Genomic DNA, 71,596 nt, shown 5'->3' with positions numbered 1-71,596 from the left:
AAAAAGGGGTTTAAGTTCTGTTTATCTGAACTGACAGCAGTTAGAAGTACATTTCATCCTTATCTATGAACTGTAAAGCTGATGTAACTGGATAGAAGACCATTTTTATGGAGCGCTGCTGCCTACAGTTGTACTTATACAAGCAAATGCTAATGGTCTTCCAGACATAACAGAATTTATGTTGCCTGAACAACATGTAGGCATTTGCCCTCGTGTAAACTGCATGCAGAATGTTTTTCAATCCAGAATGGCAGCAGTTTACATTTTCTTGCACATCTTCAGAAGAAAGCAATCCACAGGTCAGGACAACAAAGAATTAAACACAGCATATCTGAGACAGGAAGAGTGTAATTATTATGAGTTACAACACTGTCAGGATTAACATGTCTCTCTAACAAAAAGTGCAAAGGAATCTCAAGCCATTGAACTGTCTAGCTCCTAGCTATTATATTTGATCCATAAACAGCACCTTCAACAGTACAGTGCCCTCTAGCACTGTAATAAAGTATTAACCACTAGTTAATACTTACCTCCAAATTACTGCTTGGAAGCCTCTTTAAGTCCTCCCATCCAAATACCTGTCAAGGAAGAACATTCAATCTGAAAGGGCTGCAGTCTCAGTTAGAAACAGTTTTTACTGTCCCGAAATTGTTAACTCTTCCTCATACACAGGGGAAGCAAAACTATCAATCGTATTTTACTGGTTTCTAAATGAAAGTTTTGAGTAAGCTTCCCCTTGAGTTATCAGCAGCTCCTTATGACAATGCAGGCTACTCCCTGAAACAGAAATGGCAGTAACTGAGAAGTGGGATCAGAGTTTAAGAAACCGTGTTTTTGAAATGTGACCAGGAACAAAGGAACTAGATAAGAAAAGTAGTGGAGCAATTTACACCATATTATAGGACGGGCCATTGCTGATAGGTGGATATGTAGACCATATTAGAGTACAGCTATGTTTGAATCAGGAGCTGCTGTGCTACCCCCATGTCCAAATGAAGTCTGACTGAATGAACTAGACTGCTGAGCATTGGCTGAGTGTAGGTAATTTACAGGAGCAGGATGAATCTGAGCTGCTTTGATCCCAGATCATTAGACTTGAAGACAAAAGAGCCTGGTGTGATTGCCCTGTAGATGGGGATCAGAACATGGCATAGTAAAATTATTTTAATGATATGAGTTCTCTCTTAAGACGCGTGGAATACTGTCCCACAGACAGATGACCCCACTCTTAAGCAGTCCCAACAGCTAAGAGGGAGATTATCAGAAAACAAGTTAGAATATAGCTATGTACCTACTGCAGGCATTGCACAAAGTTCAATGGGTGCCATCTTTTCAAGAGGAACAAAGAAAAAGCAAGGAAATCCTGAAGGCCTTTGATATGAGGCTTATATTACAAGGCCAGGACAAATTACAAGGCCAGGGCAAGGAGGCACCAAGTAGGGAACATACATGTTCATGCTCTGCTAACTAATGCTACTGCCCTGGGGAACAGCTGAGGTTCTGTAGCAGTGCAGATGTAGTAAGACAAGCAGGTTTGGTGAACTGGGAGGTATCTCAAGTGCCTGGATATCTTACTATGGCTCTGTTGACAATGTTGCACAAGTGCAATACTCACTACATAATGAATTTTCCTCTTCAGTGATGCACTTCCGTTTCTTGAGTTGCTAGTCCTACAGCTTCTGTAGGGAATTTAAAACTTCTAAGTTCACATTCTTGGTACTTAGGCCTACTTTGTAGACACAAGCATGGACCTTCTAATTGCAGTCACCTGGAACAATTCACCCAGCTTCTGCTGCATGAGGGGGGGTGGGGCAAAGAGGCAGACAAAATGCTGTGTCTTTCCCCAAGCATTAGCAAGATTTATTAGGCTGTACCTTTGAAATCCCATCAGTACTTTTCCCCAGTCCTGTTTTAATCTAGAGGATAATCTCCCAATGACCAAAGGGGAATGGATGAAATAGCGTACAGAAACAGAAGACACGGATGTCATACACAGCACATTACATCTATGCCTAAAAGCAACAGGCCACTCAAGGGACATTGTGCTAATTAAATATACAGGCTGATTGTTGTCTCATTTAGTTCCTGTCTGTTCTGCCTTGGAAGAGGACACAAAGAATGGATTGTGGAGACTTCAAGAAGCGTGGATGAGTTTTTCCCATAGTTTAGGATACTTACATGTTGGGAAGTCTGGGGTCCATCTGGTTGGTTGTACTCTGCCTTCCTTACTGTCTTCATCTTAGAAGTCAGGACCTGTTACTGTGAGCGAAGTCCATTCAGTCAGTGTGGTGGGAACTCTTTGCAGCCAAGAGAATCTCTAGGCAATGAGTCAGTCGTCCCCAGCCAGCAAGCTGCTCCATTTGCTGATTGGAAAAGGACCCACAGACTGCCCCAGCAGTGCTAGCATCTGAATCTGGGCAATTGGGTGGAATGCAGAATGTGGCAAGGGCTTTAGAAGCAAGAAATAGAATCACAGCCAGAAAATCCTTCCTCACATAGCCTCCCTGTATCTCCTCCAGTGGTCTGTAAGATGTTTTTATTTCACCCTGTTTTCAGTCTCTTTGGTCAGAAAACAAAGGAGCAGCTGGAAAACACTCGCCTAAAGGCTATGGTAAAATAAGCTTAGCCCAGCACACATGGAATATGACCAGAGCAATTCCTATTGCTTGCTGGAATGTGGTAAAGGCTTCTCTCAGATGAACTGCAAGATCTCTGAAGTGCTGTCAGCACCTTTGATTAGACTGGAAACAAAAAATATAAAGATGTCCTATTTGAAAACTGTGTGTGGTGCAGAACCCCATGATACATGTCCAGGGCGGTGTGAGACACTGTACCTATTGTATAGTTTGGACCTGTATAAATGTAGTCTGTAGTTCATTAATCCGTTGAGGCTGGGACTGCTGTTAACTAACTTTCCATAAACCTAATATATTTCAAGATCCCACAAAAGGCACAGATGATGTTTCAAAATACATTAGCACACTGAACTATTTTGGAATAAATCATGTGCTACTAGTGCTAGCTAGTGGACTCTGAAGTTGTGATATTATGTATGTAAAGCCTATCTTGTCTTTAAAAGTTTCCTCACATCTATTATGTAGGCTTTTCCTTCTCCTTCAACCTTGAACAGCTAAATTGATAGTACCAAAATATCTTGCCTTTATAGAAAGGAGGTGATTACTATTCCAAATCAAGCATTTAACGACTCTGATGCATTCCAAAAATGCTTTGTGGTATGTGATGTTGTAAAGGTTTTAGTAGTACAAGCCAGGGATGCCCTGCATATCTCACTTGTAGCTTTGCCAGATGCAGGGTGTCAGAGCAGCAAGGGAGGACTGCTCTGCAAGGGGATGAGGGTGACAGCAGGGCAGGCAGGGCAGTGCCCTCACCCACAAGACTGCAGGCCTACAGTACACGAGCAAGGAAGCGGAGCAGGTCCAGTGACTCTAACCAGGGTCAGCCTCAGTCCAGCAGTTACCAGACAAGTCCACAAAAGCAAGTTGGGTGTGAAGTCAAGCTGTCAGTTCAAGCCACTGGGCCAGGGACCATGGAGTATGGTCAGGCACAGCTGTATTGGTAGTGTAGCTCAAGTAAGGACGAGGAGCATGAGTTTAAAAGTGGCTCCCAAACACTCTTCCAGGTCTCTCCAGATGGGAGACCACTGACAAGGCTCCGCACAGATCTCACACTGCTGGTTTCACAGCAGCCTAACCCCAGTTTACAGCTGCACATACCAGAGCTAGCCAGGGGCACAGGCAGCCAAAGCTCTTGCTGGGAAGGGGGGGAAGGTTGCAGACCCTGTTGGTGCACTCTGTCATAGGGGAGGCCCCTAGATCTAGTTTATGCCAATGACTTTTCTGTATCACCCCAAAACTATCATTTATGTTATTAGTACTGATACCACATTCTTTCTTCCTTTTCCAGCTCTTCCTAATCTCAAGAGGTGGTAAATCTCAAAACAGTGGATGCTACGCCTCCATCAAGCAGTGTCCAGTGATCCAGGATAAGCTATTTTATTGTGGTCTGGAAAACAATACATGGATTACTATTTACTGGCTCAGCAGAATAATGGAATGAAATGGCCAGAGCAAACAAGGAAACAAAAAAAAAATATCTGTAGAACATTATGGAGATACACTCTGAAGCAGAGATACTCACATCCATACCCATTCACACAACACATCACATGTTATTACAGAATTATATTCGTTTCTGCAAAAGAGAAAGAAAAAATGTTTGAAATTTCCTTCTCACTGCATGTCTAGAACTTCTGATTAAATTTCTCCCCGCTCTCCATTTGGTTTAACTCAATGAAGTATACCTTTCTCCTATGTCAACCATTTAAATAGTGTAACAGTCTCTGCCGCTTTAACCCAGTCATCCATTGCACCTAATAGCTACTGAGAAGGCTCCTGTAGCATACCTGAAATCAGATAAGGCTGCCTTGGAAACCTCAGTGACAGCCTCCTGATACTGGACAGCACAAAATACAAGAGATACTGGATATACAGGTGTGTGCAGCAGGCCCTGGAAACTGAACTTGGGAAAAATTATAAATGAAACACAGGCTGTATGCTGAGGAGTATCTTCTTTGTTGCAGGAAGAAAATAAAACACAGCCCTTACAGAGTAAATCCAGTCAGCAACAAGCAAAACAAACAAACAAAAAAATCTGGCTGAATTTTTGTCATTGCTCAGCCAAAACTTCAGGAGCACGCATCATCACCGGTGTCCAGACCCAAACTATTTGTCACTCCTACTATGCCACGCAAGCAACATTACTCAGATGATGACAATCATAGACAGTCAGAAGATGATGAAGCTAACTGATGACACCAACAAATGGTGTGTTTTGTCACAGCCTGTTTAAAGACTCAGATTCAGATACCCAACAAACCCATAGTCAAGTGAGACTTGGAGATTATCATCTGCCTGTTTGTTATCTAGAAGCTATTGTTGACGTGTTTCACGTTCAAAACAATAAAAACTGAAACACTCAGCAGTCCAGCCAGGTAGCAGATTCTCACTCTAGACTGAAAAAAAAACACCTAAGCAAAAAGAACCCCTGGTCAGAAATGAGAAATGTTAGCAGTTTTGTCAATGGGAAAAGCCCACCTAATGCCTGCTGTAACAGGCATTTGGCTCTAGCTTGCTGCTTCTGCTTTAGAATTGTATTGAGATCATCCTGAAACAAAGCAAAAAAAAAAGGAAAAAAGGAAAAAAAGAAAAATAAAAAGAAAAGGCATCAAGAAATTGAAAGAAAGAGAAGTGGGAAGCAGAGCAGCGCTAAGAATGTAAGAATGTAATCTTTCAGTGAATAATAGCTCTGTGCAAACTCTAATTCCATGGCTGGTGAACTAACACATTATGGCAAGAGGAAAAGGGACTAGAAAAACAAGAGAAAGAAAACAAATAGTCCTATCTCACTCAACACCACCGGAGACTATAAAAGAAGGGAAGAGGGTTCCTCTGAGCTTGGTAGATCCCTCTACAGTGGGAAGGTCACAGGACAGCTTTTGAAAGTTACTGACCTGGAGACCTTCCTGCTCTTTCAGGGGCACTCTTTCCACATTGTGTTATTCCAGAAAAGAGATCATGCCTCATCGTTGACTTCAACCACCAAGTCAAGGTCAAGGTAGTAGGAAAGCAGTTAACATTTACTAGAAAAAAAATGCTTAGTATTTTCAGAAGCTTCCTTGACTTGGGAGGGGAAAGGTTAAAATAGTAGGTTCACTAATGAAGAACTACTACTGTCAAACATAGCCTAAAGGATTATTTTACTGTTAATCAGTGGATTTTATTGTAATCAGAATTAAAAACACACTGCTGGATTTCAAAGCACACAGGCTTTATTGCTGAGTGAGACTATCTGTAGTAGGGACCACAGGAACTGGAAGACAAGACTTTGAATGTAAAGCTAATTCTATTCAATTAATTCAGCTTACAGAAGGGAAGTTTTAGAGGTGACATAATTGCTGAATATAGAGATTTACACACAGAAGAGCATTTAACAGGAGGGAGGAGGCAAGCAGGCAGGCGAAGCAGGCAGGCATTTCAGTCTTTCTGACAAAGACATAATGTGAGCAATAGTTGGAAGTTCAACAAGACAAATTCCATCCTATTTAAATAAGATGTAATTTCTGGGCAGCTAGAAGTACAACAGCATAATGGTGGAGGTCACCATCTTTTGGAGTCTTTATGATAAGACTGTATATCTTTTAAAAGCACACTTACCATCTAGACTCAGGGTATCTGTCTATCTATCTATCTATCTAGATTGCAGAGGGTATGTTCAAGCTGGCTACTTCCCTCATGAAGTCGAGATATCTCTGTGGTACATTCATCCTTCAGGACAGGCAGTGAAGTTTGAATGGGGCTGATCGCCTGGCAGCCTACAAGAACACCTTTGGTCTGAGTGTCAGAGAGTGGTCCAGGCAGTGTGTAAGCAGCTAGGGTCCACCGCCCCACAATTACCCTTGCACATGTGAGACAGCAGAGCAACAGCTTCATGCCACAAAGGTCTAGAAGGAAATTATGACCAGTCAAGAATAACTTGCCCACCACAGGGATAATACGTCTTCGTCTGAAGTATTTGGCAGTGGCTAGAGATCGCATACTGAAAGAGACAGCCTACTGGGCAGACAGTGTCTGGCAGTTGCTATACCATTGGCATGGGCCGATCAGCACACAGGGTGTCCTTGGAGATCTCCTATGCATGCATCGACCAGAGCTGACCCTACTTAATTTATGAGCACTTCTGAGATCACAGCCTCATGTATTATGGCTCCAGGCTCTATTGAAATGAACTTTATTAAAATAAATTCCAGCTGCTTGGAAGGAGTTAGAGAAATGACAGAAAGAAGGCAAACTCCTCCATTCCCTAACTCACTGAGACCAGAAAAAAGAAGTAGTTACAGGAGACCTAGCAAAATTCAGCTGGCTCAATTGAAGGAGCATAAGAAAAAGATTCAGTCAAAGAACAAGCAATTTGGATAAAATGGGATGGTGATGGTTACAAACGCTAAGGCAGCACTCACAGCTGGGCAGCATACAGGGCAAACAGGCTCAAAGCACAGAGGCAGAGGGACAAAGGGTCAGGAGGGCACTTGATAAAGCTTCTGACTGAAGGTGGGATGCATTTTAATAAATCAGGTTCATTTGCAAGGGGTCTTGAGTGCTTGTCCCTTTCCTGTTTTGTCTGTTCCCCGGCCTTTGGTCTGCTGTATTTCCTTCCACAGGATGCCTGTGGGCTGTTAATGGGGAATATTAGGGAGCAGCACCAGGATGTACCTCATTCTGCATGTTGTTGCCAGAAGCCTACATGTTGATTATTGACTCTGGTAGATACTGGTTTTATCCTTGCTTGGCTCCTGGGGAATTTTGAAAGGATGAAATCTCTAATGAAGTCTGGCATTATTGTCCAGCCACAACTGATCAGAATTGTGGTCTGCTAATGGTCTCAGAAGCAAAGCTTGACTCTTCTGCCCTTTCATGGGCCAGCAGCTAGGAAAAGAGATCTAGACCCTACCAGAGCAGCAGAATTGCTCACCTTTGTCCCAGGGTTGCTGGGAAAAGTGCAGTTTCCAGAAATCGATGCTCAGAAAGCTACTGTAATGCACAGTGGGGAAGGAGCTGAACAAATGTGTTTAGTTGTTGATTTAGGTGGGAACTAACTATGTGTTTATGAAGTAATCATGAACTAGTTACATTTATAGAACGTACAGTAGCTGTAACATTCATCCCTCTTTCACCATCGCATGCTGACACTGTGCTCACCTTAGTGATGTGGAGAGCAGTGGCATGGCAGAGCCACCTACCACTCCCACCTTATGTATTATCACTGAAACTGCCTCTTGGATTTCTACTATGAGTGCCCAGGCTTTCAAGAGTTTGGAAACTGAGACATTAGTGGTGCTTATGTGAACTTGTTCCCACCCCTATCTTTCTGCTTCACAGCAATGAATTCTCATGGCTTTCTAACACACTTATCTGATTTTAACCAACATGGCCAACGGCCTGCTGTCAGCAAGGAATTCTGGAGTCTCCTCACAATTGTTACTTGACAGTGCTTGAAATAGCCTTGCCTGTCTGGTGTCAGGCATCACAGACAACATGATTGATATTTTACCTGAATTTCCTACATCCAAGCCAACCACAATGCAAAATAAAACAAAAAAAAACCCCTAGTAGTCTGGGATCTGCTGGTTTCAGTGAAGTGGAAACAGCACATCTCTAGTATAGTCAGCAAAGCAAAATCATTTGCCAGATAATCCTGTAAATAGGGAAGACCTGCAGATCTTCAACCCTTTCATGGCATGTGTTGCCACTGTGGGAAGGATGTGACACCTCAGTAAGAGCAGGTTCTACCGAATGAGATGAGAACATCCCAGTTCAGCCATCATTACACTGAATGTCAGCTCCATAGCAGGCATTTAATGTGAATACTGTAGCTGAAAGCCATTAGACTTTTCCCTCATGCTAGCATCAACCACTTTTGGCAAGGCCTGTTAAATGGAATAACTTGCAGAGTGAGCCAGAAATAGGGCCTGGGGAACAGATTCTTCAGCTCACAAATGTTAAACCATGGAGATGGATCAGTGACAAAGAGGGTGGAGTGGAGAGAGAAGTTTCCACATACCATTTTTTTCCCCCCATCCCCACCACAGATGTGGTCTACACCCCAACATGTGTTTGCAATAAGCATAGCCCAAGAGACATTCCAGATCTTACTCAAGAGTTGAAGCTTGAAAGAATCAGTTAACTTTGAGATTAATCAAAGGGCAGGGTAACTGTGCATGCTAAGTATAAAAGAGTTGCCCATGTTCGGGTTCCACAGGCAATGGATGGAGAGATATGAATAGCCCTGTAGTAGTGCCCCTAATCTATAACCTGAGCCTCTCTTCAGCAGCTACTGAAGGGCTCAGCTCTCAGTTTAGACCGGTTTTTCAGCTGTGACTAGGCTATTAATTTAGGCACCTAAGATACGTTCCTAAAGCTAGAGAGATGAAGTTTACTTTGGGGAACTCTTGGCTCTTGAAAGAAAGTTCTTAAATGGTTCTTTAAATTTTATGGCTCCTTCCCTTCTTGCCACTACCTCTGTCTCTCTCCCCACTACCACCAAAGTCAGACCTCAAGGGAGCCATTTTGGATACCAGTTTTCACAGAAGCTCCCTGACCATAAAAGAAAATGCATCCTTATTTAGCTAAATCCAAAGTATGCCAGGATAAATGGTTGCTGAAGAGTGAATACCACATTAGATCAGAAGTAAGGAAGCTAAATGTTATTAGCAAAAAAGTAATTAAATAAACCAAGCAGCTTACTGTGGGTCACAGATTGTTCATACCATATCTCTAAAAATTGAACTTATATTTATGTGTTTAATGAAGATATTTTGGAAAAATAATTTTGGAAGTTTGATAGACATAGAGACTTACAATTTCTTCAAAATTCCTGAAAGGCTATTACAGAAAAGCAGGAATACAAATACACGTACTAACACTAACACATGCAATATAAGTTAATTTAGGGAGCACGTATTAGGAGAATGAGATAGTTTATATAAATATGTTGGTTTATTTATCACAAGTGTTTGAGTACTAGATTTAAAAGACAGCTAAATATTTACTGGGTCCCAGGATATAGGCTGGGGATTTTTATAGAGCTGTAAATGATGAGGAAGCAGAAAGATAGGAGAAACACTTCAAATGGTGAGACGTGAACTAAATACAGAGCAACAGAATAATGCTCCCAAACAGCCACAGCTCTGTCACACAGGGATCTGGTAGGTAACAACTCTGATATCACTATGAAAATGTTAGTTGGGAAATGACCCACCAGTTTTTGGCTTAAATAGAATTTTTTCCCAATGGAGTAAGTGCAGTAACTAAACAAAAATTTTTGGAATGGGCTGAATGCTGCAGTCCGTATCTTATCAGAGTTTGTGCCTATGTTCAAATGATTAATTAGTTTTGGCAACTGAAAAGCCTTAGTACTGTGAATTTATTTATTTCTGGTTTTATTTTTCTTCAATGGAGGAAAGGCTAGCAGCCAGGAAGGCAGTCTATAAATCTTAACATTAGAGAGGGGAAAGGATAAGGCATTCTACATACACAGAGATGCTAGACAAGAAATCAGGTTTTTTGGAGATGAGGGGCAACATGTGACATACTACTTTTGATGATTTTCAGTTACTGAAAATTTAAAAAATCTGCAGTGCACACCCCCTTCATTCTTTTAATTCCAGATTTTATTAATTTTCACAAAAACATTGTAGACATTTCAATAAGAAACAAAAAAATTGTTTCTTTTAAACAAAAAATGTGATTGCAGCTTATTGCAAGAAAGAAGAAATGACAAAAGAAAGCAAGTTTGTTTGTCTCTCTGAAAGATGATATAACCTTTGAATTTTTCTGGGATGATGAGAGTTTGGGAATCACATCACCTTTAGATGAGGTATCTGACCAAAACAACAGTTTGGCACTCTCCACTATGTGGGAAATCCACAGTCCCCATGGGAAAACAGCAAAGTAGAACAGTATGAGGCACAAGGCTGCTGAAGGGGTGATGGAAGCAGCACTTGTAAATGATAAAAAAGCCTGGCATCAGTTGAAAGTAGTCTGAAGAGCTTCAACCTGTGTGGGAAAGCACAAGAAGTGACAGAAGATATTTAACTGTTCTCATAAAACCTTCCATTGGCTATTTGCAGTGATTCCTCTTATCCCTGGGTGAGACAAACAAAATTGCCTAATTAAGTCCACATCTTTGGATATCCCAATTAGACCAGCTTCTCATCTTCTCTTGCTGAGAGGCACCCTGCATTCCCTGATTAAATTCTGCCACCCGCTTCAATGTAGTATGCTGAGAGTTTATGACTAGAGTAAAGTTTGGAGCTCTGAGAATCCCTCCCATGCCTTTACGTTTGGGATGGAGCCGGTAAACAGCAGGCTCTAGAAGGAACATGGACACTTTAGTGTGAAATGAGCCATTGAAAAACTTCATAAACTCTCTGGTAATAGCAGGTGATGACAAGAAGCACCCAAGGGTAATAGAGGCTGGCCATAGCTTCAGAAGAGGCTTGCCTTTTACCTTGGCAAGTGCAAGGGAAACTCCCTCCTCCTCCTTCTCTTTCTCTTAAACTGAAACAACCCCCCTTGGAGCATTTTGGAAAGGAGTGTTAGTGCACTAAGACAACAAGGTTATCTGCCACATGGGTCTGAGGAACTGATTCCAAGAAAGAAATCCTCATACACACAGATCAGAGGAACTTGAGCCCCTTCCATATCAAAGCAACTTCCACAAAGGCCTTCAAAATTCGTTCTTCTTTCCAAGACCTAATGAAGTTGGAGAACTTTAGGGGATGAGAAAAGATAGATTCCTGCCAAAGCACCCCACTCCCTGGATTTTTAAGAGATCGGAACATTTGAAGCTGGTAGTTCTGCAACCAAATATGGGATAAAATGGGATATTTTATCCCACATAAAAACACTGCCTTCACATTCATTTTTCTTCAGGTCCCTAGTTTGAGAAGGATTAGGGCTGGGAGAGGTGAGGAAGGCAAAAAAAAAAAATCTGAAAGGGAAACAACTGCTAAAAGACAATGCAATGACATTTGAAAAAACGGAAAACTGATTTATCCCAAAATATCATTGTGTCTTTGGAATGACACAAGAACAAATACATTTATGAGTTATTACCTAGCATGATTCTGGATTTCCAAGGAGTAGAATCAGCACTTTAATACGTTGTATGACTCACGAAAGAACAGTTCCAGGTCCCAACTGCAGAACAATGGTGACAACAAGATCAGCAGCTGATGGCTCTGGCACTCCATCTAAGCTGTTCTGGTGCAAATTCCACACAAAGATCAGATCAGATCGGCCTGTGGCTGAGGGTAAACCTTAGATCATGACAAGCTCTTCTCTGTTGAGTATTTAATGGGAATCATGTAGGAACAAGTAGGAAGGGCTCTTTAGTGGCTAAAGAAATGCATGGGATTCTAGGATGAGATGTTAAGAGTGCAGTATTCAGTTGTGATCTTGGTCTATCTGGAGCTGAATACTATGAAGTTTATGGCAAGAGAATTTTCCAGTCATTCAGGCTCATGTTGGCACAAAGAATATACTGAAGGTCTCGTGAGGACTCTAGATTGCCTGCTGTCTCTTCTCTCAAGGGTAGCTACTGGTACAAGTCTTCATCTGAACACTCCATATCCTACAGAGCTCACTGTTAAGTCAATCCTTAATAATCATTCTTTCCTCATCTTAGTTTTAAACCTAGTCCAGCAACCACTTCCCACATTAAGTCTCATGCATTTGCCGAAACCTTCATCAGCCTTTCTCTTAATATTACAAACCCTGAATAGATCACCAAAACCCCTTTTAGGCCCCAGCTGTCCTGAATGCTGCCCAATGCTAGCCTCACCTCAAGTTGTCCTGACTGAAACATAAACATCCATTGGCCCTTCTTGGAACCAGCCCTTATTCTTGCCCTGTAGGCAAGGCAAAGCAGAACAATAAATCTTAATCCCAGCCCAAATCCTGTGCTTGGCTCTGGTGGCAAGACACCAAGCAGCTCTGTTTAGGGTCCCCTTGCCTGTGCCAAGCTTCAAAGCAGCCTTATGACTCTGCTCTCACTAAAAGGTAAGAATTAGGAATAAAATTACTCAACAAGATGCATTCACAGACACATCCCAAAGGGTATACAGTCACATCCTATGAACTACCACCATTTTGAGACCATCGGGCTTTAGCAGACCACAGTTTAGACTAGCATTAGGAGGTAGTAATAAACAGCTTCTACTGCAATTACCAGAAGGCTTGCAGACATAATGAGGCGGTTGTGGCAAAGACCCAGTGGCTCCTGCTGAGCTTGCAGGGAGGCCTATTTCAGTGTTAAGTGAACTCCAGGGTTCAGATTGGATTTATACTTCTTTTTCCAAAATATAAGCATCAAAGTTTCAGTCAGTCTCCTGCATGTAGGTTTCCAAAAGTCAGCTGTGACTGCATGCCAGAAGGCTCCTCCAAGCCGTGATGACTTTCAGGGACACAGTATCTCAGCAGCCTTCGATTAAAGCTAGGATTATAGATAGGAAGTAACTGGGAGATCCTTTTGATGATGAATCCCAGAAATTTGCACAAGTGGACAACAACTGTTGCAGCTAGGGCTCCTGGGCTTGTGCTTTATTTGCTGCTGAGCCTGCAACAGCAAACTATCTCGAACACTGGAGGTATAGCTTGGGTTAGGTTTTGCTTTTGGAAAAGTAGTATGGGCCATGACCAGTTCTTATTGTGCCCTCAAGGTCTGCCCAAGTAGACCAAGAAAACAGCAGCATTCAAGGGTGTTATTTAGAAAACACAGGGTCTCAGCAGTTATAATGTGGTGTCAGGGTTTGCAAGAAAAATGAGGAGAACGTGAGTTGCTCTAATATACGAAAAGACTTCCATGGGTAATATAAAGAACTACATTCAGCAGGATCCTACAGCTTGCTGTAACTTCACTGACACCATGCTATGACAGAGCCTAGGCCTAGGAAAGCATCGGACAACTTTTGTCTCCCCTGACCAAGTAACAAAGTACTGGCAGTAGGTTGACCATAGCTGCTGGTTGTTCTGTGCACAGTTCTGAAGCATTGCTGTACCAGGGTGCTGAGATCACAGTCAAAGGTTTTTCTAGTACCTTGTACCCAGCTGGCACCAGAACGTTTTATATTTACTGTCTAAACTTAAGCCAATCAATAGCTTGGCCTTCTCAGCCCATTTCACCCCAAACTAAAACATTGTTTCTTTTTCCGGTGTTACATTTTTCTTAGAATTCAGGGGTAAGAAGTGTCCTTAAATCTATCCCATCCCAAAGGTAACCTAAATTTAGCCATATATTAAGAATTTCCACTGGCAGTTTTCCTAAACTAGAACCTCCTTGCGCAGCTACTTACCCTTCATTCTTAACTTGTGTCTCATTTCATTCCCATGAACAAGATGATACTGAAGCTAATCCTGTCAACACCAGCCTTCATCCATTCCTGAGGACTGGGCAAACTTCAGCCTCAGCATTTCTTGCCCCAACCCTCACTGTACTTGTAAGTAACTCTACAACAACAACAAAAGGTAGTGCATCCACACTTTCCATTCATTACTGTATACTATGCTCTTCAAACACTTCCTGCCTAAATTCTGGATAACCCTAAAGCTGACGTAGCATGCTGGGCTGTTCCCCTCAGCTTGTCTCACAGCAGCACTGTTATCTTGGCAGGCTTAGAGTCAATGATACAAATAAAGGGGCTTATAAGAAGGATGGGGACAGACTTTTTAGTAGGGCCTGTTGCAATAAGACAGGTGGTAATGGTTTTAAAACCTCATAAAAAGAGGATAGATTTAGACTAGACATAAAGAAATTTTTGTGAGAGTAGTGAAACACTGGACCAGGTTGCCCAGAGTGGTGGTAGATGCCCCATCCCTGGAAACATTCAAGGCAAGGTTGTACGGGGCTCTGAGCAACCTCATCGCGTTGAAGATGTTCCTGCTCATTGCAGGGGAGTTGGACTAGATGACTTTTAAGGGTTTCTTCCAAACTATTCTATGATGACTATATGAAATATACTCCCTCTTGCCATCTAACTGGACAATCAAGGCATTCTCTGCTTCTGCCACCAGTTAGTCCATTATAAACAGGTGATCTTTACAGTTTTAACAAGCTTTTATTTGTCCTTGCATGGATCCTGACCATAATCTTTTATTTCCAGTGAGGCAGGCTTTGCTTTACTGATGGAGTCTGATAACAGCAGCCATACGCACTGCAAGCCTTCCAGGATCCTGAAACATGCCATACTCTCCACCCTTCTGGTCCTGGGCTCTTATCCTTATGTGAAATATCTCTGCATATCAGAAACCAATTACATCCCCGACTGTAGTTCTGCCCCTGTAAGCAACTGTTAGTGTTAATGCTGAATTCTAGCACGACCACACACAGAAGAGGACGGGCAGGTAGAGACTAACACATTAAGGATAGAGTTAGGATTGTGTTTACATGGCACAGAAATGCTAGCAGTACTGTGAAGTTCTTACAAGGTCCTGACGTTACAAACAGGAGCATGTGACAGAAGTTCTCTTAGTTCAAGAGAATGAAGGGTTGAGCAAGAAACAGTTATCCTAGAGACTTCACTATTAAGGCAGGAGCTAGCAGAATACCCTTTCCTACCAAGCTCATTCCAGGGTAGAGATGGAGACTGCTTCCTCCCCTACTTCTGCGTTACCCTCCCTCTTTGCTATCGGAGCATAGAAGTCCTCAGCATGGCCTGCAATGAATTTAAAAGGAGAGAAGATCTCATTACCATTTTGCTGCCTGTTAAAAGAGTGAGATAATCTAGCTGTGGTGAAAAATAAATAGCTGTATGCAATTATAAGAATGGCCAGACATCTCATTTTATGTCAGGCAAGACTATTGCCTAATAGGAAGACAATGCAATCCTGCTGTTGCCTTGCTCAGATGAGAGACAGCCTTGAGCTAATTAGCTTCCATTATAGCTAGGCATGAAATTGCCAGCTTCAAGATAGCTGTCTGATCAGTGATGTGCTCTCTGCTTCTTCTCATCACATAAAAGCTAGTGTAACCAGCTTCTTCACTACTCAAACAAAGTGCAAGCTGCTCACTAATGACCACCAGCATACCAAGGGAAATCTAAGAGAAAACAAGAGAGGGCTCCCAAATCTCAGACACGCCTGTGCTCTGAAGCTTTGGTTCCTGTTAGGACATCTTCCTACTTCTGCTTACAGCTCACCGGTGTGAGAAGATTCTTTGAAACCAAGAGCCTGCAACCCACAGCATTCTGCAGCCAAACTTTCTCATCAGGCTCTGGTACTTTACTAGCCAAAGCAGGCATTGCTGGGGACTTCAGGAAGAGCCAGCAAGCGTGAGAAAGAACGTGCAACCCGGGGTGTTACAGGAGGCAGAATGTTTTCATAACATCTGTGGTGAGATTGTATAAAGCAATAGACAAACTGCCAATACCTGGAAGCACTCAAAAGGCAACTCTGGCAACCTAGTTGATTGTTTTATAAACAATTGGTTTCAAACTGATCCTGAAATTAATGGGAATGGCAGCAGAGTCTCTTAAGGATAAAGGTGCTGTGGTTTCTGTATGAAACCTGCTGACTACTTGCACAACAGCAGCTGTACACCACAGTGCTCCTGCTCAGCCATGGGAGTCAGGCCTGCTCCTCTCCCACCACCACTGAGAGCTGGAATACAGCTGCCTGCTGCCTTGCCTGTCTCATGGTCCCTGTTTCCTGAAAGCAACTCTTCCAGAAAAATCCACCTCCTATGTCCCCCTCCAAGGCTGGCTGCAGCTTGTCCCACTGCCCTTCACGTCCAGACCGCAGCTTGGATTTTCCTCAGCATGCCAACCTACCTGGCCACGACACCCAGCTCCTTGGGGCAGGGGCTGACTCCTGGTGCTGCCCTGTGGGGGTCCGTTCCTGAGGCTCCTCCGGGCACATATCCCTCACAGGTGGGACCTGCCCCTGCACCCTGCTCCCGCCACATCCACGGTGCCTTGCAGAACAGGCAAGCGGGGCCTTGGCACTGCCACGCTCGTTCTTCACTGCCTTGAGGAGGCAAGTGGCTCCCAAACACGCCGACTCCGTCGCCAGACAGCTCCTGCTTGCCTTACAGCTGGCGATGGACCCAGGGTGGTGGTCTCGCCGTTACCTTACGCGCTGGCTAAACTAGGTTTCCAGCAAGAACACAAGTTACAGCTAAACCCCTTTCTAAACAGTTGTTCAGACTCACTGGGGCAAACGGCTGCAGCTAAATGTCTGGGTGTGTATCCCTACCACCTTTCCACCCTGCTCATTGTGGGGCCTGCCCTCCATGCCAGCTCCCCCTTGTCAGGGCAAACCCCCTGCCACCTCCCTCTCCCTCGCCTCCAGGCCAGGGGCCACGGGTCCCTCTTCCTCCCCCAGCCACCCCCCACCTTCCGGAAGCTTCCACACTGCCCCAGCCCGGCTTCCGCACCACCTCGCTTCTACAGGCTCATACGGACCTGATGCTGGTGCATTTCCACTTAAAACCAAAACAAGACAAAAAAACCCAAAACCAAACACCTCAAACAAAACCCCCAAACCCCGTAAGTCTGTATCAATGAAATACTGTTGTTGGCATGTTCAGCCGTACAAGTTGCTGGGATGTCGCTTTTCAGAGTCACTGAAGTACAGTCGCACTCTTGGCTTACAAGACAGTTGCGCCACTCATTAATTTCACACACTGCTTGGAGAAGTAGGGCAATTAAAAATAAAACACCACCAAAAACCCAAACAGCATCAGGCCACAATTTTTGTGCATTTACATTTCTGCCATGATATTGAAGTATCTCCTCTTTTAGGCTTGATTTCACCATGGAGTTCACTTTCCTCTCCCCTTCCCCAGCTGAGCAAACATCCCATTAATCATTTGCAGCAGGAACAATGTGTGGTAGTCAGATAAACAGTGCCACAGGCAGCTGGGATTGCCTCAGGTGGGATTTCACATCAGGCTGGCGTTTTCCAGCTATTTTTTCCATGGTTTTAACATCTTAACACCTCATTCTTCCAAACTCCATGCATCAGCTACACAGTGTACAGTTTTAAATATAACTTCCCCAAGCAGAAGTTGCATCTGCCCTTGTTTGTTTAATAGCCTTTGACAGACTTCTTTCCCCCCCCCCATCATCTTACCTAAACCCTCTTTGAATATATATGTTAGCAGCAGCGGCAGCATTTCAGTGTCTCCACTGGTCTCTCCCTGGCCTCACAGGACACAAAGGGGAACATTAACTTTCCACTTGGCAGCAACGTGAAAGCAGTGACACACCTGCTTCAATGCAGGCTCTGAAGTCGAAGGTCCTTCGGAATTGTACTCTGTTCCCAGCTGACAAAGAGTGCATTAGTTTTGAGGAAAGGGCACCCACTGATTTCTGCTTATGCCTGGCTGAGTTCTGCAGCTCTGAGGAACTGCCCAGACATCTAAAGAAGCCACTCCAAAATATGAAGTGCTCAGGTGTTGGTCTCTTTTGTCAAGTGACAGGACAAGAGGAAACAGCCTCATGTTGCACTAGGGGAGGTTTAGATTGGATATTAGGGAAAATTTCTTCACTGAAAGGGTGGGCGAGCATTGGAACAGGCTGCCCAGGGAGGTGGTGGAATCACCATTCCTGGAGGTGTTTAAAAAGACACACAGATGTGGCACTTAGGGACAGAGCTCAGTGATGGATTTGGAAGTACTAGGTTTACAGTTGGACTCAATGAGCTTAAAGGACTTCTCTAACCTAAATAATTTTAAGATTCTAAGTGGTGCGCCAAAGTGGACCTGGTTTGCACATTTGTTACAGACACCTTTGCTTGAAAGGGAAGTAGCAGGGACCCCCTAATCTAATTTCACCCAGCCCAGGGGTAACAGTGTTATCTTGGACAGTTTATTATTTTTTATTTTCCCTTCAACCCCCAGATCTTAAGAAATGCAGAGATTCCCTCAGATACAGCCAACACTTTTGACTATTCACATGGAAAAATAAAAATAAAAATTTACCCATCTCTCCAGTCTATCCCACCTCAGAAAACCAATACACGTTGTTGTTAGATCGCATATTTAGAATATGGTTTTATAATCCTGTTTTGTCCAATTCCAGGTCTTTTACGTAATGTTTACAACCACTAAGAAAGCAGAAGAAACCACTCCATCAAAAGTTATCCAACTATTTTCAGTCCCATTTAAGCAGGAAGAAAAAAAGCCCATAAACAAAACACACTTTGTTTTATATGAACCTACACCCTCTAGGGAAAAATTGTTTTGTGAAAAGAATTCCCAACCAGTGCTAACCGGAGTTAGTTACAACATAGTATTCAAAGGACAACTTCTTTACAAATACTTAAGAACATCGTGAAACAACCTCTGCCAAAATTAAAGGTCTGCTCTCTGATGTGTTGTTGTTCCAGACTGTCTGCAGACATCACTGTATGAGTTACACTATTCTGACATCATTTTGCAAGTTCAGTGCCCACAGCACATGCCTGTACTATAACATGGTCTTGACAGGACCTCACATTTCCACCCTAGTAAATCCTAAATGGTTTCCAGAAGTGCTATGTAGAAAATACCCAGGAAGCATGCTGGGTAAGCAATTCAGATGATCACATGCTCTGGGATTCTTGCTGTCTCTGAAGAACTTCCATATGTCCAGTCTGTAACTCTAAGCAGAGCAAAAAGAAGAAAAATTTAGTCTGACACACTTTCCTCTGATCTCCAGCACTGTCACAACCATTGTTTCAGAGTTAGTTACCTGATGCCAGGGCAGCCAGATCCAGAAAGAACTGCAGACCAAGAACTTCCAAGGAAACTGCTTGGAAAAGAAGAGACAACATGTAGAAGGTTTAAGGTTATGAACAGCAAGTAATACTGGCAAGAGTCAGATGATAGACAAGGTCTGCCATGATGGTGACATACTGAGAATCTGGGATCCTGGGTGAAGTCTAGATCTGATACAGGTCTGGAGCAGCAGCATGATGGCCTCACATAGGTGTAAACCAATAGTTCCTAACCTGGTCAACACTCCCAGAACAAACAGCAGTATCAAGATAACTCCTGAGCTGCTGCTGTAGCTCAAAGCAACATAGCAAAGGAATGGGAGTTACCAACATCTGGAACCTACAGGAGGGAAGGGAAATGCCCTCTAGCTTCCTAGAGATGGGGCCTGTTGTGATTACAGAAGTAGGTTTCTGTATTTTCTGCTTAAGTCTGGATTGTGGCGGACAGACTGGTCACCTCATGATGCTATTTATCAGTGAGAGAAGGACAGGAAAGAAGACACCAGAGAGAAATTTAATTCAAGTGTGTGCAAATACCATCCTTGGGGGCTAAAGCAGGATTTTCCCTCTCAGATCCCACATCTTAGAGCATCCACATACTTATTGGAGCCTTATCCTTCTTAAAGATATATATCTATTTATTATTTTATCCATGATATATTCAATATATAATAAATATATAATATAATAAATGATATTATATTTATATAAAAATATAATCCAGGGATAATATTTTTGCCTGGAGAACTGAGAATGTATTTTCTCCAGATACAGAGCATCCAATATTCCCTTAATCCCTCCCCACAAAAGCCAAACAGCACAAGTACACCCCAGCCAATTGTATTATTAAGAGCTTAGAAGACAGAAACCAGAAAATTAATACCTGAGAAGAATGTATGGCTAGGGTTACACTGCCTACATAGAAAGTAACTCCCCATGTTTGGCAGAAGAAATTCTTGCCACAAGGCAAAAAATGGTGTGTGCTCTACCAACGCATGCCTGCTAGAAACTGTTTATAAATGGCTAAAGCATACTTAGTAGCTTTACTAGCAACATTTTACTAATAGCTTTTGTTCACTAATAGCACCGTTTTTGCTAAGGACCTTTTGCCAGCTTACAAGTATCTGAAGACTTCCACGGCAGTAGATTTTACGCTGGCAAGTTTTCAGTATCAACCTGGTTTAAAATGTCATTCAGAAATCCTGGCTGCTAACCGAGGTTTATTCTTTGTAATAAAAGGCCAAGGCTAGAGCCAAGAGTCTCAGAGGCTAACGGGTTAGAGCCAGACCATGAATAATTGAGGGTATTTTCTCCATTTATGGCATTGAGTGGCAGCAACTGGCTGTGAAAAAGCATTTGTGGGAATCCCAGGGTCATGTGGCTTTTCACCAATGAGCCCCTGTGGCTGTTGTTCCTCACCTTCCCCAACCAAGTCACACAGTCTGATGACACCATTTGCAGCCTGCCTTGCAGACAGAAATCAGATGTTTTCTGAAGTCGACCAAATTCAGCCTCAATTCGTAAGCAAAGCCAGCAGGGACCAGCCACACCACCACATGTGGGAGAGTTACAGAGGAAAGAACAACTCTCACACATTACATTTGAGTATGCGCCATGCAGAAACCATCACAAGAAAACAAGATGCACTGCAACCTACAGGCTTGCCCCTACCCACTCTAATGCAATTCCTCTTACCTTTGCAGAAGGAAAAAACAGCTCGTGGAAAGGATCGTGGCAGCTTTGACTTCCCTGTGATCACACGGAATGAGGAACGTCACCAGTTCATTACTAGGGGCCTTGCTTAAGGCCACAGGGAGGTCACAGCTATGTTCTTGCAATATTAATTATTGGCCTGGGACAGCTATGTAACAGCTTATTGGTTATGCACAAAATGCTTCCATGTGCTGAGCTACTGCAGAGGCTGGCGCCGTGGGTTATGCTAGACAAACACTGAAGCTCCCAAGATGTCTGAGTGCTATTCTGATTTCTAGTTCCAGCGGCAAACTTTTACTCTGGAGATGATCTGGGATCCTGGCCCAAGAAGCAGCAGCAGGTTCCTTGTTCTCAGAACATCCGAGTACTTTCTTCCTGGAATCCTTTCTAGATCAGGTTTATAAGCACCAAATGCCCCTTGCTTCCTCCCAAGCTGACCACACAAAGGAAAGGAGGATGGAGGAAAACAGGAAAAGGATGGGGATGAGGAAAGGAGCAGAAGGAGAGGCTCCTCATACTGTCTTGAACTTCCAGAGCTACTTAGGGCAGAAACCCAACAAACAGGCAAACCCCAGATACAGTGGTGGAAGACATGCAACAAAATAACAGTGCGCTGCTCCCAAGAAATGGAAGGGAAAATTATCCCTAAAAATGCCAAGCACGCAGCACAAATCATTTACGAGGAGAATACATTTGTAATTACAAGTTATTGTAGCTACCCTGCTGCCAGGAGTAACAAGGAACAGAAGGAAGCGATCAATGTCATCATCTCATTCCCCAGGGACTAGCCGATAATGCGGCACCCGGGCTGGGTTTTCTTGGAGGAACACCTCCCTCCAGTGGCCAAATGCAAGTGGTTTCCACGGAGCTCAGCCAGCTGGGGACAAGCAGCAGTCCTCACCTTTCCTCCTTTCTCCTTCCACCTCCACATCAGGCTGAAGGAGAACCAGCAGTGCCCGTCCCCACCCAGCAGCCATCTGGGTTTGGCAGCTTTGCCATGAAGTGCAGCGCTCTAAATCGTGAGGCCCTGGGAAAGCATCACCACCCGATTAAAGCAGGTTTATCTGGGAAACCAGCCAGAGAGAGGGGAGAACCCGTATGACCAAGAACCAGGCTCTCCTCAAGCGCAGCCCAGGACAGCCTAAAGGCACACGTTGTACTCACCGATCAGGACCATCATTGCACGCTGCTGTGGGTCCAGTCCAGGATCCATTTAAGCACCTCTCGCTCTGCACTCAGCTGGTCAGGGTAACCGAAGTCTTGATTTCGGACTGGTTGCTACCAGTATCTGCTGGCAGCACCTTCTCTGTCTCTTCAAGCATGTATGAGGACAGGTCATGCTTATTACTTCCTAAAGCAACAGCTCCTGACTCCATCAGCACACTAACGTAGGTCCTTCTAAGGACAGCCATTTTAAATGGCCAGGAACACCACCACGGAGCAGGATCTGAAGGGATTTTCAGATCCAGCTCCTATTTGCTTCTCAATTGCTTAGCTGAGGGAAGTAAGATGATTCATACAGTTGCTCTATGTGCTTCTCAGGAGCTTTTCAAACAGTCAAGCCCAGTGTGTGGCTGCATAGCCTACAAAAATGGCAGCTTTCTTCCTCCTCACAGTGACTGGGCAGGGGCTAAGATTTTTTTGGTTTTTTTTAAATAGCAGCCTGGAGACAGGTATATAATGAAGGTGAGTTGGAAGAGGAAAAAGTGATCCAGCTAAGCTAGCAAGAGCTGCATGTACTGTGGGCATCGCAGCAAGCTTCTGTTTTGTCAGTCAAGTCCCTGTGGTTTATGACTTCAGATAGTGCAGACTGTACAGATTTGAAGTGACATCTTCAAACACAGAGATCATTTAGCTTAGGAAACAGCAGGTAATTCAAAAGACCTCCCACTCAGTCAGCTCACCCTACGACAGGTATATTTCACAAAACGAGGCAAAGTTTACTCTAGAATATAGCCTAGTAAAATTGCCACCTCCATCTACTGGTCAGTATCTCCACAGTCCACACTGACCTCACACATGGGCCTCAGAACAGCTTTTGACAGGCCCTTCACTACCTTGAACAAACAAGGTGTCAGTGATTTGTATGTAAAGTAGAAGGGGGTGGAGAGGAAGCAAGGAGAAACCACTGCAATGCACAAGTAATAGGCATATATATCTTTTTTTAGCAAAGTCTTTATTACAGAAATATTCACCTTCTAGACTTTTATATCTGTACATGCATTTCTTCCAGTAGGAAGATGTTGCCAAAACCAGACAAAAAACAAAAAGGAAACCCAGCACTGGCTCCTTTTTACTTGCTGCTCAGCATTGGCGTCTGTAACTGAACAAGAATCTTACAAATAAGAACACGTTAGAGAATAGACTGTGCTACAAAAGCTAGCAAGCTTTACTGCTAAGAAGGGTGCCTTCCGCTATAGCAAAGGTCAGCTTGAAGGATCTGTGCAGGAGCGTGCAGGTGTCTCAGAACAGGAAAGCCTTATCAGACCTCCATAAAAACCAGTTGCCCAGTCACATCTACTCTCCCTAATCACTGCTGTGTCCACAGATCAGGACAGAACAGGGATCCACTGCTGGAGCCCTGGTCCCCTATGCAAGCCTTTGTTCCCAGAAGGAAAACTGAGCAGGTAGTGAAGCCATCCCTTGGAACTGCTACTAGGATTATTTCTACAACTCCACCCCTGACAACAGACAGTCCTGGGACCACCTCTGTAAGGCAAAGGCTCTCTCACCAAGTACCTCGTATCAGGTCTCAGGCAAGGACCATCCACTTTGCTCTCATACAACTTCCTGCTGTCACGGTGATTCTGCAGGAAATCTGTTGTGCCCAAGCCACCTCTAAGACTGAGGATTTGCACAGAGATCCCTTATCCAAGAAGATGGGGCAGTTTTTCACATAAGTTTCCTACTTCTGCCCTACACCACCCCTTGCTGCTGGCTGAATAGAGCAAACAGCCCAGCCATTAAGTACAGAAACCACTCACCTGCACGACTGCAGAACCAGCTACTTATCTGCTGCAGCACTTGTACTTGAGACAGAGCTCAGGATGCAGTCAGGGCTCCAGTCCACAGTGGAGTCAGAAGCAGCTTATCTTTGCATCCAAACTACAGAACCTAACCTGGGCACTGGTAGCAGTGCTATCTCCAATATACAGCTACAGCAATCCAGTCAGATCCCTCCATATTCATAATTAAAACCCACAGCTAACAAATTTTACATTCGTAAAAGGGGCAGCGGAAGAATCAAGTGAATTGTAACCTCTATAAAAGTTGGCAACCCAAGAATGCAACCAGCAGAGACAGCCTGGGGCTGGGTCCACACTATGCAGCAGTCTCTGAAGTGCTTCCAAGCTGACAGGAGTCAGCGTAGCAGTGCTAGGGGGGAAGAGGAAAAGGTAAAGAGGCAAGTGGGAGAAACATGTAAGTGTTAAATCCAGAACCCAAGGGACCCATTCCAGAAGCAGCTGAGCACTACCACCACAATCTCCCATGCCACACTAAGGACATGTAGGCTTGGCTCCCTCCTGGCAGCTTCTCACCACACTTAAAGGGAAGAACTCTGCTGAAGGCAATGTGTAGCTGACTCCAGAAGCAGGAGAAACAAGTATGAGGGTAGCACTCCATAGTTCAGATGACAGCCTAGGCTAGAAAATGCATAGTGGGAGCAGAATCAGGTTAACTGCAGCAAGGTAAGAGAAGGCCTATAAAGCATAACTAGTTACTGCCACAAGTCAGTGAAGTAGACAAAGCAACCAAAGCACTGGCATCTCAACAGCCATCCTGGCTCATGGGACACAGATGGGACTTCTGGGGATAGGGGGAAAGATATGTGGGAGGAGAACGAGGTGGGAAAGGAGTTATTGTATGTTAGGCGCAGTGGGTTGTAGAATGGAGATACGGATAGTATTAACATGGAGCAGGCAGCAAAAGTATTGTCCCCTTGGGTTAAACAGTGTCTCATGTGATACGAGATAGTCAAGTTCTGCTCTTGAAGTAGAAATAATCCAGAGGCAGGATGCAAGTGGCCCAAGGGCCCTATTGCCAGAAAATCAGGCTGTATTGCAGCTCTAATAGTTCTTAGCAGAGTTGTGTCAGAAATGGGATGTCACAGGAATAATGGTCAATGGTTGGACAGTCTGGGTATGAGACAGGGATGTTCTGTTTGCTCCTTTCTCTGTGGTGCCGTAGCTCTGGAGTCAGCCAACTCAAGACTTGGGCACTTTGGTGTAGTCTTCGCTGTGTATGTTCTTGCAAAGTGAAATGGACAGTATCATCCCCAGCAGCTGGAATAAATAATGAGGAATGGGAACAAAAATCAGCAATCAGACAGATAAGGCAGGGAGAAAGGATGATGAAGCCATACAGCTGAACACAGTCAGTCCCCAATGCAAGGAAAACGCAATAATCAGGATGACAAAAATATTTTGCTGCAAAAACATGTGCCTTCACCTGGAATCTATGTTACAAGGCTTTTCAAGGCAACAAGTGGGATCTCACTAGTGGGGCATTGCTTGTCTCATTCTTCCTGGTTACGCACACAGTAAATTGCCAAGCATCAGATGCAGCAGCAGGAATTGCAAGTAGACAGGGCTTTGTTAAACATTTAATCCAACCAATGAAAGCAGCAGTTCAAAGCTCCAGGCAGAGAGAACCAAGGGCTAGATCTGCACTGCCATTAAACCAGGTGTCTATTACTTGAAAAAATAGCTTTGCCTTTTAAAGAGTCTCCATGGTAAGACAGTATGGTTCACATCAGGGTGTGACTTACCTCTATAACAGCAACACCAGTGCAGACTCCAAGAATGACACCAAGGTTGTCCTTCAACCATTTCTCTACACCATCCATGCATCCCTGTGGAGAAAACAAGGTCACAAGAGAAAGAAGCACAAATCTAAGTATCTCAAGACTGGAAAATACGTAACACATCTCCATGTGCATGCAGGGATTATCCCCGTTACATGCCACACCAAGTTTCACAGACGCTTTAGCAGAAAAGGACAGGATCCCTTGTCCTCCCCCGTCCAAATTTCCACAGGTACTTTAAGCAATACTGATGTGAAGAAAGTCCTCTAAATAATTCCCAAAGGAACAAAGAGATGGTGACTTCAGTAGAAGCTTCACAGGGTCCAGACATACCCACTCACCTGCTCATGAACAGGCCACTCAGCAGACGTTGCAGTGCCATTGACAGAGCCGTCCAGATTACAAAAACCGCTATCTACCTGGAAGTCCTTGGAGCTATTGGAGCAGGAGCAGGGATACGCAGTCATGCTTTGGTTGATAAGAATCACATTATTTTCCCAGTCCTTTGCTCCAGTCCAGCCACAACAGGCGATCTAATAAGCAGAGAGAGATCATCACGGTCTTAAATTTTGCACTGGTAACATACCACATGTGAAAACTAACAGGCAGTGGAGGCAGAAAGTACAGGAGCTCTCCATGTAACAAAACCCATCAGGCCATAAAGTTTGCATGAATTAGTTATGTTAGATCATCACCCTGGTTACCAGATGATAACTTATGCACAGGGCTGTCCAGAAGATAGGGCATTACTTCCTAGCAAAGGATCACTCTGCCAACAAAACAAGAATTTAAGGACCACTTCTAGAAGACTTAGAAGAATAGTAGACTATAATATACACAGGTCATCCCTAAAGTTCTAGCACACCAGTTATGTCAGAATAAGACTCCTCCACCAGCCTGACTGCATGAGGCCTAGATACTCAGACTTCAGCGGGCCATACAGATTGATATCGATTTTAGAGTAATTTTCATTAATCTTTGCAGATTAAATACTAGCAAAGCTCATCTCATCTCCAAGTAACAATGCTAGACAGAGGTAAAAGTGCAAAACAGATGTTGCTAGTGGGTCAGCTGGAGGAGGGCGGTTGTCCTGTATGACACATTTGAGAGGATTATTTCAGTCCCTCCAGTTCATCATCAGCAGATTGATTTGGTGAGGGAGAAGCAAGGCAGGCAAGAAATTAATGTGTTGACAACATATGTATTCACAGACATCTCAAAAGGATTCCTACCTAATCTTCTAGTCTTCCTCTAGCAATGCCACTCATAGGTTTAAACGTTGAGACTTTCTTTTTCTTTCAGTAGCACACATTTTTTGATCAGCCACAAAGCAGGAGCTTTCCGTTATCTAGTTCCCAACTGCAAGGTACTGCTGATTTGAGCTGTGGCCCCCGGGGGACAGCAGCAGCCACCACATGATGGCGTTGACATGCCGCCGAGCCCCAGCCAGTCCGGCTGCATTCCCACCCGCCCGACTGCAGTTGGGACTGGCTGGAAGATGGGATGAGAAAAATTTTCCATCTGAAGAAACATTTACATTCCTATACAGCCACGTGATAAAACTGCAATTGCTGGAGGGGAAAGCACATCGGGAAGTCCAGCAAAGACTAAGATCTTAAGAATGGATCCGTGTTTGCATTGTGGTACAGAGCAGAAAGGCTATCAAACCTGAGGTGGAAGTTTAGGGAAAGTCCCCCTCTGCTCAGAAAAGTAATGTTTCAGTCTGACGTAACAGACATGAGAAGTACAAACAGCTGAACACCCACGCCAGGATAAGCATTTGGTTTCCAAAGAAGTGTCGAAGACCCAGCCTCCAGAACAAACTACCTCTGCCTCCCAGAGGTTTGGACTTTTTACTCCAAGACTGGTCTACAGAGGACCCACCCCTTTTCAAATGCTAACTCTAGTGCATAAGGGGAATTACAGTCCTAACGCTTGACTTCTTCACCTCTACAAAGATGCCTTCTTCTGTTTCCACATTAAAGAAAAGCTCAAGCAGGATCCTCTCTCCACAATAGACTGAGGCTTCTCTTCAGTCCACTACCAAGGAGATGCAACTACAGTGAAAAAACATAAATAAACCATTCTGTCTCCAAGGAGCAGCAATACTGCAGGTCAGTGTTTTGCAGACTGAAGAACAGATAGAAGAAAAATGCTATTACTTGTACTTACTATGCATCAGTCCCATGCTGGGCATGTACTTAACCACAACAGCCAGCTAGCTCTCAAGCTTGTGGTTTGGCAGTAAACAGCTATCATGACTCCAGTGTGCCTGAACACTGACCTAGTTGCTCAAGCGCTGACCCTGAAGCTAAAACAGAAACCATGGGCAGCTGGATGGCTCCCAAGAACACTGACACTTGCAGAAGAGCCATCACAATAAGCAAGCAACATGCACCAAGTAGTAAGGCAGGCAGTGCTGCTGGCTTGCCTGGCAATAAGCTAGGGACCTTACTTGCTGCAAAAATAGTATGCACTGTGGCTTTCACACAGGCTAGTGTTCCGGAGGCCCTGCAGACAAGAAGTGCTGGAGAGGCATTTGATAGGCTACACATATTAGGCTATGCAGCCAATAGTAGCTAGTCCTAACAGCCAGTATGCAGGAATGGTTCAGGATCTTACCTAGTAATAGCAAGCAACACGGTTTTCTAGTCTGCAGGCACCCAGCCTCACAGACAACTTCGCAGATCAGCCAGATCAATGTGCTATAGTACTGCCTCTTGCAACACCCATTCCCCTGTCCTCAGCCTAGTTTTAAAGGCCATTGACTGCACTGACAAATAGCATCATCTGCCTCTTGCTGCACCCCATGACTCACCTGTGTTTGCACATAGTCCCATGCATCTTGTAAGTTCCTCTCATCCTCATTCAAAGGGTCATACTTTTCAATCAGACTTCCAACTATGTGGGACAGCTCTTCTTTCAGCTGGCAATGAAGAAAGGCAAGACAGATTAGTCAATTCCTTGTAGCCTTTTCTTTAGGGCTTAGGGTACATATACGCAGCTTCAGTCACTCAAAAAAAGCTAACTGCAAAAAGTAACAGGTACAGATAAGTTGATACATACAGACTCAGTCTTAAAGGGAAGGCAAGACTGCAGCTTTGCTATGCGCTATGCACTGCAACAGCCAAAGCATCGGTACTTCCAAGCAAGTCCTTGCCCAGGCACAGAGAAGAGCTACAAACCTGATAAGCAATAAGGAAACAGAACTGGGTATGGTTACCTTGGTAAGACAGAGGCTGAACAACTGCTGCTTGCCCCAGATGAGACAGAAGTGAAAAATAAGCGCAAGCTGAAAGACAACATTGCCTGAAGTACTCACAGGTAATATATTTCTAACTCTGCACTGTAAGCGAGACTCTGGTCCAGAATCTCAGTCACTGCAGTTCATCTTCACCACTCAGGGAAAGTATGAGTCACTCTGCTCCTCTATACAGCTAGGTTTTCTGACATACAGCAGTCTATATTAAGACAGGAAGTACTACAACTATCTAAACTGCTCATTAACAGTTATCACCAAGCTCAGGTGTATCAAATCATCCCTTCACCCCCATTCCTAATCCAGTGATACTTACACCTTTCAGTTTGATGAGAGGTGCAAGCTACCACCCAGACTCCTTCACCATCTTCCTCCCACCTCCTCCTGAAGCTCTTCTCAGCTAGCCCGTACATGATGACAGCTGTTACTGCTAAGGACAGACCCAGACCACAAGAAGTTGGAGAGAAGTGTCATTAGACTACTTGAGGGATGGGATAGAGTTACATCAGCCTGAGCACTAGGATGCACCCATCCCACATCTTTTTTGCCTGTGATGCTACAGCATCTTTCCGATCAGTGGAAACTGTTTTATCCCTTTCTTTCTACCGTTAAGCATTGCAAGTGACCATGGCAAACCCAGGGACACACAGCAAGAGGAAGCAGTGTCTACTGTGTGTAACAGAGAAGCTTCTCTACATCAGCAACTCTTCTTCCTAGGAAAACTGCAGCTCAGCTCACTGGGACCAGCTGTATCAGTCCAGACAGATGGAAGCTGCACGATGTTTCTTCCACAATGTCTAGCTCTTCCCCTTTTAATTACCTTGCTTCCCCTTTTCCTTCCCTTCAAATCAAGGCAACCTGACCTGGTTCTCACTAATGAGATTGGCCTTGGCTGCTGTCATAAGCCTTATCAGTTACTGAACCTCCAAAGTTCCCACCCTCATCCCTTCCACATATTGCTGCTCCACAAGCAGAGGGAGGCAAAGAGAGCTGGGTTTGCTGTCCTACCCTGGGCCCATCTAGCCCCTTAGCTGTTAGTCCAGATGCAGCCTAATGTTACTTCTGCAAGAATCCCAGGCAATGCCTCTGATTTCCAGCCCAGGACCTCACCACAAGCAGAGACAGGGCCTGAACTAGATGTCCTCAATCACAACTGCACAGGGAAGCTCTATGCTTGCTCTTCTACTCTTACACAAGAACAGGCAAGTCTTAAAAACACCTCTGGTTTCAAGAAGTGAGGCATTTCAATTAAAGAAAAACTCAGGCATTCTTACGTGTTTCAGAAAGTAATTGGAGAAGGGGAGACTATTAAGCAAACAATAGCACAGCTCCGGAGAGCACACACACAGGCAGCTTGTTCACAGGTTTAACCGGCAGAGCAGCCCGAGGGGAAACACATGCACCTGCAGCTGATCACCTTTCTGAACTTGGCAGAAGAAAACTGGAAGAGCAACAAGCTAGAAAGGCATATTGAACACTTAGGCAGGCTTTCAACATCTTCACTCATTTAAGGCCTGTCAGAACTCAGTGCTGCGTGGAGGACGATTGCTCCAAGAAACGGCTACCCTTGCCTTCTGGGCTCCTGCTGCTTCCCAGCTCTAGCTAGCCTGGTGCCAGAAGTTGTGGTTGCCCCACCAACCCACAGCCATGGCATTCAAAGCCTAGGCACCAAAGCCACGGACCATTGCCAGAAAGCAGCAGGCTGTCAGTCTCCCCTTCACACAGGCTTACCGAACAGGGAGCTGGGGAAAGCAGAACACTAAAGGCAAGAGCACAGGTCTTTGATTCCAGCCTTGATCACAGAATGAATCGTGTAGGCTTCTTCCACTGTTAGACACCATCGGTCATCTACCCTGCCCCTCTGTCTGAGGCTAAAGCTAGATTCTTCCCCCAGCATTTATTGGCATTTAGCCTGCACACGAAAAAAATGCTCAAAACACCAGGAGGAAGCTCTCACCCCTTTCAGTCACTTCAGATTCTGAAACTAATGCATAGTCCATAACCCCAGACAAGTCACTGCATGCAATCACACAGGCCTGTTTTCTGCAAACAATAGCTAGCAAGCAGGGCAATTCCCAAGAGACCATAGCTCTCCTTTGCTCAAGACACTTAGAGCCAAGCTGCAGAGAACTGTATGAACTAGGCCAAGAGAGACCCTGCCCAGGTTCTCACACACTTAGGGGCTTGTGATCCACTAGATGTGGGCGAGTAGTAAGATTCAACTCACAAAGCAGAATGCCATTTGCAACATTTGTGATGTTACTGTTCTGTCATCCCTAAAAATAACCCACCCCACAGTTTCAGTCATCAACAGATGCAGGGAAATGGATCCTCCCAGTAGTACTGGGCAACTCCAGTCTTAAGGGGCATTCCTCTAGCAATGCGCATGGTGGAGGCAAAGCAGCAGCCTTCCTGTCAGACTCAGCCTTTTACAGTTACACGAACTCTATTGCAGCATACCTCACATGTCAGGGGTGGGGAAGGATTTTGACACTGAAAAGGAACAGATATTCCAACAAAAAATAGTGAATCTGTTCTACTAATAAGAGAAGGGCAGGTAGAGAAGAATACAACAATAATCCTGTCATCCTGTCTACTCTCCTGCAGTGCAGAAATAAATACTTCAGTTACAAGAAGCAGAGGAATGAGTATCACCTTGCAACGTTCTGGATCCAAGATCCATTCCTCCACTCTTGTTATTCCTTGGTTTATATCAAACCAAGTTTCTGAAGTCAGAAAGAATGAACACAATAGGTATCTAGGGCCAGGATCTTGAACAGTTTTCAGTTTGCTTCACTGTGCTCTGAGCTGCCCTGGGATGATGTACATCAAGTGAAGCAGAGCGACATGCATAGCATCACTGAAGCGCAGCCACAAAGCCGGGGGCGGGGGGGGGGGCTGGCCAAGACCTTCCTGTTTTTCTTAGTGCTCTAGGCAGATACTTCAGAGCATCCCTGAAATAGATGAGCTCTGGAAGAGCTTTTCCATCAGCTGGGGTGGGTTTTTTTTCTGCTGAGGACTCAACAGGAGCACCTGTTCAAAGCCCAGCTTCCCCTACGATTCTGCTGGATCTGTGTAAGTGATGACCTCAGCCATGCCAGCTCCGAGGGCTGTGCAGAATAACCTCCAGCACTTTATTTTCTCCCTGGTCTAACTGAGGTTCAAATGAACCTCAAAATGAAACTCAAAAGCTGGAGCTCTCTAGAGCAGAGTGACAGCGGGAGGAGAAATACCAAAGGCAGTATGAAATTTCATGGCCAAACAAGTCACACTTCCCCTTTGCAGGGAAATGCCCATCCCCACACCTCCTCCTCTGCATTATTCAGAGCTGTTTGTTGAGAATCAGCAGCTTGTTTAAAGCTGTAACTTTACACACCAGCTAGCCAACATTTCAGTTTCTCCTTCAGCTCCAGCCAGCCCAGACAGCAAGCTACATTCACACCACGTTTGGCAAGGAACCCAGTCAACAGCTGCTCATAGTCCCACAGACACTTGTACAAAGCTCGTATCAGCTATGCTGGGGTCAGGCACCTTTCCCCTGCCCTCAAACTTCACCACCAGGCCCCATCCATAACTTCTTCAACCACCTGCTTTCTGTAACCACCTAGCAGGAGGGTTGGTTTAGGGAAGCAAGCACAGCTGTGCAGCAGTACAGATATACAGTTAGTTATGTGGCAAGGGGCAGGGTTACCCACAACTGGTGCCAGGAACCTGCATATCAGGACAGAAACCAGCAACAATCCCACAGTTATAATTTGCTCCCAATGTGTGAATCTGGCTCCCAGTTTAGCTGTCAAATAGCTGGAGGCCTGACCGGGCACTGCCCTGGCCAGAGAACCTATAGCCAGGATGGGCTGTTGCAATGCACTTAAGTAGCTCAAATGTTACTCCTTTTACACTACCAAGCCTACTCGAAGCTCTAGAAGCACACACTGTGAAACTGCATTCCTGACAAAAAGATCCACTTCAAAATGTTAAACCACTTGGCTTTAAACTCAATCTGTAGTACAGAAACTGTCAGGCACTTGGGTTTGCTCTTGGTGAAAGGGGACAGCTCTTTCAAGGAGAGTTTTACATACAGATGCAAAAGGACTGAAAGGACGGAACATGATGACACAAGGAGGAGGCCAGTCAGAAAAGCAATCACTCAGGCTGGTAACCCCTCAAGGCACTAGTGAAAGCAACATGGTAGTAATCACTGCTACTACATGCCCAAATAGTAGTCTGTAGCAGGATCAAGAGAAGGTGTGGTGAAAAGCCTTTCAGGAATTTCTTTTTACTGTTCCCACTACCCAAAAATAAAGCCTGCATACCAAACACAGCTTCATAGTCCTTGAGAAGGTAGCACTACTGAGGCTGGCAGATACAGAAGCAACGAACTACAGCAAAACTGCTGAGCTGGGGTAGAGGAAAGAAGAATCCAGTTATGTCTGCTAACATTATAGCCTATTTTGGAAGAAAGAATTTCTATGTGTCTCCTGTTCCCCAAAACCAAGACCAAGGAAAATATGCATGGTAAGAAACACTTACTGTTTCTTTCTGGAAGTAGATGACCAGTCCAGCAGCAACCTGAGTTATGAGGATTACCATCAGGCAGGTGAAGTACTGGAAACAAAAGAGAACAGATGACCACTATCAGCCTTCAGAAAGGTCTGTACATAATAGCACAAAGTAGTAGTAAGATTTTATATGCAAGAGAAGTCACAACATTGAGACAACGCCTTTGCCTGCAGCCAAGCTCTGCTGTCGATGATGCTCTCCCCAGTAGAAAGCTTAAGTACAAGAATCTACATCAGGCCAGTGCACTTCAGTGCTTCTCCCATCACGCCAACAGGAAGACTTCAGGAGGGTGAGGGTTTACAAGCACCCTCTGCGTATGTTATTCCAACTGGGACTCCCTCTCAGACTCCCAACTCCATTCCTAGTCCACTCTGACCTCCATCTGCTGGACTCTGCCTACCCCAAGCCTCCATAGCAAGAATTACAAACCCAACTTTTTTAAAAAAATATTTTTAAAGTAAATTGCTTTTTTAAAAAAATGCTATTTGTTTGAGGATCTAAATTTAAGGTTCACCAGAAAACTGCTTTTAAGAGAAGTTTGACATCTGAGGTTACTTTTAAACAGTGGCAGCTACTACCATTACATTAATGTTCCTAGTATCAGGACACACAATGCGGCCATAATTTGTTACCTATACATATGTGCTCTGAATACAAAGTAGCAGGCTGAGGTGTAACAAGCTAGTGTCATCTCATCCATAACAGAAAATTTTCAATAGATTAACTATTTGACAGGAGGTGCTGACATAAAGGACATTCCTAGCAATCTCTCTCTCAACTCTTGCACTTTCCAGAGGCTGAACTTTGCAGCACAGCAGGACACTGTCACTCTTCCTCTTCTCTCTCACTGCCCTTGATACTTGCCTTTGCACCACTGAGAGCATGATGCCAATTGGGAAGTCAGGGTTAGAGGTGGGGGCAAGGTACCGGGTCACCTGCAGCAATCTCTCCTCAGTTGGCAGTCCTCAACCCACTGTCTGCAGAAAGTATCAGTGACATCCTCTCTCATTTTGCAGAGTTATTAGTTCATCATCAGTAATGTCTGAGGAACTGCTGCTGTGACCTGTTAACTGCTGGAGAATTTGATGTGTGCAAATTAAGAATTGGATTTAAGTTAACCTAGCAGAAATACCATCCCCAGGAGACCTGAGCCCCAGCTACAATTCAACAGATATTTTGCAGGAAAAGTATTAAAGGTTGGATCTAAAACATAGCATGAATTCTCTCACCAGACCCAAGAGACATCGAATTTCATTGACTGCTCCAAGACAGCCCAGGAACCCCATCAGCATGGTGAGAGCCCCAACACCAATGAGGATGTATGCACCAGTCTTCAGGGAGGGAGATGACATTTCTGTAGGGACCAGGAGAGGGAACAAAATCAGCTACTGACAGAAACTACATCTGCTCTCACCATTTAGAGAACTGCCTCCACATATAACAGTTTGTTGTCTTCTACAAAGGGACTGCACAGAGGTGTGCTGAACGTAGAGACAGAAGGCTGCTTCCGGGTGTCTTCTGATGAGGGAAGACTTTCAAAGCCAGTGGCAGGCCTCCATTACCTCAGAGCCTGGAAGACTCAAGGTTACTCCAAACAGATGAACCTTCTTTGGGGAAAGTTAGCTGCTTACTGGATTTTTAACTCTCATAAATGCACTCTGAGTGAGAGTAAGATAAAGTATGTTCTACTCCACAACTACTGCCTATTTACTTCAATTCCCTTCACTATCCTCAGGGAAGTTTTTTTCCAAGTCTTAAAAACCCTTTTTGTTCCAGCTTTTCACTTTAATGCACTATTCCTTGTTCCAGCCATTCTGTTTTTACTTAGCCACTTGCAGTCAACAGTGGGACACAAACTATGTGGAGTGAAACATGAAGCAAGAGCTACAGCTAGCATTAAGCACAGATGATGTGACAGGTTACCTGACAAGGCAGTGTTGAATGGCTTGTAGCCAGGCACTCACTGCCGGCTGCTTCAGCACCTGTGTATGATGCCCTGCAAACAGATGCTATTCCAGGATCAAAACAGATATGCTCAAGTGAGCTACTTTTACATATCCTCCAAGTTATCTCCTGCTATTGTATCTGGTATGCTCTTGAACATTTAACAGTTTTTCAACCAAGTTTAGGAAGCATTCTCTCAGACAGACTTGCTGGTGCTGTCAGTCCTTTCCACTCAACATTTAGTACCGAGAGCCACAACAAGAACAAGCTCTTACATTCAGGTTGGTCACAGGACTATTTCTTGCAGAACAGGATTGGAGGGAGCAAACATTATAGCATAAAAGTCAAAGAGATACTCTGTCTAGAAATAGTAACCAGAAGCCTCATTTATCATTAAGAGACATTCCTAAGCCTGTGAGCTGCACAGCGTAGGGGAATTCTGAATGTCCAGCGGTTAATATAAATAATGTTCCTAGAGCTCAGCATTTAGTTTCCTGGACAGAAGTCCCAGGAGGCAAGCCTCCACCGAAGTCCTCCTGAAATAGGTTGAGAGAGTAACCAAATCCAGACTAATGCTCTCCCCCTTAACGTATACCTCCCCCCAGTTCTGATACTTGGTGCAGGTCACCAGCTTCCAAACTTTTCCCTACAACATGCCAAACAGAGGAAAAAGATCACTTATCAAAACATGAACCACAGCTGTTTGCCACACTGGTCACTTCAGACATTTCAGCCTTGATTAGCTTCCAGGCCAGACTCATGCTATGGAAAACAGGATCCTGCTGCTCCTTCCTCACCAGTCCCGACTCCTGCTGTGCAGGTTAGGTGCTCATACTGCAAAGCATTTACTGAAGTAGCAGACTTACAGGAGTGGCCTTCACAAGACTACACTATTCTCTCCTGCAGAATCTGCTCTGCCACCATGCAAGCATCCAAGTGCCCGGGTTGCAGCACCTCCACAGTACTAGAACGCATTTGCTTAGTCAGCTTCTCATTAGAAAGTAAAAGGTATTTCCAACTCAAAGGCCCTTTGGAGAAGCAACAGTGGCAGGGGGACAGAAGCCGTGCTAGCACTTCTCATCCGCAATATGTCTTGTCTTGCAAGAGAAGGCTCTGCTGGCAAGATGACTCCTGCTCTGTTTGCTGTTCCGTGTTTTCCCCTGCACTGGGCAGGCAGCCAAGCAAATACAACAGGCTCCTTTGGCAGTGGCTGGAGTGCCCTGCTGTGCCGAGCTCCCTCCCTGATGCCTGGGTTACTAAAGCAGAGGGAAAGAGGGGCAAGGCATGGGAAAGGAAGCAGGGGGCAGGGAGAAAGAGCTGATGCTGGAAATCTCCAGGAAGGAAGCTAAATACTTCAGTGCTCTGCTAGCAGAGATTCTGGGTAAAATGGGAAGCAGCAGAGCCAAGCTTAGGGACTTGGTACCTCCACCACTAGCAGTATCACCCATCTGCCGGGGGAACAGCTGCTGGCCCACTGGTACTTAACACACCTCAGACTGTAACGGGTGCTGCAAATAACCAGGCCCTGATAAACTCCATTTTGGCTTCGTGTATTAAAAGTGCATTTCTGCTCATGCCCTGACTTTACTAACCAGCACCCCTTGCTGTGCTTCTTGTCCTTCTAGTACTACAGTAGCAAGCCAGATGCCACAGCACAACAGAGCAGGCAGCAGTATCTGTCTGTACAGCATTAGTGCAGGTGTTACCTCCACTCAGCACCTTTCAAAGCCAGGCTGAAGTGTTCAGCACGACCTCAGAGATAAAGCCCTTTGCAGAATCAGTGTGGCTGGGAACACAGCTATGAATGCTACTACTGTTCATTCCCTGGAGCTGCAAGCAGAGTCAGAGTCAACAATTCTGGAGGTAGTGGCAATGGGTAACCAGACCCACTGAAGCATAAAAATTGTTTAAACCCCCCCTCTAGAAAAAAGCACAAAGGAAGAAAAGCTTGTGAAAGATGGAGCTGAGCTACTCATTTGGTGAGAGTCCACTTACAGCCTTAAGAAGCCCAGGCTCTGCTAAGCCAGCTCAGTTTTTTGATTGTTGCAGAAAACAGAGCCTCTGTTAAGATTCAAGGCGATGTTCTTGGCTGACTTAAAGGGGAAGGAAGCTAGCCCCTCACACACGCAGTGACACAAAACATGTCTGATGGCCAGGCTAAGTTTCATGAAATGTGTATAATCAAGTATGTTTTAGAAGTCAGAGCACTAAAGACTGTATGGATCCACATCTTCTGTCCCCCTCTCAGATCTGCATCCCCTACTGCTTAGCGACAAACATACTGGCTACTTTCAATGTACATAAAGCATCAATAAAACCAGGTACTTCCTTTGGCATTTAAAACAGTCAAACTGAAGTAGATCATTACAGAAAGCAGTGAGAGCACAGGGGACCCGAATAACAAAACTACACTAAGACATTGGGGGCCTTTGGACACAATGACAGCAAGTAAGCTGCTGTGGAAACACAGAGCGTGCAGTGACAATAGCATGAAATATTAGTCCCTATGTTTAAGATGAAGTATTCGGATTGTTGGGTGAAGAGGCAATGGTCTCACTCAGTCTGACCCTAGTGTTGCAATCCACAAGACTAGGAGAAATGCTGTGTCTCCAGGGTTGCTCCCTTTTACCCTGTCCCTGATAAGAGTTCCATCTTGCTATATACCATGTTACTGCTCTGGTCACAGACCATGCATAGAAGTACTGCCATCCACAGACTACACCATAGTCAAGCACTGCCCCAGGCTAGAGTCAATTCAGAAAGCGAAATAAGATGAAGAAACATGGTCTTACGTAGAACCGCAATGAAACTGGTTTTGTCGGCCAGAATCCATATTCCAAACCCCAGGATCACAGCACCCAGGATCTGAAAGAGTAAGAACAAGACACATATAGCTGGCTTATCAGTTTAGGCAAATAAGAAGAGGCAGTCACTGTTCTCCGTACTTCCAGAGTAAAAACAAATATTCTTTTGCTGTTCCCACCCATCTCCCCCATGGTACTCCTCCCAGAGTAAACAAGATTAGCATGACGCCAGGAAGAATGCCTCGGCCAACTGCACAGAAGCCCTAGGTTCTGCTTGGCAGTCCTTCACACAGTATTTTAGTAGTACATGAGGTTGTATGGGAGAACCACTGAACACAGTTTGAGGAAGAGACACCCTGCTGTTAGAATCTTGCTGTCGGAAGAGCAAAAGATAAGTACGCTGCTTCTGTGAAGAACCAACACATCTAGCATGTGATTTTAAAGATATTTTAATTATATTTTTTTTTAATAGAGAAATCCCTGACCCTATGGGACCAGGCTGGGAGCCAGCTGCCAAAGGATTAGATATCTGGCAGCAGGAACCTTCCCAGGAAGGAAATCTTCAGCTTGTCAGGCTCTGTTGTAATGTTACAGCTTCAACCCACAAATGCAAGAGACCAGCAGCATTCACTCTGCATGCAGGTTCTCCTAAGGGAAGTGCTTTTGTCCCTTCCAAAGCCAAGTTTAGGCATTTTGACTCGACCACTACTTTATTCCAGAACACCCCAGCCACTCAAACCAACACATCTTGCCACCAAGAGAGTCAAGCATTATGAAACACCAGCCACAGTCTCTGCCTTGATCACCACACAGTCAGATTTATCTAGGGCAAGGATTAGTAGAGCAATACACATACCCCTGTGAGGACTCAGCTGAATCCAGACATTGAATCAAGACGGTAAGACATACGGTTTCCCATCTCATTTTGAAAGAGGGGGGAAGAGCATGCTCTTTTTCAGCTTCCAGGTATCACCATGTTTTATACTACACTGTGAGGTGTTTGCATGTAAATGACCCCAGCTCCCAAATTAGGATGAGAACACCATTATACCCATAATAAAGTAGCTATGCAGAGAAGCCTATAAGTCTGCAGGTTTGATAAGAAGCTGAAATATGCTTCAGCCAGCCAGAAGTGGCAAAGGCTGGAAACCACTTGTGCAAAGATCTAAAACAGACTTTGGAGAAACAAGTGGAGGACAAGAAGCACAAGTGAGATGCTTCCAGAGGACATGAACCGCAAGCAGTTCTTACACCAGCAGGATTTTGAGACAGGATGAAGTGAAATAGTAAATAAACCAATAGGGCTGAAAAAAAATCACAATTCTGTGCTTCATTAGAGAATGTTCTGACATTTGGGAGGCAAGGGAAATGACAAACCACCACCTGAAGCAAGCTGGCAGAGATGGTTGTATGGACAGGCATTGGCTCCACATTTTGAAAGTTTACACTATGCTTCAGCTCTTCATACAAAGAAGCTTTTCTGAGCAAAGATAAAGCAACAGTCTGAAATAAGCTGCTCGCAAGCTTCTCTGGCTTGGCAAAGGGCACAACATGCAGTTAGCTCTGGGGACAGGATTAGAAAGTCACCAAGCAAGTTCCCATCTACAAAGATAGATGAAGATGACTGACTCAGCTGCAGAAAGTATGTAGCTGTTCCATCACAGTAAAAAAGACAAAAGAAAGATTAAAAGAAAGACACAATGGCAGTAACAAAAGTTCCCCTTGCCTTATGTCCTAACATGCTGTACCGCAGCATTCAATCTGCTGATCAAACTAGAAAGGCCCCTTGAACATGCACCAGCCGCAGCGCCTAAAAAATTCCTCTCAAACTTGGTATTGCCAAGAACTGCTGAATTTACAGCTTAAGGCAGTCTCACATTTAAACTATAGTCTTAATAAAATATTTGTCTTAAAGATGCAAACTGGGCTGTATATGACATCTCTCTTGGCTCACTGACCCTGAAATGTCACCTAAGTTTCGCTGTTGCTGACAAAACACAGAACGGCTGCCGAGCTGAGTTTCTGGGAAGTTATTTGTTATGAGGTGCTCAGGCTATCCAAGGTCTGTTTTCACTCTGACCTTTGCTCTAGTCCACAACTCATGCATTTGCCAGGAGTTGCTGTGGAAAACACTAAAAGGGGACGGCAGGGAGAAAACACTGTCCTATTAACAACAGTATATTTACTTTTTACTTATTACTTATATATCCTAGCAGGATAGTATCTCTGCTCAGCATCCTCAGGAGTTTGCACAGCATAGCAAGGCTGCTTCTGCCACTGGCTTGGCTTCAGATCGTCCATAGAAGAAATCACATCTGCCTTCCATAGAACTTAAATTCCTCTGCTCTGCTGCTTTAAACTCCTGAATTGGGGGACAGATGTCTCCCCTTCACCCTGAGGGTGGAGATTTCACTCCCGATTTCAGCAAGATCCCCTTCTGCACCCAAGCCAGAAGGATGCAGCTCCCTCAAGGCAGGGCCAGCAGCTTCCCACAGCAGAGCCCAGTGAAGAGGGGCACAGAAGAACTAAGCTGCAACGCAGCTGACCGACCTTTCTGGAAAGAGCAGCTAGGGGTCCCAGCTGTCCTCCCCCAGCACTGCCTTCCTTCACACTCAGACCGCATGAGGGCAACTTAAGCCTGGCACAACAGAACGGCTCAAACTCCAGACTTTGTTTTAGGTAGTCGTCTTCTGCTTCATTTACAGAAGGGTCAGAAGTAGGACAGACAGTTATATATTCTAAACAAATAGTTTCTAAAGACTGTTGAACTTGTCTCACAGAACTGTTTTCCCTTTAAGGAGAAGCATCTGTCGTTGCCTGTGTCCACTACCCAAGAAAGTAGGGATGTAAGAGCTTAGTTTCTCTAATCAAAACTTAACACTCCAAGCTTATGGGTTTGGTATCTTTTGTAGCAAGTAGGCAAGCAGTCCAAATAACCTTATTCCCTTTAATCAAAGCAGGTCAAACCCCTCCCTAAAGTAAGGCTCCAAGACTGCAAAATACCAAGTCCCTGAACTACTTCAGCTACAGCAAGGGACCTTCTCACAGACCTCGACCTGTAGAGCAGTACTATTTCAATAACTAACTTCTAAAAGAGTCACTAGCATCTCTCTAAAGGCTTAATTCATCAGCTACAAGCAAGGCTGGAGATCATACTTCAGACAGCAAGGGCTGGCCTGCACAGGCTGCAATCACAGAAGCTCAGCTCAAGGTCCAGAGCAGACACAGAGCTCCACCATCAGCATTAACATTCACATTTATGCAAGCACTCTATTCAAAACTCAGCAGCTCTGGGAAACGAGGTATGCAAAACCTGCCCGTGCTGGGAACTCACAGCAACTCAACAGAAGCAGTTTCTCTGCTAGATTAATACTGATCTACCACATTCTATAAGCTCAAGAATTCCCAGCACACACTCTCATTCAGACCTTGAACAACCATAACGGAAAAAGCTTCTCATATCAACTAATTCCTATGGAAGCAAGCGAGTAATGGATACCACCTTCCTCAACATCTGGCACATGCAAAACCCTGTCATCAGCTGAGACAGAAACACACTCAAAATCTTCAATCTGGAGAAGTATCAAGCTCCCCACCAGAGCACTGTGGCTTCAGCGACCTCACCTCCATGGAGCAGCCTGAGGGGAAGACAGCACCCGTGCTGCATCTGCATGGTGGGTTTCGCAAAGAGCTCATTAAAGCAGCTTCTCCCTTTTGATCAGCATAGACCTCCTCACAGCCCATCTTAAAACCCGTACTCTCCAGGCCCAGCTTCGTGCATCAGATCAGCCTTCCCCGAGAGGGGAAGATCTGTTGTACCAGAGGAGCTGGTTTGGCGCAGGGTGTGCACGGGACAAAGAACAGCTGCTTTCCATCACTTGCAACCCAGACAGGAGTGTTCAAGCCTCCCCAATACCTGCAGAGGGATTCAGTGCCTGCCATCCTCCCAGCCTTGTGAAATAAAGGAAGATGCTTTTCAGCACAGAGGTGGGTCAGTCCAACAAACAGCGCAGCAATCCCCATAGGCTGCCTGCCACTCATGCCTGGCTCAGCAGAGAGGGGAGAGGAGGGCAGCGTGGAATATAGATGCCACAATGACCACTGATAGCATCCAGCAAAACCAGCAAGTGTTGTAAGGCAGGCTGTTGTCTTTCCCCTTTCCTCCCATGCTAGGCTGGCTTTCTTGAACTTTTTTTGTACAGAGATTAACTAATGAACTTGGACCTAGGCCTGGGGATAAAGGAAGACTAGACAGTGCCCAGGTACTGGGCTCCAGCAAGATTGTTAATGTTGTTAAGACATTAAGTCTTCAATTTGTTAAGACAAGTTAACACTGCCTTAACAAATGCAGCTCTGCTTGCCAGGGTAGGCCAGTTACTTTTTAAGCAGCATGTAACTTAGCACCTCTTCAAGAGAGAAGATAGCCTATATGCTAATGTCTTCAGAGGAGTCCTGCTTTGGCAGGAGTCAGACCTGGACTCATCTGGATTTTTCCTATCCTTAAAGTGGACCGCATCATACTCTGAAAGATCCAGGGCACTTGAAAAAACTCTCCTCTTCCCTCCGTCCCAAAAATCTTCCCCATGGATGCTTTGAGCACCCCTGACTTTCAACTCATAGACCAGAACTAACTACTCTTAGGATGGAAGCAAAAAGCAGAGAGGAAAGAGCCAGCAGAGTAAGCCAAGGGAAACCAGATCCAGATGTGCCTCAAGTTCAAGCCCATGTGCCAGCAGCACAGCCCAGTCATGCAGGAAGCAAGAGTGGAGCTGTGTGCAGGGACTGAGACTAGAAAGCGGTGTTCACCTTATGCTCCATTTCCCTCCCTGCCCTCCCAGCCTGCCCTTTTCTTCACCTTACACACCACACAAAGGGTAACAATATCAGACAGACTACCTTCTCGCTCATTTGTGGAAAGCTGAAAACTTACGCTTCCCTACTACACCATCCCATTGCAGGAGGGCAGCACCAACAGTACCATCACGGTCCACATGACACACAATACCTAAGCTTCACAAAAGGATGTGTGCAATAATGTATGCAGCCCTCCCAGACCCACTCTGATCCAAAAGGAGCTCACCTTTTGCTGAGCCTCACACGAACATAACTGCATCCAGTGGGCTGCCTCATTTCCCCACACAAGCCTGCCCCACTCTCCCCCACCTCCCAACTCCATTTCAATAGGGGAACTGGACTAATTCATCCTGTTAAAAATCAAAACCAGCCGTTGGGACTTGAACAAAATTCGAGTTACTCTTTGAAGCCTGCCCAGCCTATTTAGGAGGGCACTGCCATTACTTGGCAGGTTTTGTAGCTTTGCTACTCCAGATGTGGCAGAGAAAGCAGTTACTACTCTCCTTCCAGAAAGGACCCATAACTCCTGATTTCCTTTCCAACTGCAGGAAAGGAGCTGCGTGCATTGGAAACATCACGTGGGTACTGGGAGCAGAGCTGCTCAACATACCTGGGAGCCACAGAGCAGCTCTGACATCCCTCAGCTTCAGGGATTCTCTCCCTTCTCCCATAACTCTGGCAATTTTATTTAATGTACAAACTGGCCAACATCCAGAAAAAAACCTTTCCAGCTAATTTTAGTCCAGGCCTTCCTTTCTACTCTGCAGGTGCCCTCGATACTTACAAGGAACAGGAGATTGAAGAGGAAGAGGAAGTACTTGGTGACTTTTAGGCAGCCAGACCCCATCTTCTTTCACTTATGGGACCTAAGGGGAAAGCAGACAACCAGCTGTTAGTGATAGGTCCTCCAGGCAGTTTCAGAGCAACACCCTTCCCCTGTGCAGAGCTCTGGATCTCACAGCAGACGCACAGAAAGCACGTGATCCACAGACTACCCGCGTTGCCTATTCAGGGCAGCAAAACAGGACATCATCATCACTACACACAGCCACTGCTACCAAAACGTCCTTGAGAATGACAGAGGGCTATCAGCAATTACAGAAGGGGTTTAATCACAAATACACTACTAATTCCATCACTATTTATACAGACTTTGCATTAATAGTATCAACCAAAACACCAACTCTAGCTACCACTCCCAGCAGCAAAGAGGGATGCACTTATCTGAAGGAGCTCACAAGGCCAGTTCCCTCCCCCACAAAATCTCATTTCCTCGTGACCCCTAAGCAGCTGAAGGAACACTGAAGACCAAGGCCAAGGGGTCAATATAAAAGGCAGCATCAAATCAAGCTTCCTGTGCACAACTCAGCACCCGATGCTTTGATATGCATGATGATCAGTGAGTCTGCTCCACGGTTATGAGCTACCAATTCAGCTGCAAGATCAAGACAAGCAAGATTTCAACCAGTCCCAGTTTCCAAAGCTGTAGGAGCACTGATAAAACAGGATGCCGTTTTTTGTTGGTACCACCCACACAGACTACACACATCCATGGGGTGACTAGCAAGCAATACAGAGAGGGCAAGCAGCAAACTCCAGGGCAGGTCTTCACCACAGAGAAAAGGTACTTTACTGTATCTGAAGTTAACTCTGCTCAATTACCATGGCTGAAGCCTATGTAAAGCATGAGAAGAGATGACAAGGTTGCTCTTAACGCTGCAAATTAGGCAGTTTATCAGCAATGGATCCTCATTAGGTCTTTGTGCTGCAGGACCCGGGGAGTAAATAGATTTGTATTACTGTAGGCAACTTCAGTTCTCACTTGTCTGACAGCAAAGAGCTCAGAAGCTAGAAAGAAGTCCCACAGACCAACCCCACTACTGGGAGTAAGTGTCCCCCTGCAGAAGCAGCACAGCTGGGTAACACATGAGGACTGGTGGGGGACAGCTCAGAAGTCAGCTTTCCTGCTTCTTCTTCCTCCCCCATGCTCAGTTACGTTTCCTGCAAGAAAGGACTTTTAAGTTCCTTAAAATTTGCTCTAGCAACCTCCTTGCTCAAAATAGACCATGCTGCTTTAAGAAGCAACAGCCAGAGGAAGAGAAATACTAGGCTGGGGTCACCAGTCCAGCCTGGGAAGAGCCAGCCCCAGACAGCAAGGTCAGCAGGGTTCCCTGCTGCCAGCCTGGGTATACTGAGTGTCACTGGAGCCCAGTATGTTCTTTTGTTTCAATCAAAGGCTTTTGCTTAATCCTATTAAATAATTAGGTTAACTCTGGAGCTAAACTGGTATGTGGGCCTTATTATAACTGGTTAGTCTTCCCACCAAGCAATGATCACCCTCCAACTACCAAGAGAGAGCACGAATATGAGTTCTGTGGTTGAAGACAGCACTGCTGTTTTACCTTCAAGAGATGCCATAGCTAGAGGCTGTGCTAAACCCACCACCACACAGTGCCTAAGCAAGACACTACTGAGATCGGAAAGCAGTACAGAAATACAATCTCAGCCAGCTGTGCTACAGGTCGATCTTAAAAATCCCATCTATATAGCAGTTATTGCACCTAAGGAGCTCTTACTGCAGAACCAGGTTAGCACCACCGCACACTCATTTTCTTCAGTTCATTCCTCAGGTCAGAGTCCATAAAGTCAGCAGTACCCCGAAGCAGGTCCTTCAAATTAGCTGTGAAAAGCTCCGGTAATAGTCCTAGTCCGTACTTACACCAAATATCAAAGAGGCAGCATTCCCATTTCCAGTTCCCCCAGGCGCAGCCATCAGCTATGAGCTGGTTCTGTTCCAGCACAGATGCACTATACAACAGCTGCATCACTACCAACCTATGAAAAGCGAGTGAAGGCTCTCTGTTAGTAGATTCGTACCCTTGGTTAATGACAGCAAGTTTATTCAGTAAGCCTTGCTCATGTCAAAGCAACTCTCCTACTACAAATCATATGCCAGCTTGCTGTCACAGAACAGCTGTAACCCAAAGACTACTGCGCCCTGTAACAGTATCTCAGAAAAGGGGCGAGTATTTGAGCAGGGAGAGCACAAACATAGCTTCCTTCAAACTGTACACTTTCCTCTGCAGGAGGAACATTCTCTCGGGCAGTTGATCCTGGCAAGCACCATCACCTAAGACTGCACTTGGAGAGGATAACTAAGACCTAAGTTTTCCCATCCAGCTGGCTTGCTTACTGGCTTCACCACGAACACATCTCCCCTTAATAGCATCACAAACTGGAGCCTGGCAGTCTAACTAGAACATTGAGACAGCCAGGTCCCTAGGCGATGATGAACGTCTGTTGTGGGGGATACAAGTGTTTTTCTGCTCTGCAACCTTGCCAAGAACTAAGCTAGATAATAACCTCCTGCACAAGGCACTGGACTTCTTACCTTAAGATGTCTGGTCCCAGGTGCAATCCTCCTTATTTTCAAGCTGGAGGGGTAACTCCCAGTACTTGCTGATCTGCTTCCTAGCACTAAGTAGTCCTGTGCTGCTTATTTCCAGTTCTGTCCACACCACTTTCATTTGCCAGGAAAACAGATATTTGCAGAGCTGTTAGGATCTTTACAATAGTTATCTAAGGTAATTAAGTAGTTAAACAAGTTGACAAGAGCTGGTGCGGAAGAGACATGCCTGAGGTGACAAGACTAAAAGATTGCTTTCAGGGCTCTTCTAGCTATGTCATAAAGGCATACCAACTTCAGTGTTTATTAAAAAAACACACAAACAAACAAACCAAAACCCAGCTGTGAATTACAGCATTATGCACTGTTCTCTTGCCACTGGGAGATAATACCTCTTTCCTAGCTCCTAGCCCTAAAGTAATTCAAAGTACTGTTTTCAAGCCAAAAAAGAACCAGGTTTTTAGGGTTCTGTTTGAGCTTTTAAGATACTTTAGGGCTCCACATGCTGAAACATCACAGATTTTCTAATTCTTCTGCTATCCTTAAGAAATTATAAGCTTCTGTTCACTACATTAATGAAACTCCTCTAAACCCTACCTTCTGGAATCACACAGTCACAAAACTAGCAGTACTGCCATACAGTTGAAGCAGCAACTCAACAAAAGTTGAGATGGGTCAGCTTTGGAAGCAGACAAGCTTGGAGTTATCACAACCAGGCATATTCATGGGTCACTCGGCAGCAAAGGGCTGGCTTAAGTACCAAGTCTTGCCAGTCAATGCTGCCTGTGAACAGTGGCAGTCAGAGCTGACCATCTGCCTTTTGAACTTGGTCAACACCTGAGACTTAACATCCTGCAGCAATGCACGTAAATTTTAATACATGAAGTTTGCAACTTTCAAATTCCACTAATTGTCCACAATTAATTGTGTTCTCCTTTTCCACTCCACCCCAACTGCTTCGTTCATTTGAAGCTTCCTCCCCAAGCAGCCACACACACTTTTCAGCAGTCCTGCCCCTACGCCTCCAAATTTTCCCTGTCATTCTCCAGACTGACGTCAGCTCTACAGTGGATTTCATGAGACCCTAGCGTCAACTTGAAGAGTGGCATTACTCGCAGCCTTTCACTTTCCATCCTGTACAGATACGCAGGATTATTTATACACATCACTCCATTTGCTGCTTTGAGGCACTACTACCATAAAAACTTGGTTGCCAGCATGGCCTGGTCAGCGTCTGTGTAGTTGATCCCTGGTCTTTCTTAGCCTGGCTTCAGCCCCAGGACCTGACGGAAGAACTAACTGCAGGAAGGCATCAGTTGATCCAGGGCCCCAGCGTGGACGAACAGGACAAGTCCATGCAGGCTAAACAGGCATCATGGGGTGGCTTGCTGCCCCCTCCACCACCTCCAACTCTCAGGCCTGTCATTCTCCCAGTAACAGCAATGACTGAGAAACCAGTATGTGGAGCACAAAATCCAGGACAACTCAGTTTGAGAAGAGGCAGACAGAGGCCTGCTTTGTTAGTGACAGCAGGGGAGTCCCATCATGGTTCGGAGATTAACTTAGTTTTGTCGCAGGAGCCTGCAATGCTCTCAGCCCTCTTCTCACAAAAGATGACTGCAGTGATTGACAGGCAATACAGGGAGAGCAGAACACCTCTGCCTGCTGGCCCTGCCACGGGCTGGCGAGGTGGGGGGGAGAACACTTACGCACAGGTATTGCAACCACACCAGTCAAGGGGCAGAAAGGCTAAGTTAATTTTTAATTGCAATCCTGCTCTCTCGAATCATATCCTGTACTGCCTCTACCTAGCAAGCGCTGCATGTTTAGTGCTCACTGAAGTTTATGAAGCCTTGGCTCAGGCTAGCGTTGTACATGCCTGTGCCACGCAGCTTTGCCAGTAAGAGTAAGCCTTTCTCGGGAGCACCACCCTTGCTTTTGCAGTGCAAGTTTCTTCCAGACGAGCTCTAGGAGCTGAAGCACCTCAGCTGCCAAGTTACTGCACAGCACAAATAAGGGCTCATTTACAAGCACGGTGAAAGAGGAGGAGACAAGCAGGAACAACCTCAACACAAATCAGAGTAGATCAGTTGTGGAAATCACCATCTCAGTACATTATTAAAGTGCAAAGATCCCGCAAACCCTTGAGGACAGCACACACGCTACTGAGAGCGACAAGCTCTGAAGGTCAGCCCCAATACTTCAAGTAGAAGAGAGTTCACATTTCAGTGCATCTACACAGCCTGGAAGATGCTGTCCCTTCTCCCACAAACCCCTCCTTAAGGGAAGTAAATGATCAGTCACAAAGCAGCTGCAGGTTGTTCCTATGTACTTTGGCCAGTTGCTCCTCGCTACCACCCCTCAGACTCTAACCCCAGGGGATGTAAAACAAAAGCAGACTCTATAGGATGTGCTGCTGCTAGCTTTTACTAACTAGGCTAGGAAGAGGTCAAACCAACACCAGAACCGGTTTTCCCGTTGTGAGAGCAAGGGGAAGAGCAAACACTGTGGATGCCCTGTACTGCTGACATTCCAGCTCATTTCTGCTGTCCCTCCTGCCTGCCAAAGGAGAAACTTCCAACTTGACAGATGCAGAGATGCAGCAGTCAGCACTGCAAACCAAGGCTCTGCAGCATACCCTGAGGTTCCTGATCTTTCACATCTTGCATCTGATGTGGCAGGTGGGATCTTTGGATGAAAATTCAGCTAGTCCACTGAAGCAACCTCCAAAGCAGCCTCAACGGATCTGCTTCCTGACACAGCAGGCAAGCACCACCTTCCCCACGCCTACCCAAGCCTTACACATTGCAACAGGTTATTTCCCTCAAGATACTTATTACCAGGCTGGACTTTGAAAGTCTGTAAAGCTTTGCCTCATCTGGTTTCACCTCCCTTCTTTTCAGTGACCAAAGTTAGCTGAGCTCATTCGTAGACAGACTGACCATGAAGCTCAGGAGAAGGAGCTCCTGCTGATGTACTCAAGTTGCAGAACTGGCTCCCTGTCACCAAAGCAAATAGGACCTGCCCTAGGAGGGAATCGGCAAGCCCCTGCTTCCATAAAGATGTTTCTCTGCGTGCTAATTTGCATGAGGTTTTGAAGGCTAGTGTACCAACCCAGAAACCAGAACCTGATCAGCCATACGCCAGGCTAGAGACCCGCAGAGACCAACTGGGGATCAGAACTCACTAAATGGGCACTTCCCGTCCCAGCTCCAAGCCAGACGCCCGCACAAAGGGGAACGGGCAGCCCAGGAGGTCCCGATCTTTAATGGCAGGAGAGAAAACATCATCTTTCACAGGATTTTGAGCCCTTGTGCCACAAAGCCCACCTGCCAGGAATGCTTCCCTATCCACACACATGAAGAACAAGCACTTGGTAATCAGCAGGTGCCCTGATCACGAGTGATGAGACAGAACAGCTTCACACAACAGTGCCAGTTAATGAAACATGACAGAGTTACTAAGTCCCCTGCTAACCAGGTACAGCGCTGCCCTCAGGGCAGCAACTGCAAGTTAAAGCCATGTTAACGTAAAAAGAGTATCTTAAGGAGTTTGTGTTGTTGACGTTAATATTCAAAGGCCTTGGACTTCTAGTACAGCTGGGAAGTACATCTTGTCTCTGGCAAGCACATAACTGCAGAGTCAATGGAAAGACTCAGGTCTGAATTCACTGAACTTTTCTTTCAGCTTCACTGAGATAATACCAGCCGTGTAACGACCTTGAAAACATAAACAAGACCATGTTGGTCATAGAGATTTTCCAAACAGCATCTCTTCAAAAGTTACAATGGAGGGATTGAGGAAGAAGCTGGATCCTAAAAATTAAGGCTGCTAATTAGGGTTACCCTCTCAAATAGGCAACACTTGTGGATGCAGAGATTATTTATAGATACATATGTGTGTGTGTGTACGTGTTACCAATTCAGCTACAGTACCTTTCTGGAGGGAAGTGTCAGGGCAAGGTAGAAATCTTTATTTTTGCATAATACAAACTTCAGAAACAGAAGAGAAGAAAAGAAGGTACTTTGAACAGACACTCTTATCCCATCTACTCCAGAGACAATTGCTGCTCACCTGAAGTAGAAGCAATTGCCTTCAAGCTAGAGGAGATGGTTTGAGGGCTAAGCACAAAGTCAGAAAACAGCAGCATAGCTACATCAGCCTGCAAATTGCAGCACAATACTTGTCAACAAACGTTGATCTACCACTTAGGAGTACAGAGATGTACAGTGACACCCTAACATGAGCCTCTGCAAGACATTTGCAAGCTAGAGGCTCAAGCAGACACGCAGCTCCTGCACATTGGCTGTCCCTGGAGTAAGGGGAGCAGACTAAAGCAAGGCAACAGTTGGCTGCAAGTACTGCAGAAATACCACTGGAAAGACTAGATTTCTCAGGAAACTAGATGCGTTTGAGGAGACTCATCAACCCACACTGCAAAGGTAGATTTGTTCCTGGGGCACCCAGTAAGACATTAAGCTTTTCCATTTGACTTCTATAGTCGTGTACTGTGGTGTGAATAATAAGGAGCAGTGTCATGCAGCAAGACTCAAGATTAGAAAGCTCCCATAGGACTGTCTACAATGACAGAAGTTTTTCAGGATGTTTTACCACAGCAAGCACATGTTGCATGTTTTGTAAAAAGGAAACGTGTATTTTAGAAACGTACTTCTGATGCTCAAGAGGAAGTGATTAGATATTTATAAACCACTATCATACTGTTAAAAAGAAAACAACTCACAGTTAAGCATCAAAACAGCAGCACAAGTTTTAGAAGCATGTCTTGTCTCTCTATATTTGCAAGGGGTTCTTAAAATCTGATTGCACATCTGGACTTCACACTCGAAAGCTTGAAACCTTTTAAGTCTTCAGTCCCTACAACTGGCAAATCGAGAAAGTTCGTTGCTATTTTCAGTCCTCACACTTGCACAGCATGACAGTATTTGCAGGAGAGTAATTCTCCAATTTGAGCAAATCTTTCCATTCAGCAAGAGCAGAGATACAACTCTGCCAAAAAAACTGGAAAAAAACCCCAACCCAAAAACCCCACAATCTGTCCCAGAAGTCATTTGGTTCTTCTCTCCCCCGACAAAAAAAAAACCCAACAACAACTTACCAGAAATAGCAGACAGAAGAAAAAGCCAAAAGTACAGTTTAGACTCTTTGATTACCACGTATTAGAATGTTACTTGTGCAACAAACGCTGCAGGTAGGGTCCAGAGAGAAATCTCCATGCTGACTAAAACCAGTACACAGTGCAGTAAAAACGCATAGTTTTCACTAAACTGGTTGGGCAGCTCTGTCACTTGACTACATTGGCTCTTTAACGGCTCCAAAAATGAGACCAGCTCAGCTTTGTTTTCTGCACTTGAAGCTGTTAAGCTGCAAATTTAACCTCTGAAATGGATGCCCTCACCAGCTCCCCTGCCCGCAAGCGGCCCCTGTGTGTGTCAAAGGCAGTCCCCCACACTGGCTTGCCCCACACCTCCCCACAGAGAAGCAAAGCCCATGAGCAGGACCTGCACCCCAAAATGCAGCAGGGTAGCCAGCACAGACCAGCGGCACCCAGCTCACACTCGGGTAAGCTTCTCCCCAGCATGGCTCTGCAGTGGGCAGAGGATCCTACCAAGCATTTGCCATTGCCATCAGACTTAGCAGCCTGGAAATCCCCTGGCTCCTGAGCCTCCCTTCTCATGCAAGCACTGCCTCAGAGGTCAACAAATCACCTCTGAGGAGTTGCACAATATTGCCTCCAACGTCACTTGGCTTAGAGATTCCTTCCTGAGGCCCAGCAACCTTCCCACCCTGCCAAAGCACCCAAAAGCTACCACAGTCCAAGCAGGAAGAGAGCCTTAACACAGGCTTTTTTTTTTTTTTCTGTCTTAGATGGCACCAGAGATTGCCAGACTGAGGTAGGAATCAGGTAGTATAGCTGAATTTTTATCTTTTCTGCCTCCTCCTCCCATAAGATACTAGAGGTCAAGGTTAAGGACTTTCCTACTGTAAATTCCCTTTCAAAACAAACTGGGGTTTAGTTGCTTCCATTTTCTCAGATGCTAGGAAAGATAACTAGTCGGTGCTTAGATTCAGCACGCTCATAACGAACATGTTTCTGGGAAGTTACAGCATCTCCCTGAACTGGGAAAATAGTTTTTGTATTCTTTCTGGCTCTTTCCAGGAATTATCAAGGATATAGTAAAGGTACATCTGGAGTAGTTTTACCAAGGGCAGGAAGTTTTCCCCAGCTTAGTAGCTTAATAGCAATTAAACAAATACCCTCTCTCTCCACCTCCCTTCTGCCTGTTGAGCCTTGGGACTGCACCTCTTTTCTCCACAGACAGGTGGATGGGGCTGGGCAGAGCCTGGGCACCGGCACCCAGTGTGGGAAAGAAGCCAACTAGGCTTACCCAGCCATTCCCAGCAATAGCAGGCTCTCCAGTAGTTCACTCCGCAACTGAAGCCAAATGCTGCTAGAAGCCAAGTGCTAGAGATAGCCTACCCAAAAGAGCATAGGAGGACAAGCACCACCTCATGCTTCTCAGGCTAAGCCTCTGGAGAAGCTCAGACACCTTGCCAAGCTATCTGGGTGCCCACCAGAGCACTGAAGTCCCCTGCCACAGTGGGACCAGCCCACTGGAGAATAGAAATATCTACCCAAGACCTCTCCCCTTGGGTCCATCCACATGATCTTACCTGGCAGAAAAGAAGTAAAACAACAACCACCAACCAACTAAAAAACCCACCAAACACCAAACCGAGACCTCCAGTTTGCCATTCCAAATTATTGTGAAGCTTTAGAATTAAGTGAGCTTTCTTGAACAACAGAAAGGACAGGCTATTAGTCTACTTTAACCATATCACATGCTTTGTATCAGATCCTTTGCCACTGGCAAGGCACTGATCTCAAGCAGCAAAGGTTTTAACCCCTTACCCCCACAGATCAAGCAGGGCTGGAAGACTACTGCAGACCCAGCATGACAGAGAAGTCACAGAATTTCTACTAGATCAGAAAAGTGCCTCAGCCCACAAAGGGATGCATCTTTTCGCCTGTTCACAGAAACAGTCCCTTTATTTGTGATCTCAGGAATCTTGTTTTTTGCCAAATACACTATTTGGCAATTGCAGCACCCTCACCATTCACTAGTTGACTGTATGCCTGTGGCTACTGAACCACTCCTGTTCCCCTGCTACTACATTGGCACTGTTAGATGTGATTCTAAAGCAGAAGACCACAGATCAGCAGCTGTAATAATCATCCCTCTTCAACAAGATCTGACCCACCATAACCACGGGCCCCCTACTCTACAATCTGAAGGACCCCATTGCAGGGCTGGCCATACCCAGAGTCAGAAATACAAGATTCCTGCAAGATTCTCACACAAAGTATCACGTGGTCTCTCCCAGACACACATACGGGGAGGACAGCAAGGAAAGCAACTCAGCAAACCCATTTGCTACAAGTAGACGGGAACAGCTAAGCCAGGGATCTCCAAACTCAACAGTTCAGAGCCATTTGTGCAACAGCGGTGCCGCAGCCACAAAAGGTTACTGCTGGACCCAGTGTCTGCACTCACTGCCCTCTGCCCTAGGAGAAGCTTTACCTCCCATCAGACCATCCCAGGGTCACACAAGATCCCACACCCCACCAGAACCTGATCTGCCTGCCAGCAAAATGAGCATGCTTCACAGACAGTCTCAGGACTTACATTTCACAACATCCTGAGTTTCACGCCATGGTTACCACTACCAGAGGGCATGAATGAAAAGAAAAAAAGCCAGAACTATAAAAAGCTTTGGAGGAAGGGACTATCTCAAACAGCCCTTCCTTCCAAAATGATGACTTAGAGAGGGCAGGGGGTCAAGAAAAGCCCTTAAGTACAAGGGAATGACTGAAAACATGTGTGCTCATTCCCTTTACTCAAAAATATCCACCTGCAACCACATTTTCCCCCTCCAGTATCAATGTAACACAGATAGTTTCACATTTTTAACTGGCAGCACCTGGCCACAACAGCCAACCCCCTCACTGGTCTGATCACTCTGAGGACACAGCTCAGAAGCAGTTTCATGCTTTACCCTGGAGAGCTGGTGCCACCAGGGGCTGCTGTACAGTCTGACTACAGCAGCATCGTCTAGCACCTTTTCCTTCCACCTTTGCAGAGCAGTCTCCTCACTCCAAGCTCTTCCTACAGGAGAAAGAAAGTGGAAACGAAAGCTGCATTATACAGCAGTAAAGGGCAGCACTGTGAGGAGCAATAATAACACAGCACAAGCTGTTACAGAAGCTGCAGTGAAGCCACTTTGTTCCCAGCCTAAGCATTCCAGGAAGTGAAATGCCACAATAAGAAATCTCAGCAAAGCTGGAAAATAAAGGGGAACTCTGGAAAACACTTAGCCAACTGGAAGACATGCTCAAAATCTTTTGGTTTCCCTTCTATGAAGATGGTCCTGGAGGCCAAGGCAGACCACAATTCACACAGGTGTTTTGCTAGCCACATTACTAGTCAGGTAATCCCAGCATACTTAATTGAAGCAATGAGAGAACATTACTCAATTACAGACCTGCCACCTGCAGTTAAGAACAACTCTCCACCAAACACCACCCAAAAAAAGGAAAATAATTAATCCATCCTTCCAAGCACTACATGCGTAGGTTATGGACAGGGCTGCTTCAAGCCAAGTGGAACAGACATATGGGATAAGTTCCCCAAGAGTTTGGCAGTTAAAATAGACAGCAAGACTTTGAAAAGCTAGGTCTGTTTTGGGAAAAGGAGGAGCCTCCTTGGAGTCTGCAAGCCTACACAGTGGTTTCTAGAGTGGTCTGGAAAATGGGTTCAGCTGAACCTGAACCAAGAGACACTGGGTGGCCTTTCTACTTTCTTGAAAAGGTCTCCTTTTCTAAATTTAGAGCACAAATTTTCAGGAGACTATTTGACTATTTGATGGAGCAATGCTAGAAGAATCAGATTGGGGAAAAAAAAAAGTAATTCAGAGGTATTTACTTTAAAAATAATGAAATTTTATTCAGAATAACTGATTTACAAATATCAGAAAACCCTTAATGCAGAGACAAATGCTCCCATTTTGGGGGGGTGAGGAAAGTGAGGCTGTTTCATCCTTAATCAGTAAATCATAACTGAGGCTATGATTACTTTTTAATAGGGTTGCAGACACTTATTTTTTCTTACTTGCCTCTGTCCCACCACGTTGTGCTCTTTCCCCCACAGCCTGCTTCCCAGGGACCGTTTCTACTTAACATCAGTTCCACAATTTTCAATCAAGCCAAACTTGCTAATGACATCAAATTACAGCAAGGGGTCTCATGCATGCTACCTGGGCAGGTTACAGCTGTGACACGAGGATCCCTCTGCCCCCAAGATACACACGCATCCCTGGATAGCACAGCAGCTTGAAATCCAGCCCAGCAGAGCCCCATTACCTGCTCTTCCTCTGACAGGAGGGTGCCAGCAGGAAAACCACCCACCACAGGGTGCTGGGACTCTCCACTGAGACCCTGGGCACAGGAGTAACCATGAGACAGCACCGCAGTAACACGGCCACTGACCTGGCCTCAGCTCACAGGCCACTGCACAGGCTCTTCCTCCTGACAGCAAACACCCTGCAGCAAAGGCTGTCTCTATTCCATGCAAACAGGGACCAACTGTTTAGGTTCCCATGGGACAACACCGGGTGCGTGGCCATTTATTTGTATACATGCTGGTAGGTCTTGCTCATAGCTGACAGCTGTGCTAGGAAGAGGTTTCCCATCTGCCTGAAGCTACGCAAAGCAGGAACTTACTGATTTAACACAGGATCAAGTCTAAACTACTGCCATGACAGCCTGTGAAGCTGCAATATGATGGATTGGGAATGAATGCAGAAACAACCAGGCTTTGTAACCACCAGCAGGACTGCAGCATCACATCAAAGGAGCTGTTGAGGTCTTGGACTCTGGCATTAAAGCAGTTTGGTGTTCCTTGAAATAGCCCTCCCTTGAAAAAGCCTCTTCTGCTGAGGCAGCAACCAGTTTGATGCTGAAGCTGTATTATCAAAAGCTGCAACAGCATTTTGGTCACCTCAGTTTCGTTCAGGAAGCTGCCAGTCACACCACCTCCCCCAGGGAGCAGGGGCGAGAGGAAACTCTGACCTGTTGGGTCCCATCACATCAGGCAAGAGAGACGACCACGGGCATCACCTCCCACCCCTCAGGAGCAAACACAACTGCCCCACTTCAGCTGCACTCAGACAAGGTGCTACCACTCTCAGAGGATCGCGTGGGAGGGATCTGCCGAGCTCTGTACACAGGGAGCAGCCAACTCTTGCAGAAAGTCCCACAGAGGGGCTGGAACTCACTTGCAAGGCTGACCTGCCCCACAGGGCTTCACTCCCCCTCACCACCAGCCACCAGGGACCTCTGTTGTACCCACAGCCTTCCCACTGCTGCTCCTGCACAGCATCCCCAGGGAGGTGCAGCAGACTCCTTCGGAGCAGGAAAAGGGCTGTCCCTTCACCCTATTTCACATGGCTCACCAGGGCTTCACCACACAGCTGTGGTCAAGCACTGTCCTGCACAGCAGCTGCCAAGCAGAAGTCTTCTCTAATTAAAAGAGCTTCCTTCAGGAAGAGGCAGATTTACTGCACAACTCAGAGGGCTCTTTAGTTATTCCATGTGCAGTGTCTCTGCAAACCTGCATAAGAAAGGGACCTGAATGCAAAGAGCAGCCCAGAAGCTTCTTAGACTGTTGGGAAAGTACATCCAGGCAGGTTCACCCCCTCCCCGCCCCACAAGAGACTTCAGAGATGAGCATAATTAGAACTGCTGCCTGCATTTTAAGGCCCAGTTTCTTCAAGCATCCAGCATAAATGCTGGAAAGTAGTTCCTGTCACTGCTTGGTCAGTGCAAAATTCAAGGCAACAGCAGCGGGGAAACAGCCATGCTAACCTAAGGTCAGCAGCCTCCTCAGCCCGAGTCCAGCACAGTATTCTGGATCCATCTTCTGTATGAGCAGGGAGCCTAGCTCCACGTTTACAAGACATGGAAAAACCGGAGCAAGGGGACAGGAGACAGAGTTAACTTAGTAAAGCACACTGGGAAGTTGAGGACTTTCCAGCAGCCACTCCAGACTGACTCAGCAGCAGCAGCAGCTCCAGTCCTCACTGACACACACAGCAGACACATGACCAGATCCACAGCTGTAAAGAGGGTGCTTTGATTGCGCCACACCACCAGCATGAAACAATGTAGAATTATAACTGCAATACTAGAGATGGTGTCCTAGCCACACCAGACAGAATAGAATCCTTTTACATGAAGAGAACTCTACAAATCATTTGATTACAAGCAGAAAGGAGAGAAGCTGTCTGCATGGTGCCTTCCAAAATCAGGCATGTTAGCTCTGGGGACCAAAGTCCAAAAAAATCCCACTTGATACTGACACCTCTCTTCAGAATTCAGATACAGAACCTCTCTTCAATTTCTGTCCACATGTATTACAAGTAATTTTCAGTAAGCCATTTGCAGGATCAAGGAGAAATCTGAAAGAAACCAAGTAGGGAGGGAGTAAGACATTCTCCACACAGATACTTTTGCCTCTAAGACTAGAGCACCTAGTCACTGAAATGCCATGAAAAGGTACAGACACTTCCCTGAAAAGGTCTAACTAGAGCACAAGCCATTTTGTGCAATAATAGAGCTCCTCTATTTAATTTAGACTTCACAATTGGTTCCCAACAAAACTGCTAATCATCTATCACAGGAGACATGCCAGCTCCAGGTGTTTAGGATTTGCATATTCTTACATTATGGGATGATGGCAGCAGCCCTTGCAGTCCTACTCAGTGCCAAGATATTACTTCCACACCTGCCTCGTGTGCTGCTCCTGAAGCCCCGCACAGGCTGTTAATTCCACAGCACCCGGATACAGAAAACATCTAGAGGCAACTCACTCAAACCTGTATCAGCCCAGTACACCAACCCAAGCAAAATCAGGGTCCTGCAGTGGGCTGCTTTTAAAACTAAATGGACAGTTTGCTGCATGAAGCCTCTCCTGTAGAAGCAGGAGCTGAGGGCACTGAGGTCTCATGTTGTCCCTCAGCCCCATCCTATCGAGGGCACTGAAATCTCACGGATCAGAGAGGCAGTGGCCAAAGGAAGGTGCTGGTGGAGGACACTGCCACATCCAGTCACAATAAACCATTCTCTACGGCAGCTCTGGGAAACAGCCTCCTCTACCTTACAGCAAGTTTGGCCCCTCTGCACAAATCCCTGCAAGCTAGTTCGTCTCCTTCCCCTTTCCCAAACTGCCTCCACGGCAATGGATGCAGAGCACCAGCAGAAGGGACCAAAGGCAGTCCAGAGTCCAGCTGTGAGAAGGTCAGCTCATCTCAAGGTGCATGGCTGCAGTTCTGACAGCTCAGCCCTTCCTTTGCTTGTGTACAAGACCTCTCTCTAACTGAAGCAGATTTATTTTTGCCTACAAGGGGGATTCTCCATTATATAACTTCAAATCTCTGGGCTACTAGATATCTGAACATACATTGCTCATCCCAGGTCAGCATTTCTCCAGTACACATGGCCACAGGATTATCATCATACCGGAAGAGATCAGTGATCTGCTTACAGCTCAGCAACAATACTGCAGTAAAGGGTAAAGCACCTTCACGATACATCTGTTTGCTCAAGGCTGTGCTGCAGAGAAACTAAAGCAGCAGCCCAGCAGCATCCTTAACAAATGCCACCAGCCCTTTGCCCACGTGCAAGGCTCCTGGTGGCACAGGAGAGCTGCCCTTCCCAGCTCCTTAAAGACAGACGGGCCACTTACCTCAGCAGCAAGTTTCAGCAATTAGGTATATGCACCGCACTTTGTTTTGACTTGCTTTTAAATGGTGATGTCCCAGTTCTGAAGCTCCATCAAGGACATAAAAGAACTAGAGCAGTCAGCCCATGCACGTGCCTCTTCCCACAGGAGAAAACCTGCCTTCCGCTTAGTCTCCCTCCCTTTCTCCCTTGTATTTACTCTGGATGAGCCCCGAACCACCCAGCTTCCCTGGCCCTGCTGTGTCTAAGGGCACACACTTGGGTACTGAGCCAGCAGACCCCAATTCCTCTCCCCATGCTAACAGGCTACTGTTTTATTCCCTTTTTCTGCTGCCATCTACCAGGCAGTCCCTTTCGCAGGGCTGCCCACAGTAACACCTCATCTTTCTTCCAGAAAATTAGCTCGCTCTGAATCTGTCAGCACATGCAGGCAATGATATAGGCAATCTCCAGCATGCAGTTCCTCCTGCTTCACTTATCACCCCATCTAGCTTCAAGTCAGCCATTAACTGCTTCAGTGTTTCCAAGCCCTGATAGCCCAGGCAGCTTTCAGCAAACAGGCTCTGCCACAGCTGACCAACCATCAAGAAACTGCTAGCACTGGCTGTGGCTCCCGTATTATTCCTTTTACCACGCCAAGAAAGTCTGTAATGTTTAGCCTTTCCTCCACTTCATTCCCTCTTTAAGAACACAGACAAGCCAGGAAGAGACGGAGGTGGTTAGGTAACGATTGCAGCTCATTACGTGGCTCCTAAAAGGAAGGTGGCTCACACGGCCATCCCTTCACACATGTGTCATTAATTATTTGCCTGTAGAAAGCTCTGATTACACATTCCTCCAACAGAAGCATCAGTACAAGAGCACAGTTTATTTCTTAGCCCTTCAAAGCTGACAGCTGTGGGGTGGGGGGCAAGGCTACTGGGCCCAGCTCATCCTTTGCTGTACAGAAGGACTCCAGATCCCAGGATGTCATGATCCATTCCACAAACGATGGCAGGGAAGAAAGGAATGCAGGCGTGGTGCTCCTGTCTTAGAGGTGAAGCTATGACACTCCATAGTGAGGGCCTGAGTTCCTAGCAATAAGAAGTTAGTTTTGATGCACATGAGGCTTTTTTAGAGAGGAAACTGAGGAATAAGCACAAGAACTGGGAGTGTGTCCAGAGAAGGGCAATGAAGCTGGTGAAGGGTCTAGAGAACAAGTCTGATGAGTAGCAGCTGAGGGAACTGGGGTCATTTAGTGTAGAGGAGACTCAGATGGGTCCTTTTTGCTCTCTACAGCTCCCTGACAGGAGGCTGTAGGCAGCGGGGGCAGGTCTTTTCTCCCAAGTGACAACCAACAGGACAAGAACAAACAGCCTCAAGTTGTGCCAAGGGAAGTTCAGATTGGATATTAGGAAAAGTTTCTTCACTGAAAGGGTGGTCAAGCATTGGAACAGGCTGCCCAGGGAGGTGGCAGAATCACTGTCCCTGGAGGTATTAAAAAAAACCATGTAGGTGCTTAGGGACAGGGTTTAGTGATGGACTTGGCAATCCTGGGTTAACGGTTGGACTTGATGATCTTGAAGGTCTTGTCCAACCTAAATGACTCTATGATAACTGAAGCGCTGATCACCCCTTGTTGCACAGACCCACTGGAAATATTGTCACCTCCTCCAGCATTTTAAGCCACTCAACTGTAGCCTGAGCCCTGCTAGACCCACAGCAGCACCTCCCACTCACCAGCGAGCAGAAACAGAAAGGAGACCAGGAAGAAAGTGGCTGCCACGCCACAGGCACCATGGAAGTAGAGCGATAACTACCACTTTGGATAGCACAGGGCATGGTCCCCCTCCCAGCATCACCCTGGCTTTCCAGCAACAGATCCTATGCAACCAGTGCCCAAGGTCCTTGTGGCAGCACCTTTTGCCTTGGCTGTACACTTCCAACTGTAACAGTGCCAGCGGCCATCAAGAACCACAGCCATGGTTTGAGCTGGAAAGTTTCGCAGGGCCTGTGATTACCAGAGGTCTGCAAAACTCCCACCTGCACCTCTCAAATTTAAACATCTACTGGATGAATGCCTGCAGTCCTGGATGGTCCCCTGCTGCCTCACAGCTGTGACGCAAGGACCCAGAGGTACAGAAGAGGGAAAAATCCCTTCCTCAGCTACAGTCTGATGAGGAATTTCATACAACCCACAGCCTTCACTTCATGGAGTTTGAAACAGAGTGGCTTGCGTAGCAGGGGCAGGAAACTTCCACAGAGCTATGGGAAGGCCTTGTTAGAGCATCTCCTGCACCCACTTACAGTTGTAGGTCACACTACACCTGCCTGACGCCAAGAACTAAAATAGAGACAGTAGCAAGAACGAAGAGAGTCCAGATGAGCCACATCATTAAAGCCATTCAATCCTCTTAAGGGAGGAGCTTCCACACAGCAGGACAGAGATTGCCCACAGGGACAGCTTTCTCCAGGCACCGAGCTTGAGTCTTGCTCTATTTCTGCTGCACGCAGGTAAGAAACTGAGTGAATGCTGCAAGACTTCACCCAGCCACTGCTGCTACTCAGCACAGGGACAAGGATGCCATCCCAGCAGTCCCCAGAGCCCCTGGCAAAGGCAGAGAAGCTAAGGCCAAGAGGGGTTCAGGCCCTGAGAGGCTCCACCAAGAGAAGCTATTTTAGAAGCAAGACCCTTCTATGAAAGGGGTGTTAAATGAAAGGATGTTAGGAGTAAGGGGAGGCTATTCACCTCCCTGAGCCACTCCAGATCCATACACAGGCTTGCAGTGCAGTTGGCAAAGGTCCTTTTCACCCATGTGGCAGCCCAACATGAGCAAGCACCCACGGACATTTTTTTTTTAAATAAGCACAACTGTAAGTGTGGGAGTTTTTGCTCCAGCCAAAGGACCAGAAACAAACATAAGTGTTAAAAACCACCCCACTTTGGCAGCCACAAAGAGGTCCTATGATGGGACACTGGCAGGACTGCTGCCAACCAGTGCAGTGACACCGCAGAACAGGTCAGCAACCACACCACCAGTGCCCTTCTCCCCACTTAGTGCTCATGAAGTATTTAGTAAGATCTGAGTAATTTGTCATTTTTACAGCTCATCACACACTTATCTTGACACCAGCATACAGCAGCACACTGTGGAGACTGCTCCTCTCATTAGACACCTCCCTCCAGATTTTCTGAGCAGTGTTTCTACACTTTGAACCTTGTGGTCCACCAAAAGGATCCTAGCCACACACTTCTGCTCAATGGTTCTCATGCAGCAAGCAAGCTTCACAGCAGCAGGCTCACACCTTGGGCTTTGATGAAATTCTTCTCAAGCCCAAGGTGCCTGAGAAAGTTAAAAAAAAAAAAAAAAAAAGCACCTTATGTAGAGAGGAAGTATCACTGATGGCAGATTTCCAGACAGCACTCTCCAGCTGTACGCCCTTGCTTGCACAGAGGCACACGGGTGTTTTCAGAAGCTACACATCAAGAGGCCTCACTAGTGCTGGGGTGCATCCTATCCCCGCAAATCCCTACTGGCAGCAGCAGCACAAACATCACCAAGAGCTGCTCTTCTCCCCAGCCGCCAGCTCCAAGAGTACTGCAGCAGGACACTGTCCCTCCCTTGCACAGCCAGTAAAGTTTCAAGCTCTCATCTCATGCACGAGATGGAAATGCTAGAGCTGCTCCAAGACACAGGAGCACTTCATCCTGAACTAGCTTTACAGTTTACTGAAGCCAGCGTTTGGATTCCAGAACGGTTGTGTTTCTCCCGTCATGTGTTTGGGGTTTTTTGTTGTTGTTGTTTTTGTTTGGGGGTATTTTTGTACCGAGTGCTCCATTTTACGGTAAAGCATAGACAGCAGCCCTTGAACGCTCTGGGGTAGAAACGGCATGCCTGGGTTGTAACAAGCCACTATCCCCGTATGGACAGACACATCAACAGTCACACTGCAAGGCAATTCGCAGCCAACACCTCCCCAGCTGTTGCAACGCAAGCGCTACCTAACTCCTCACTGAGATTTTACAGGGCAGGGTCGGGGGAGGCACAGCAGGCTGGGCCAGTACCAGATTTCCATAATGCTATTAGGGGTAAGATTGCTACGGAGGCATCTAATCTGCGTCTCAGAAACCCATCACGACAGAGTCCCACTGGGGAGCGCCGCAAGGCCCAGCCCCACGGGCGGCAGCCGAGGCAGGCTCAGGCTGCCGACACCGCTGCACCGCGGCCACCCGCCGCCAGCTCCGCCGCACCTGGCGATGCCCACCCCGGCCCCGCACCAGCCACGCAGGAGGCTCAGACCCACCCGGCCGCTTCAGCCTGCGCGGACACACACGCGTGAGCCGCGGGCAACCGGGCCCGGCCCCCGAGGGGCTCCCCGCGGCCCTCGCACAACCACCCGCCGGCAGCGGCGCGGGGGCTCCCCGGGCAGCCGGAGCGCTGCCTGCCCGGCCCCCCCCGGCACGGCACGGCACGGCACGGCGCTCCTCGCGGCGGGGGCTCCCGCCCCGCCGGGCCCGGGCAAGGTGCTCCCCGGCGGCCAGCGCCCCGCAGAAACCCCCGGGAAGTTCCCGCCGGGCCCGGCCCCCCGCCTCGCACGGCCGCGACCCCCGGGCCGACGGGCCCGAGGCCGCCGGGCCCAGCAGAGGGATCCGCGTCCCTCGCCCCCACGGCGAGGGCGGCCGCGGCACACCTACCTACCTGCGGGGCTCAGCCCGGCGCCGCGCTCCCTGCCCGCGCCGATGTGGCCCTGGCTCTGCTCCCGGCCCCGCGGGGCGGAGCCGGCGGCTGCGCTGAGCCGGCCCCGGGGCGGGCCGCTGCCCCCCGCCCCAGCCCGGCCCCCGCGGGGGAGGCGGCGGCGCCTCGCTCGGCCGGGCCCGGGCCCGGCTGCCTGCCTGCGGGGCGGCGCGGGGCCCCCGCACGGCGCCTGGCGGCTGCCCGCTGCCCTGCTGCCAGCCCCTCGCTCGGCCCGACGTCCCGTTTATGCTCGTTTCTCGAACCAAGTAACACGTTCCGCCAGAGCTCGGCGCCCGTCGGCCCCTCTCACCTGTCAGGCCTCGGCCGCTGCCTCATGCCGTCCAGCCGCGGCGGCTTCGCCTTCCTCGGCTCTCGCGGTCCCGGGCGCTGCCCCGCGGGCGGTAGCCCCGGCTTGCTGTGCTGTGCCCCCACCCGCCTGCGCCAGGCTGTCCCTCACGGCCCGGCGCTGCCCACCCGCACGTCTAAGGCCGCTCGCGGCTTGTCTGCTCCTGCAAGATGTGCGCCGTGGCTCTCCGCCAAGCGACAGCCAGCCTGATAACCCGCTCAAAGATTTTTTTCCCAACACGCAGTTTTGCTGCCCTAGTGAACATCGGCGCGGCTGCTGCATTGTTCCCCACCCAAACCCCGTTAAGCTCTTGTTTGCCCCAGTGACCGCAGCGACGTGACGGCAGCGAGGTGCTCGAAGGCTGCGGCTGCCGTTCACTCTGCTGACGGGGGTCATTGCATTGTTCCCGCGGGCTTCCCCGCTCTGTTCAGCGTACCCGCTTGCGCGCTGCCAGTGCCGGCGCTTTATTCTTGGCATGTGGCACAAACAGCCCGGTGGGATCCTGCCTCTTCTCTCCTGGCAGGACAGAAATAAAAATGACAGCCATAAGGCAATCTAATAGTAACAATAATGCGATCCTCTTCAAATCCTCAAATCAAAGCCACTAAAACCAAACCAGACAGGGCAATTCTAGAATGAGTGAAGCTCAGGAGGTCCCTCACCCTTCTGAGGGGCAGCATTCCTCCCTCTCACGGTTTCTGCTGTCCTGGCAGGAGGAGGAACAGCAAGCTTTGCAGCTCAAGGCCCCAGTCCTTGGTCCTGGGGGCAGCAAAACCCAGTTTGGCCTTTGTACTGAGACAGGTGTGCAACGGCCACCTTACTCTGTCTTTGTAAGATGCCTCTCCATCATCTTTCTGTGCCTGCGGGGTGATTCCTCACTATGCACCAGACTTTGAATAAAAGAATTTTAAAGGTCCTCTTCTGTGCTATGCTTTATTCATTGCATTCACCTGAGTTTAATTCTTGCATTTAGAACCTCATCCACTCTGAACCTCTCCCTGCAGCTCCCATTCTCTTCCTCTGGTACCAGGACGAAATACACCCCTCTCCCTTCAGCAGCCTTCCCACTAGCCTGTATACCATCCTGCAGACATCTTACATTGGTGGCAGGATGAGCATACGATCATGTAATAGGCAAACACGGGCCAGCCACCTAACAGGTCCTCCTTCATGCATCTTGGATAGTGTGGGACAGGAGGGGGCTGGCTGCCCAAGGAGAGCAAGTGCCACTCACTGAGCACCACAGCCATTGCGTGCAGCACCCTGGGCTGCCTGTCCTCCTCCATGCCACCAGCACGGAAATGCAGGCTCCTCAGCTGCAGCTGGTGTGTGGGCTGGGCCAGGGAGAGGAGGGTGAAGTGCAGGTGCTGAAGCGGAGCTGGGACGGTAAGGTGGAAGTGAGATGAGTCACTGCACAGGGGCTTTTGTAGGTGTGGTCTTGCCACCCCTATTTCTGCAGCTGACCACAGCAATAGCAGGTTATCTATAGCCTGCAGACTGTCTAATAAACCTAACTTTGCTCAGGCTCTGCTCTCTTACCAGAAGAGTTGGAAGACCAGTAGTCAGTGTCTAAGACGAGGACAAATTTTGCATCAGAATTATTTGGGTCAGTATCTGAAAACTTATTTACAACTGGCCTTGGGGACTACATGTCTCTCTGGAAATCAGTAGCACTCCAGCGTTTCTTTTCAAGCAGAATTAGTCTTCAGTAAAAACACCCATATTCTCAAACTGAAAATTGAAAGTATTTTTTCTTTCCCCTTTCTCTCTCTGTAATAGGCTTTGACCTTTATTTAAACATCTGCTTAGGCTTATGGCTGTACCCTGTAAGCCAGAACGCTTACCTGTAAAGATGCAAGGTAGATGTAAAGAATGTAAAGATGTAAAGAAGCTGTGAGGCAGGTGAAGTAGTGTCTGCCTCTTCTGTTCTGTCTTCCTCATCTGTGCACCGACAGAGTATCCAAGCCTACAGGTCCTGAACAAGTAGCTTGTTTCTGGTTCTTACAAAAAGCGTCCTACTTTGAGGAAGGAAGCCTGGGCTCAAAAAATATTCCCCCTGAGGATTAGTGCAAAGGCTCTTTCTTAAAGAAAATGGGTTTAAAATAAAAAGTGATTACAAGGTGCAGTGCAAATGGATTGTGAATGTGCCAGCAGCTCTGGTGCCTGAATGAATTTGTGTCAATGGCTTGGAGAATGGGATACACGTTAGCAAGGGCAGTGTGGAGGTATATATGCATCAGTGATTGGGCGTATAACTGGTTATGCTTCAGTGCTACTCAGATACGAATCAGTGAGTCTGTAGAAAAGCATTAAGTCTATACCATTGCATTTGCTGAGAACAGGGGACAGGTTTTAAAAGAGAACTTCCAAAGAACCTGAATTTTATTAGAAAGTCTGAAGTAAATCAGGCTCTTCTGAGGGCTTGCAACAGGGACTTGGCAACGGTAGAGAAACAGATCTGCAGAGATGTTGCAGCTAAGCTGTGCACAGATGGTAAACTAAAAGCCCAAGTATAAACAGCATCTTTTACAATGTACACAGTAGGCTGGATTCTCAGCTAGCGATTAGACAAAAGTGCTTGTAAGAAAACAAGCAGGCTGGAGAAACCCACCATTATGTGGTGTGTAAGGCTGAAGACCAAATCCCATTTCAGGGGCAGCCAGAGACCAGCCCATAGGTCATTTGGCCAAGCAATCTGCTTTTGCCTTGAGCTATCTTCATTTCAAACGCAACAATTCCCTGTCAAATGAATACTTTCTTTTCAGAAAGAATGCTGGCTACTAATTATGGGTGGCTACTAATGATGGAGGAAACTACAGGCCCTTCATTCTCTGTTAGTAAAACCACACCTGGCCAGGCAGGAGCCATCCTGGAACATCAGGATGCAGGCAAGCAAGTTCCCACCATTTTATGTACAGGCAGCACCTTGTGCCTTTCTGTGAAGCAGAGGTGGAAGGTCTCAGGGTTGTTCTGCAGCAAGCTGCAGAGTGAAAAGGGCAGAACTGCTTTTCTCTGCTTTCAGCAGATGTCTGAGAAGAGAGGGTCTGAGGTTCAGTTGACACAGGTTGCTGCCCAGCGTTACATATATCAGAAGCAGGAAATTTAGTCCTTGGCATCAGGGAGAGCAGAGAAGGAGGAAGACACAAGTGGATTTATAATGTTTGCATATTTTTTTCCCTTAAAAAATCTTTGAATTTGCCACATGTTATTGTGACTCTAGGAGGGGAAGGCTTTCTGTGCTGACAGAGCCAAAACACTGAGCAGTTCAGGTGATAGTGATGAGTGTTAAAATTATTAATACAAACTGCCTAATTCTGAGAAAACTATTCTTTCAAAATTGCTTTGATAAGGAGGAAAGACTTCAAAAATAGAGCAAAAAACTGCTGTATTTTTTTTTCTGTTTAAATTCCAAGTTAAAAAAAAATCAAACATCTTACAGTTCAGTTAGTGTCTGTTTACTAACACAGTATAAAATAGAATGCAAAGCACAATTTAAAATTACAGATTTTGTCAAGTCTAATTTGACAGAAGTTCTTTCATGGCACTGTAGGTGGAATCCTCTTTTATTTGCCAGAAGCTGTGATTTACTAGCAGATTAATCATATACAAAGAATAATGGTTAGAGCGAACAGCAATAAAAGTGTGGTACTTACTGGGGCTTGTGGGGCAAGGGAAGACTATTTTAACTTACCTTAGGGAAAAAAACGTTTATCAAAAGGTATATGTTTAAATCAGTCTGTTTTTTTCAGGACTAATTATTTTTACTAATTCTGCATTTTATGACTTCGAAGTGAACGAGTCAGTTTCAGTTAACTGAATTAATTTTCCTGAAGACCGGTTGCCCTCCCCTGGTTGAAATGAGAAATGCAGGCAATTGAAATTCCCCGTCAGAAGTTAGACTTGGACAAGCCAAAGGGAGACTTCCGCCAAAGCTACCACATAACGGGGAAGCAAATCCCTCTTAGCTTGGTTATTTTGGACCCAGTAGGGATCCCTCGCAGCTGACCATTACAGAGGCGACTGCACACCCCAACTTGGTATTTTGCAAGAAAAGATTGCTCCCCGCCTCAATAGGCACCAGAACAAGCAGGGATATGTCTTCCTAGGCACTAGCTTTTGGACTTCTGGACTCAAAGCTGTTGTAATCCATTGAGCTTTATCAAGTATGGGAGCATGTACCCCCATGAGCTGGATGTCTATCTGACCCTTGGGACAGGAAATTTCCTGGAACAAATCATCGAGATATACCATCCTGTGCTTTCTAGAATGTCTCCCTTTTTAAAAAAAAATCTCACAGAAACAGATCTCAAAAGGTCTTCCACAGAGTGTGAGGAGGTCACAGGCATCTCTGGGTTAGGAAGAGACCATGACTGCTGTCCTGAGCTTGCCAGTTTGAGGCAGATAAGACAGAAAATGCCAGATGAGTTCAAAAAAGCATCCCAGTCACTAAGGAGCTCTTGCTTGTCCAGCTGAGCTCTGATCAGAACCTGGGCATGCCTGGACTAACAACATTCATAAGTGTGACACAGTGGAACTTGGTGGAGCTAGGATTTCACCCAGTTTTAGGATTATCTTTGGGCCTTTTGCAGTCATCTTTGGCAACCAGAAGCTAATTTCAAAGAAGCAGCATTCAAGCTCGGTCCTTCTAAACGTGTAGTTACGGATGAACACCTGAAGAACTTGACCTTACTCCTGAGGTTTCCATTCTGGACACCAAAATCTTTCCTCCTTTCTCACACCAAAGCATTCTGCTTCTTCCAGTGTGCTCTCTCTCCTTGGAGAGACAAAGTGTCTTGTTTGTGCCTTTTGCAGGAGAGTCCTTGCCTTGAATCACAACCTCCTGTTTAGAGGGCAACAAGAAACAAATAGGGTCTTGTTTCTAAAGGCAGGCTGCTGCAGCACAGTAGGTTACCCTTACAACCTTGTTCTGATCTAATACTTGCAGATTGAGGTGATACTCTGGATTTTATGTCCAGCTTTGCACTAGGAGGTTATGAAATGCCAAAGCACCATGAGATCCCTCCCCTCCCACAAGATTTGAGCTATTTTGCTTAATATCTTTCCGTAACAGTGTTTCTGAGTTAGGATGCCTGGATGAATATAAGCATTTTTCTGCATAGTAGGAAGAAGGAGCCAGAGTGCTGAAAATAAGACTACTTTCCACCTAAGATCGTAACTTGAATGCAAAGTTGCATGGATCTGCCCTTGTCTTTCAAAAAGGAAGAACAGAATTGGCACCAGCGAAACATGGGCTGATCTCATATGTGATTCACACCTGGCACCTATGTTGACCTGGACCAGTTCTGTCTCTGATACCAGGATGAATAAGTGTTTTTAAATACCCACCTGTTCCCTGACAGCTCTTTTAACTGCCTGTTAGTTGGATTGGGAGGAATGAACATAATCCAGAAATGGGGAAAGCTTCCTTGTTGATCTGGATTTGGGTTGTTCTGGGACAGATGCTGTCACTTAGGCAGTATTTACTCCAAACTCCACAGCCCTACAGACTAGTGAGAAGTCATCCCTTTCAGTCCAGTTAACATAAACACTTTAGAAAATGCAAGGAAGGAGAACCCAGTTCAAGGTCTGCCAAAGTAAATGAAAACACGCAGGAGCTGGCACTGGCAAGCTAGATATTTTCTCAGGGAAATGTGTGCAACACTGGCACAATTTACGTGAAGGAGCGAGTGGAACAAACAATCCTATGACACTAATACTTCTTACATAAGCTCAGATCCACAACAGCATTTAGCTGCTTAATTCCCTTCAATTTCATTTATGAAGGCATCTAAGTACCTCTTTGCAATGTAGAGCCAATTTTAAATCTTGCATTAAAAGAAGTCTCCTTTCCACCCTTGCCTCCCTGCTCTTTCCCACCGAGATGCATGTTTCAATGCCCAAATGCTCCCCTGCATTACCTGTTTATGCACGTAAAGCTGCAGTGAACCACACACGGGAATTAAATCCTTGAAGTCCGCTCATGACTTGCAACAGGTCATGTGCCATTCTTCCACTTGGTGTCTCTCTTTAGTCTCAAATCTGGGGCTGCATCTCCAGTAGTGCTCTTCTGGGGACGATTATTTGTTATCTGCATCATAGAAGTATCTCAAAGTTTCAGTAGGGCACCCCAACTCCATAGTAATCAGCAACACAGAGGCCTCACAAAATGTAAGACTCCCTTTCCCTCTCCTCCCAGCTGTATAGCTTGGCTGTATGCACCCGATCAGATTTAAATGAGTTTAGGAAATTCAAATATTTTTTGTTCCTGGGTGTTATGTTTGTTTGTTTGTTTGTTTGTTTGTTTTCTTGTGAAAGTAACATATTCGTTGTCCAGCTGGATCTAATTCTTGTTACAGAGAGATAGGGCTGGTTTGACTCACCCTCTAAAAACTGCTAGAGAAGTTTACAGGCATGCAAGTGAAATACAAAATGTTACTTTACTGAATTCACGTTTTTTAAAGGGATGATTTCAAAATAACATCAATTAAAAGCATAGTATTTGCCTCTGTGCAAAAACAGAGAAGACAAGGGACAATTTAAAAACCTTTTAATAATACTTCTAATCCTTCTTCATATTGTGGAGGAAAAATTTGGCAGGGTAAGGGGGAGATGTGATTTAAGCCTTTTTGCATCAGAACCCAACTTCTTTACGGTGCATAAGACTGACTTGATAAGGAAATCCATAAACTTGGCTTCCTTTTCAATTTCTGTGTAGCACAAGCCAGTTTTTCAATGACAAACGCTACACTGGAACTCTCTGCTTTGAAAGACTTCAGATATTTCCTGCTGCAGATGGAAAACACTGCAGCTTATAGCATAAATGTCTTAATGTGCTTGATTCACTCCTGTTTCTGGGCCTTTTCTGTTTTGCCAGTTCCTCTGAGATTAAATCTCTGAGAGAAAGTGGTCCAAATCTAGTGTTTGGCAGTCCCCTCAAATAAAAGCTCCTTTCTCCAAAGACCTCTTGGTGTCTTGCTTAATTCTGATCTGGAGACCTAGAGACTAGACTCCCAGCTAGTATAAACGAGGGAAGTATACCACAT

General features: G+C 46.1%; 1 protein-coding gene and 2 long non-coding RNA genes across 5 annotated transcripts in view; all 3 read right to left on the bottom strand.

Moving 5' to 3' along the window:
- LOC130152804 (uncharacterized) overlaps nucleotides 1–723 on the bottom strand; it is a 3,673-nt gene extending 2,950 nt beyond the window's left edge. The window contains exon 1 of the long non-coding RNA XR_008823113.1: nucleotides 531–723. This is a non-coding gene — a long non-coding RNA (uncharacterized LOC130152804). The remainder of the gene's footprint in view (nucleotides 1–530) is intronic.
- Nucleotides 724–17,124: 16,401 nt separating this feature from the next.
- LOC130152239 (uncharacterized) lies at nucleotides 17,125–19,975 on the bottom strand. The gene is made up of 2 exons (XR_008822934.1): nucleotides 19,307–19,975; nucleotides 17,125–19,216 (listed from the first exon to the last, which is right to left on the bottom strand). It is a non-coding gene; the product is annotated as an uncharacterized LOC130152239 (long non-coding RNA).
- A 3,224-nt stretch (nucleotides 19,976–23,199) lies between these two features.
- On the bottom strand, nucleotides 23,200–64,539 carry CD82 (CD82 molecule). 3 transcript variants are annotated; one of them, XM_056345414.1, is made up of 9 exons: nucleotides 64,518–64,539; nucleotides 44,054–44,135; nucleotides 38,404–38,476; nucleotides 34,897–35,021; nucleotides 33,638–33,712; nucleotides 28,667–28,774; nucleotides 26,190–26,381; nucleotides 25,813–25,896; nucleotides 23,200–25,327 (listed from the first exon to the last, which is right to left on the bottom strand). In XM_056345414.1, the coding sequence occupies exons 2-9, from the start codon at nucleotides 44,114–44,116 to the stop codon at nucleotides 25,250–25,252; spliced, it is 798 nt and encodes a 265-aa protein (XP_056201389.1). In that variant the 5' UTR covers nucleotides 44,117–44,135; nucleotides 64,518–64,539; the 3' UTR covers nucleotides 23,200–25,249. The 3 variants fall into 3 exon arrangements, with proteins under 3 accessions (XP_056201389.1, XP_056201387.1, XP_056201388.1); XM_056345412.1 differs by lacking the exon at nucleotides 64,518–64,539 and adding an exon at nucleotides 64,172–64,302; XM_056345413.1 differs by lacking the exon at nucleotides 64,518–64,539 and adding an exon at nucleotides 64,168–64,234.
- Nucleotides 64,540–71,596: the final 7,057 nt, after the last annotated feature.

Source organism: Falco biarmicus, chromosome 7 (genome assembly GCF_023638135.1).
Source record: "Falco biarmicus isolate bFalBia1 chromosome 7, bFalBia1.pri, whole genome shotgun sequence".
Lineage (NCBI taxonomy): Eukaryota > Metazoa > Chordata > Aves > Falconiformes > Falconidae > Falco > Falco biarmicus.
Note: the sequence above shows the minus strand (reverse complement) of the source record. Positions and strands in the feature narration are given on the sequence as shown.

Bases quoted from the DNA above. Each gene is read 5' to 3' on its own strand.
- CD82 (XM_056345414.1), bottom strand. From the start codon at position 44,116: ATGGGGTCTGGCTGCCTAAAAGTCACCAAGTACTTCCTCTTCCTCTTC. The intron at 28,775-33,637 runs GTAAGTGTTTCT...CTTCATTGCCAG, and splicing joins TCTACTTCCAGAAAGAAACA to CTGAAAGAAGAGCTGTCCCA. The intron at 25,897-26,189 runs GTGAGTGGGTAT...TTTTCTCCACAG, and splicing joins AGTGGCCTGTTCATGAGCAG to GGATGCATGGATGGTGTAGA.